Genomic DNA, 64,276 nt, shown 5'->3' with positions numbered 1-64,276 from the left:
AAGTATGGTCGTTTAGGGTTAATTGGTTAAAAAGGCTTGCAAATTAACGGACGGTATCCCATGGTGATCATTTACTTGATCATCAGCCCATCATATCATCATTAGTGAGACTGTGTTCTTGAAGGCCCACAATCTGAAAAAAGTAAAAAAAAAGCAGTCCACAAATATATATATATATATATATATATATATATATATATATATATATATATATATATGTATATATATATTTTTTTTTTCTGAGCAGAAAAGTCCCACGTGGTTGGCATCACTTGAAGCCGGAAGGACCACATATATCTTGTTCACGGAAAATGATAGACAGAGGACGTTAGTCTATCATTTCTCCTTGTTCACATGGCAATGTCCACCACCATAGGACGGACATTTCAATTTGTCGAATCAAATACATGAGAATCGAGAGGAGGACATTCTTATCAATTTTGATATTCGAATTGCTATCAATTTAAATATTAAATGAAAAATAAATTTGATGGGGTTCATTTGTTTCAGTGTATTTTGAATGGTTTGCTTGTTAATATAAATATGCTCTATAAAGACTCGTTTATATTTATCATTTGAATTATTAATAATTTGAACAACAAATTATTAGTGATTTGGGTTTGAATTGAAATAAAGAACAGAAAGTTTGGGGTGGATGAGACAGTCGGAGTTTCGAATTTCCTCCACAAAAAAAAAAAAAAAAAAAGAAAAAAAAAAAGAAAAAAGAAGAAGAAGTTGATATCATCAACAAAACAAGACAAATTGAGGGGAAATGATATGCATGTGGGATGTGACTAGTGATTTCACTAGTGCTTTAGTCTTGAGCTTTTGAACTTTTCTTCTTTTGCTTGAAGACAAAAATTGTATCGGATCATTCTTAACCAAATAATATTATCTGCTTTTAAATCATTTGAATCAGATTTTTCAAAAAATCATCCATGCTGATACTACTTTTGAATAAGTACACTTAACTGCGAAATTATAATAAGTATATTATCATCACAATTCACAACTTTAAAATACGTTGTGTTAAGAATGATACAAATACACGTATAAACACCTATTTATTCATATGCTCAAACAATGTCAAACATCACAAAAACGATAGAGAGAACGACCAATATTGAGGTCCCTACAAGCAAACCGTGTAGGCCCCTCTCAATATTGAGGTCCCAACAAATATATGCTATTGCGATCTCGTCCAGTTATAAAAGTCGTATCTCGTCACCGGTCTATATTTTTTTTGAATTAAAAGAATACCTACAAGCAAACCACGTCCTCAAAAAAAAAAAAAAAAAAAAAAAAAAAGGACCTAGAAGATGAGGCTCTGAACATTTTTGGCTCCTTCGTACGCTACAATGTACCTTAATGTTTGCCAAGCATTTCAATTTGAAAGTTTCGTCTATTTCATACTTATCCAAAGAAATAAATTTAAAAATATCAGAAACTCATGAAACAAAATCATTGATTTTTTTTTTAAAAAAAAAAATTAATTTAATTTTTTTTTGTCTTTATGGAGATTTTGATATTGAGTTGTAGTTGGTTTCCATCCGTGAAAAATAACATTTTTGAATGGTAGCTTAAAAAGGATGGGTGGACGGGAGGTTTTTACTCATCTTAACCACGCGTGAAAGGCAATTCTCTTATGTTTCCTATGGGTATATTTGTTCATCTATTTTGAGGGGGCATTTTTTATTTTTGGTTTAAAAAAATATTTTGATGGGACATAAATATGAAAATATATTTTATATTTTGAAGATTATCGGTGCTTTATACTTTGAATTGTTTTTTTTTTTTTTTTGAACAAGCTTCATCATCCTTCATTGCAGAAAAGAACCCCAAAGGGGAATACAACAGGGCAAAAGCCACAGAACAATATAGGATTACAGAAGCAGAAATCTCTGCCCAAAGGCAACAACAAGCCCGTAGGCCAATAGCAGTGAATGAAGCTAAAGAAACTCCATCCACAAAGTCTAGAAAATCCAGACTTAAAGCAGCTATCGCAAGGGTAGACTGTGATAAAAAAAAAGAATGTACAGAAACAAATACAAACAGAGGAAAACCAAACAACTGCGCCATGAGAACCGCAACCAGAGCACGGCCATGAAAGCACGCCCTACTCCGGGAGCCCTTCCAACATCGAGCGACCTCCTACAGCCCGGATCGACACAAAACGAAGCCGGATGTGCAGACCGTGACCCACACGCGCTAAACCAAGGAGAACACTCCTCAGCGCGTGCAGGCCAAGCGCCGCTCAGGAAAGCACCGCACAGCTCCATCAAGTGACTACCGACACCAGAGAAGGCCGGCAACCACAATAGACGAGCTCCTGTCAACGAACACCCAGCCAAGGCTAATAGATCTAGAAATAAAGAACAACTCCGCCGGAGACTGTCAACATCCGCCATTCCCACAGGCCAGAGCCTGAATCCAACAGTTTGCACCAACAACAAAGAAAAACAACAAAGAAAAATACAAACCTCACCGGATCTAGCTCCGGGAGGGACCACGGCTCCACAACCCTAAGGTTGGGAGAACAAAACACCCACCACTGGAGACCAGTGGAGGGACAAAAAAACCCCATCCTAGCCCTCACGAGCTAGGGGGAAGACCGACGCCAGGAGGGGGAGACGAGAAGCCTCCCCCCCCCCCAGCGAGCATACTCGAAATTTTTCTCTCTGTCTCTAGAACCTTTCAGAGATATTTTTTAAAAAATAGATATTTTAACATACATTTTATACTTTGAATTGTTTGTTAATATATTTAAAACAAAAATTTTAACAAACGTAACCTTGACTAAAGAGTCTCTCTTGTCTCCACCACACTAATTAAGTTTTTTTTTTTTTTTTTTGGTAAACGTAATTCCTAGTAACAAAATATCCATACCATCTATTGAACTGCATTAACAATGAAGTCTCTACATTTTTATATAAAAAGCTAACCAAAAAGATTTTTTTTTTTTTAATCTATTTTTTCAAATGCATCCCCAAAATCTTATTCACAAATTTCCCAAGAAATATTCATCATGCTTGCCTCGTTTGCTGGCAGGTTCTTACATTGAATAATGTTTCTTATACACAAGTGAATACACTTCGTACATAAAGTGTGTCCAGCAAATTAAAAAAAATGATAACTTCACAAAAGAGTATCGAATTATATGTTGTTTTGAGATAAGAGTACTGAACTAACAAATATGAAATAATATATATATATATATATATATATATATATATATATATATATATATATATATATATATATATATATATATATATATATATATATATATGTGTGTGTGTGTGTGTTATTTCTGCTTAATTAGATTGTTTGATTATTTTATAATACACCTGATTCAATAGCTTCTATAGGGGTATTCTTGAATTTTTTTGACATGTCCACACAAATTTTTGTTTTGATTATGTTATAATATTCTGGCATGTTTATTACAGTTTCTAACAACATTCAAGTGTTCAAGAGATTATCTTATCGAATTATACGTTGTTTTGAGATAAGGGTACTGATATATATATATATATATATATATATATATATATATGTTATTTCTGCTTAATTATATTGTTTGATTATTTTACAATACACCTGATTCAATAGCTTCTATAGGGGTATTCTTGAACTCTGAAATTATTGTTTTGATTTTTTTTTTTTTGACATGTCCACACAAATTATTGTTTTGATTATGTTATAATATTCTGGCATGTTTATTACAGTTTCTAACAACATTCAAGTGTTCAAGAGATCATCTTTTGACCTGATCAGCAAGAGCAATTGCAGATTGAATGAGGTTATCATAAATTACTTTTTTACGAGTTAGATATAACTGATAACTGATAAAAGAAAAAGCAAAGAATAGTCAAATTGGACTATTATGAGCTATTTTTCTTCTCTAGTAGAATATGCAGAATATAATTTTTCATTGTAGTGTGAATAGTAAATTAGTTTTTTTGCCTATTTACTATTCACACTACAAATAGTTTTTTTATTATTTTCTCTCTCATTTTCCATCTTCCGCACACTCTTTCCCTCTTTCTTTTACATCATTTATCACACGAAATAATATTTAAAGAAAATAGAAAGTACTAGAGTACGTAAATAAATAATCAGTTAGACTGTGTATAGAAAAATGAGTAGTTAAAATATAAATTTGTACTTTTTCAGTAGTTATTTTGGTTATTCTTGCTGAAAATGTTCTTATACTGTTAGCAATTTAAACAATAAATATAAAAGAGCTTTTATGGGATTTACATATCTAAGCTGGTTTCAGATAACCTGCCGCTACTCGAATAGGCGAGTTTCAGAAGCAATTTTTATTTTGTAAAATTAAAAATAAAAATTGTAGTTAACTTTGATTGGGAAGTTTGATAAGATCTCAAAGTTCTTTTTCCTTTTTTTATTTTTTATTTATTTATATTTTTTTTTTGCAATGAGTTGATATGAGATGAAAATATGCTTTAGGCATGTGTTTTACTTTGGAGCGCGCCAAATATAAATCCGTTTAATAATACTTGTGCTAGCACAAGTATTATTAAACGGATTTATCAAAAAAATAAAAGAAAAGGAACAAAAAAAAAGAAGAAGGAATATTGCAAGGAACATGTACATATAAGTATTTCTTTTCTAAATATTTGTTCAATATGAAAAGGAATATTTTGCACTTCTCAAAACCTTTTATAATTTTATTTACAAAATATATAATTGATTTCCACTTATTTTTTTAATGTAAAAATAAAATGTAATGTTGAAACTTGAACGATTGAATTATTTAGGTGGATTGGAGTTGTTTAACTTTTTTTTAAAGTTTGTACTAAACAAAATCTTTGCTCTCTGGATAGAAAACCCTAGCTGTGTTTTTCCTTTAATCCTTTTGAGAATTTGGAGTTGATGGATTTCGCTCTATGGTTGGGATGTTCAAAGTTAGGAAGAAAGATTGGTTTTCTGTTTCTGGCAAGGCTCGAATTGGTGCGGGGAGTGCGGAGGATGTAGATGGGTTTTCTCTCTCGGATCTGCACTTTCTGTGCCGTTTCAAGGGTTGTCAGCAACGTTTGAGGAGGAAGGAATGGTGATGAATTGCACAACCTGAGATATTTCTTTTCCAATGCGTCGGCAGCGTTTTGATTAAGAAGAAGACTAATGTTTGGGTACACAATTAGGTTACTTCTATTTCAGCATGGGAATAGGCTTATTCTTGAGCATGTTTTGGTGGGGTTTTATTCCAATACGCGGATAAACATATTCTAGAGCAAGTTATTTTTTATTTTTTATTTATTTTTTATTTTATTTTTTTTTTCGTTTAGAAGAAGCCTTATGCAGATATACCGGCGACTCCCTACGCTCTATGCCAGCTAATGTTATAATATTTAGTTTATGTTTTTGGTTTATTTAGATTGTGTTCTGTTGTTTAATTTCTGCAGCCTGCCATGGTAGACTTTAGATTTAGTTTTTAGATCAGATCTTGCTCTCTTATCTTCTCATAGTAGAACTTATTATAAAATATGTGTTTGTTTATATCCTTCCTCTAATGCAACTGTCCTCCAAGTAGGAATTAGTCATGTTCTTTATTTTTAGAAGTCTTTTTTTGTACTCTTAATTACAGCTTTTGGCTATTTAGATCTCGTATCATAACGAAGGTTATTTCCTTATTAAAAAAAAAAAAAAAACTTTTTTAAAAATTTGTAGATTTTCAAGTCATTAAAGTATGGTCGTTTAGGGTTAATTGGTTAAAAAGGCTAGCAAATTAATGGACGGTATCCCATGGTGATCATTTCTTTGATCATCAGCCCCTCATATCATCATTAGTGAGACTGTGTTCTTGAAGCCGAAGGTCCACAATCTGAAAAAAAGTGAAAAAAAGGCGGTCCACATATATATATAATTTGTCCCTCGTGGTTGGCATCACTTGAAGCTGCAAGGACCACATATATCTTGTCCACATGGCAATGTCCACCACCATAGGACGGACCTTTCAATCTGTCCAACCGAATACATGAGAATTGAGAGGAGGACAATCTTATCAATTTTGATATTCGAATTGCTGTCAATTTAAATGCTAAACGAAAAATAATTTTTATGGGTTCATTTGTTCCGGTGTAATTTGAATGGTTTGCTTGTTCATATATATATATATAAAGACTAGTTTATATTTATCATTTGAATTATTAATTAATAATTTGAACAACAAATTATTAGTGATTTGGGTTTGAATTGAAATAAAGAACAGAAAGTTGGGGGTGGATGAGACAGTCGGAGTTTCGAATTTCCTCCACAAAAAAAAGAAAAAAGAAAAAAAAGAAGAGGAAGTTGATATCATCACCAAAACAAGACAAATTGAGGGGAAATGATATGCATGTGGGATGTGACCAGTGATTTCACTAGTGCTTTAGTCTTGAGCTTTTGAACTTTTCTTCTTTTTACTTGGAAGACAAAAATTGTAACGGCTCACTCTTAACCACATAATATTAGCTGCTTTTAAACCATTTGAATCAGACTTTTCAAGAGGTCGCCCATTTTGATACTACTCTTACATAAACACGCTTAACTGTAAAATTTTAATAAGTTCATCGTCGTCACAACTTTAAAACACGTTGTGTTAAAAATTGTGCAAATACACATATAAACACATACTTATTCACATGCCCAGACAATGTGAAACATCACAAAAACGATAGAGAGAATGACCAAATACCTACAAGCAACCCGTGTAGGCCCTTCTTATTGAGGTCTTATCAAATATGAAAAATGTTAGATTTACAACACCAATACAACAACTGCACAGCAATCACTCACATGAAGGTGGGTCCTACATACTGAAGCCCACCCTCATGCGAGGAGTTGTTGTGATGGTGTAGTACAAGAATCAAATCCCATCAAATATATGCTAATTACAATCTCGTCCTGGTAAAGGTCGAAGTCATGTCTGGTCACCTGTCTATATTTTTTTTTTTTAATAAAAAGAATACCTACAAGCAAACCACGTCCTCAAAAAAAAAAAAAAAAACCTACAAACCACCATCAGACAAATATTAACTAAAAGATGAGGCTCTGAACATTTTTGGCTCCTTTTCGTACGCTACTATGTACCTTAATGTTTGCCAAGCATTTAAATTTGAAAGTTTTTCATCTATTTCAAACTTATCAAAAAAGAAAGAAATTTAAAAATATCAGAAACTCATGAGACAAAATCATTGATTTTATTTATTTATTTTTTGTCTTTATGGGGATTTTGATATTGACTTGTAGCTGGTTTCCATCCGTGAAAATTAACTTCTTTGAATGGTAGCTTAAAAAGGACGGGTGAACGGTAGGTTTTTACTCATATCTTAACCACACGTGAAAGGCAATTCTCTTATGTTTCTTATGAATCTTATGGGTATATTTGTTAATCTATTTTGAGGTGGCATTTTTTTTATTTTTGGTTTAAAAAAATATTTTGATGCTGACATAAATGTGAAAATATATTTTATATTTTGAAAATTATCGGTGTTCTATACTTTGAATTGTTTGTTAATATATTTAAAACAAAAATTTTAACAAACGTAAGCTTGACTAAAGAGTCTCTCTCCCGTCTCCACCACACTATAATTAAGTTTTTTATTTTTTTGGTAAACGTAATTCCTTGTAACAAAACATCCATACCATCTATTCAACTGCACTAACAATTAAGTCTCTAACCAAAAAATTATTATTATTTTTTATCTATTTTTTCAAATGCGTCCCCAAAATCTTATTCACAAATATTCCAAGAAATATTCATCATACTTGCTTGGTTTGCTGGTAGGTTCTTACGTTTAGTAATATTTATTGCACACAAAGTGTATACACTTTGTACATAAAGTGTGTCCAGCAAATTAAAAAAAAATTAATAATTTCACAAAATGGTATCGAATTATACATTGTTTTAAGATAAGTGTATTGAACTAGCAAACGTTTCAAACTGGGATATCAACATTTCCAAACGTCTTACTTAAGGGTACTCCGTTAAGATTTGCTGTTAAATCCTGTCAAAATTTCTAAAATACCATTGTGTTTCTTTTTTTCTTTTTTCTTTTTTAAAAAAAATTATAAAAATTTTCAAAGATTCAGGCATATGTATGTTTGCAGATTTTGTTAAATTCTAACCAACACCTAAATCCTAGCATTTTTTTCCCTAAAAAAAAATGGGTATTTTGAGTACTCTGTTAGGATTTAACATGCAGCAAATCCTGACGGAGTACCTTTAAGTGAGACGTTTGAAAACGTGAATATCTCATTTTGAAACATTTGCTAGTTTAATATCATTATCTTAAAACGAGGTATAATTCGATACCATTTTGTGAAGTTATCCCTTAAAAAAATAATAATAAATAAAATTTATTTGCATTTGTGTACAAAATGTTTACACTTTGAGTTAAAAAAACATTACTCTCTTGCTGTATAGTAAATACATTCAAACCTACCCACTAATTAGCACAAGATCAATTTTAATACAGCTATTCAAGACTCTTTCAATTCTCAAGCCAAGCAACTATATGTAGAAACCATAGGGGTGATCAATTGATCAATATGATTTCCCAACGTTAGCTGTACAACTCGCTATTTCTCTAGCTTCCTCACTTTGCCTCAACTGTTTTATCCTTGAAGGCGACTCTCAAGCAATTATCCTTGCTCTTCAACAGCCAACAATTGTTTAAGATTGGTGTATCACTGACATTATTCACAATACATTAGACTCTATTCCTTCTGATTCAACATGATCAACGCGAAAAGTCAATAAAAATGTAAACTTTAGTGTCATTATATAGTATTTTGGGTGTAGCTAAATTTAGTTCCAACAACATTTCCTCCCCATCCTTTATCTATACTTCTCATGTTCCTCTTGTCAGTGGCAACGATCAACCGAGCACCGTTGCTCTTGCTTTAGATCTTTGATTGTTGTAGTTTTCAACCTGTGCCTTTTGGCATTTGGTTTGTTTTGTTGTTTTGTTCCTTCTTTTTAAACGTATCTATAAAAAATAACAATAAAAAAATAAAATTCAAATCCACAAAGAAGTATCCGACAGATTAAGCCGGCGCCATTGCCAATGGAACGATGACGAGCAGCGCAGATCTAGTTAATTCCAATCTACTGGTAAACCCCGGTAACAGATAGTCCAACTCCTTTGGCAAACTTAAGTTTCAAACCTAACGGTCCGGTCAGTCATATGGGGCTTTTTTTGCTTAGACCAATTAACTATATTATTTCTCCCGCCCTATCAACATTTGACTTTTAATTATAATAAAAATAATAATTATTATTATTATTAGTGAGTTATTTTATTTTATTTTATTCCTATTAAATCAGAGAATAAAAAATTACAAAACATCGAACAACTATAAAAAGATGGGCATTCCAACAATAGAGCCCAAACGAAAAAGTTAATACTAAAATAGAATCAAATAATAAGCAATAGATCCAAAGGGCATCAGTGCCTCGAGTCAAAGGGCCCGCATCTTCGAAAGCATTGCCCCCGCGTACTTTTATTCTTAGTTTTAAATTTGGGTTGCCCAAGCCCTCCTATTTTTGTTCTTTTTAATTTTCATTGTAATAGTTCTGATGTACTTAAAAAAAAAAAAGAAAAAAAAAAAAAAGAAAAAAAAAAAAGAAGAAGCAATAGATCCATTAAAGATTATAGATAGACCTTTAACGATTCTAATCTTTTTAAGGGCTGCACAAGATGGTAACATATGACAAAAGGACTCAATAAGTAGTTCCGAGAGATAAAGGTAACAACTATTGTGAAGTTGTTGTTGAGGGAGACGTAACGTTGAGAATCGGATGAGTTCCGTCGACAAGGAACAAATGCCGACTACTAAAGTCTCATCAATTGTATCAAATCACATAAAAACAAGGAGACAATAACCTAAAAAATACAAAGAACAAACATCAGTATGTTTGAATGACATACCGTTAATTAATTAGATGATAAGCTGACGGAAAGACCTTTTTAAAATCAAAGGAAACCTTAATGATGTAGCTAATTGTTGAAATTGAAAACTTAGTACTAAATTAAAATGGCATAAAAACCTAAGCACTAAATTTAATTCTAACATTAATTGATTACAAATCATTCTTTTCCTAAAACGATGCCATGTCCTGATGTACAAATTCACAAGAATCACTTAAATATATTAATCTAATCTAAAGTGTAATGAATCTGTCCTGATTAATCCAAGTACAGTTATACCATGGCCAGTTCACATGCACCTAACTGTAATTAGCACCGTTCACCTACCAGTTAATTTCCCGTTGGGCTCCTTTAACTTTAACCCTTTACCCAACTTTACTTTATTTTAGATCTTCAACGTTCAACTTTTTGAACTACAAATTGAAGGCAACTTCTTCGGGCAGCCAGCCCGCGCACGACGTACAGTGAGGTCAGCGAAGAACTGCGGACGGCACCGTCGTTTGCAGTATGACAACACGTACGTGGATAACTATCAAGACTAAACTCTCATTCCACAGCCTGTCGTCGACTTTGTTTTCCACTTATAATCTGCCACGTCGAGGAACCACCTCCTTTCCCTTATTTTTGGGAAGAATAAAAAAAAAAAGAAAAAAAAGAAACGACCAATAAAATAAAAGCAGGCACGACTTTGTACAGTTTTATTCTCCTCCGCGGTTTGAGAATAGATGCCCTTTTATTTAAGTTAAGACAGACAGACAAGCCACTCGAAACTTCCACCGAGAAACCCGCGTTTCAACCTTTACGTTTCTATAACCTTCTACCTCTACGACGACCAAAACAACTTCAACAACAAGAAGCGAAGCAAAGATATTATTATTCTCTCAAAACCCTCGTCCTAAGTTGTTCCAACTTCCAAGCCTTCTGTTTGTTTTTTCTTTTTTCTTTCACTCGCTCGATCATCACGAAGAGCGTTTAATTCTCGGTGCCTTCAGCCTTCAATTACTTCTGATCGAACCTAGTTTCGATCTCTGGCATCGCTCTATCATGCCAGAGATCCAAAATGTTCCCGACCAGAACGGCAACGGTATCGGCAACAACAACGCCTTGTTAGGAAAGTACGAGGTGGGCAGGCTCCTCGGATGCGGGGCCTTTGCCAAGGTCTACCACGCGCGCAATGTCAGCACGGGGCAGAGCGTGGCGATTAAGGTCATCAGCAAGAAGAAGATCTCAGCCACGAGCAGCTTGATGTCGAACATCAAGCGCGAGATTTCCATCATGCGGAGGCTCAACCACCCCCACATCGTGAAGCTCCACGAGGTCCTCGCCTCTAAGACGAAGATCTACTTCGTCATGGAATTAGTCAAGGGCGGCGAGCTCTTCGCCAAGGTCGCCAAGGCTCGCTTCACGGAAGATCTCAGCCGCCGGTACTTCCAGCAGCTCATCTCCGCCGTCGGATACTGCCACTCCCGCGGGGTCTTCCATCGTGACCTCAAGCCCGAGAACCTCCTCGTCGACGAAAATGGGAATCTCAAGGTCTCGGATTTCGGCCTCAGCGCTGTCAGGGGCCAGGTCCGGCACGACGGGCTGCTGCACACTCTGTGCGGCACGCCGGCCTACGTTGCGCCGGAGATTCTGACCAAGAAAGGCTACGACGGCTCAAAGGTGGATGTCTGGTCGTGCGGCGTGGTTTTGTACGTGTTGAACGCCGGTTACTTGCCGTTCAACGACCCGAATTTGATGGCCATGTACAAGAAGATTTACAAGGGAGAGTATCGGTGCCCCAAGTGGTTCTCTCCGGATCTCAAACGGTTTTTGTCTCGGGTTCTGGCCACCGACCCGGAGAAGAGGATCACCGTCAACGAGATCCTGAGTGACCCATGGTTCAAGAAGGGGTACAAGGAGGTGACTTACTACGAAGAAGTGGAGAAAGAAGAGGAGCCCAAGTTTAAAGACCTCAATGCTTTCGATCTCATATCCTTCTCCTCCGGTTTGGACCTCTCCGGTTTGTTCGTTGACTCAGACAACTCGGTGACCGACGGAATGCGACTCGTATTGGCCGAGTCGCCCGAGAAAGTCGTCGAGGAAGTGGAGGAATTCGCTAAAGCTGATGAGAACAACTTGAGAGTGAGGAGGAAGAAGGAATGGGGTGTGGAGCTGGAAGGGCAGGATGGTAATTTGGCAATAGGGGTGGAGGTTTACCGGTTAACGGACGATCTAGTGGTGGTGGAGGCTAAAAAGAGAGGTGGGGACGTTGGGCCCTACAAAGACATGTGGAACAACAAGCTTAGGCCTCGTCTGGTCGGTGGGCTAAGGGCTCAACCGGGAACTTCTTCCCAGCAGGTCCCCCAGACGTCTTGATGCATCCCAGTTTTCAAAACTACAAATTATTAAAAAAAAAAAAGAAAAAAAAAGAAGAAGTAATTCTTCAGTCTATTTTATTAAATTGACTCTGTAATTATTAGAGTATGTGATTCTTAAACATGCATATGCATTTGTTAATTTCGATTACGAAATATATAAAATGCATTTACAAATTAAATCTGCGTTAGAATCACTTGCTCTTAAGGCCGAGTTTAATTTAATATATTAGATTGGATAATTATATTAAAAAAAAAAAAAAAAAAAAAAGGTTAGAATTTGGGTGTTCTTTGTTATTACAATTATGGTCTATGTGGCGTTTGTGTTTGTATATGTGTATATGTATATGAAATAAAGACGGCCAAGGGTGGCGGGAATTTCCGTAGTAAATCCCTGGTTTTGTTCATTGAGTTGCAGGGTAATTTTGTATGGAAAGGAGTCCTACTGAGAGGCCTTGTAGTCTTGTTTTGTATATCTTAATTGTGTACATATGTAAAACCAAAAGAATGAAGATTTAATTGCACTAATCACAAGTATTCTAAATTATTGTACATGGTAAATATTACACATTTTTTAATTTTATTTTATTGGACTGATATGATAGTGTTCATCAACTTTTCAATTTGTTTAGAGAAATGCTACATATACCAAAATTTTTACAAAGAGATCTTTACAAAATGACGTGGCATTCTACCGCCCAAGAAATGCTGATTCTGTCGATCTACCTCGACCCAACAACGTTGAAAAACTCTTGACAGCACTTCGGTCGGTCATTCAGCCACGACCTCGACCCCCCGACGATCGGCAACCCTCCGACAGAGACGGCAACATGGAATCTGGTCGATCTCGGGATTCTTTTTGAGAGATTCAAGTGGGATTCTTTTCGAGAAATTTGGCCGGATCTCTCAAACCCACGCTAGTGTGCGTGGGTTTCCGGCCGAAAATCCACGCACACCGGCGTAGGTTGGTGGGTCAGGATGTGACTGCGACATATAATCTGGCCGGTCTCTAGTTTCTCTCTCTCTTTTTTCGTTGCAGGGTGGATTCTTTTTGAGAGATCCGGCCGAATCTCTCAAACTCACGCCGGTGTGCGAGGGTTTCCGGCCAAAAATTCACGCACACCGGCGTGGGTTGGTGAGTCGGTGTGGATCAGGAAACCGGTGGTCGTGGTTGGGTTCAACAAGGAAGGGCAGTGCATTTTTGTCTATTGGTTTAAAAATATTTGACCATCAAACTGACGTGGAGTCTCATATAAGGCTCGACGTCAATTTATAAGCTTTTTTTTTGTAAAATTTTTGGTATATATAACATTTTTCATTTGTTTATCTAAACAATAGTTGAGAAAGGTGTAATATGGAAATGCATTTTTGTTTTTTGTTTTTATGATGTCGACCGAGAGTGATTCCACACAAAAGTGATTTCAGTTTTGGATTAATCTTGCAATTGGTTTTAAACTTGTTAAGATTGGGATACGGGTTTTTTTTTTTTTTTTTTTGTTGGTGTTTTATTATGAACACGTCCCAATTGATTTCAACAAATTTAGTTCCAACTGAAAAGATATGGAAGCGAGCGCGGGGTCCTGATTTTTGAAATAATATGGTTTGATTTCAAATATGTGGTGCTTGTTCACTCGATTTGACCTACCTTTGTTGCTAAGGAATAATAATAACCACAACAATGATACTGGTCCAAAAAAAGACAAAATTGTGCTGTCACTTTGTATTGGTACAGGGTAGCCATAGTTGTCTATTTTATTAAATGGGTTTAAAGCGTAACAATATAAAGGTGGTTGTGCTGATATGGTCAATCCTTTACAACTCAGCTTGATGGCTAGTTTACCTGTATTTAGGCAGATCTACATCAAATTGTAAGAATAGGTCATGTGAATTGGGGATAAGGACTGTATTTAATTCAAGTGAAAGGACGAGGTCTATATATAAATATTTCAAATGGTATATATGTTATTAGATAATAAGTATATTATTACGTCATTTAAAAATACATATATAGTTAAATTTAATAAAAATAATATTTAACTTTAAACTATAAAGGATATTAATCCATCAAATGGTACATTCATGATAAGTGCTTTCAATTATTGAATTGATAAAAAGAACACTCAATCACTGGCCCACACCCACCAAAAAATCAACTAACCCCATTTTAGGAGTCTAGGAGGCAATCAATTGCATTTTCACATCAAAGAAACCCCACCATTTTAAAATATTCACACACACACACAAACACACACACACACACACACACACATATATATATATATATGTTTTTACAATAATCAGCAACCATCTACCCTTTGGAATTAACGGAAGAGAAAAAAGTGAGAAAAAATAGAAAGTAATCAGCAGGTAGGGCGGCCAGTGTTTGAAACCATCCACCATTACATGATACAAAATTAGAGATGTTGGGAAATTATCATTTCCTAAGTCCAAATGGGCCCATGTTAAGCTAAACCTGATCGGATCTATCGGGGGTTTGGAGTGAACCGGCCGGTTGCACACAATTCGGATATGTGTGGTCACACTCGAAAAGTGAACCAATCACTCTCACAGGAGCGTATTGCTGATCGTTGAGATAATTGGAGGCTTGGTACTAGCGGACGGTTGTGCCGAGAATGTCACTGAGACACGCAATACAAAGTGCATTTGCCTTGACAAGTATGGGGGGTTCAGTAAATAAGATCTCCAACATTTATTAAGATTTCTAGCATATATTAATTTAAATATTTAGTGAAGTCAAATCAAGTCAGAAGCCAGATTAGGCTTCAATACTGTACACCTAATCCTAGTCCTGTACACCATATCGGATGTCTGAACACCATGTCTAGTTACTATTCACATCGTACTGGATTATTATTCACCCATACCGAATGGTCAATAATCTAAAAAATTTAGGAACTTCTTACATGCCAACTTTTTCAAATAAGGGTATAAATAAATGCTAAAAACAAATATCACCTAATTCTAATCACATTTATTCACTTATATATGAACTTCTTACACGTCAACTAATTCAAATAGGAGTATAAATAGATGGTAAAAACAGTTATCACTTAACTTTAATCACATTTATTCACTTTCATAGAGATTCTTGCTTACTTATCCATCAAACTATCTCAACAGGAGAGTTAAATCAACTGTTCGGTTCTATCTCTGAAACTCCGTAGGTGAGGTACGTGCTTGCCGTCGGCAAGGTTATTTGTCTCCTCTTTGCCCTGGACGAACTACGAAGGGGGAGTTTCTGGCGGGTTAAATTTTCATATCGGGTGAAGTCAGACCCTTTGAAACCTGTTTGGAGGGAAATTTTGTTTTTTTCAAATATTTATTTATGGGCTTTCAAGTGGGCTTTCAAAACAATGCATGGGCCACTCCCATTCCCTTATCGAGCCCTCTCACAATCCAAGGACCCATATGGCTCATCTCGGTCCAAGTTCCACTCCTGAACCGCTTCACAGTCGCGTCTTCTTTGAGAGTTCAAAAGAGTAGGGCAAGCACTGCGCGAACTCAAATGGAGGGCGGCAAATGAAGCATTTGTTTTGTTTTCGGAAGGTATGCTTTCGTTTTGCGATTTTCTGGGACTCTTGAAACTGCATGAACATGTTTGTTATATTGGAAAGAGTGACTGAGAGTTTGAGATGATCTCGCGCCTTTTTTTCCATTTGTATATGTGTATTTGTTTTGGCTTCTTATTCCTATTAATTCTGGTGGTTTGGTTGCTGGGGAAGTTGAGAAATTTATAATTCAAGGAAAGTTCATTGTTTGTTTGTTTTTGCTGGGACTCGTTAACATTTGTGAGACATCTTTGTTATATTGTGAAGTGGCTTTGAGAGTTTGAGTTAATCTAATGCATTTTTATCTGTATCTATGTAAATGTGTTGGCTTACTCTTCTTAATATTTATGTTACTGGTTGTTTGGTTGCTGGGAAAAGTTTAGGAAGTTATAAGAAAAAGAAAGGGTTAATTAAAGATTGTTGTTATTTTGGTATTGAAAGTCTGCTGGCTCAAATAGTATCATTATGCTCAGTTGAGTTGAGGTTCTTTGCTCCCTCAGGTCCTAAAATAGTGAATGATATATGCTTCACAATTTCAAATTTCAATTTTTTCATTCTTTTTCCGCAGCACCCAAATGGTCCTCCAGTAACCTTGTTTGGATTGAAATGCAAATGTTTTTCTTTTTCCCCATTGAGTAATTTCATATGGGATTCAGTCAATCATTTGAATTTCCAATTTTCCAGGTGGGGCGCTGGAGTTTATGCCAAAAAATCTTCATTGAGACATATTTGGATTGTAGAATTTCTATTTTGTTGCCGCGGCTCGTGTGTGATATTTGTTGAATTGGGTTACTGAAACAGTGGTAGAGAATGTCTAGAGAGGCAGGCTTAAGGTTTAAACTTAGTAAGAAACTCAAAATTGCAAGTGGGAGATCTGAGAATTTCAAGGATGAAAATAAAAGAGTTGAAAGCACACATAGTAATGACAGGAAGGGAAAGTTTAAAACTATGAATTTTGATAGGAAAAAGAAGAGAATTTTTGCTGAGCAAGATTCGGGTGGGGAGGTATCTTCTTCTGGTAATGCAAAGGCGGCTGATAGAAAGGCTTTTTCTGGGAAAGTATGGAATCGGGTGAAAGATGATTTTTATACTGAAAAAAACAAGAAATCTCCTCGATCAATAGGTGTTTCTAGTATAACAGAGAGCTCAACTTCTGAAACCAAACGTTCTTATAAATTTAAGGATACAGTGAAAAGTGCACGGGCATCTAATAGAGCAAAGGTAGAGGATGTTGATAATTTTGAAATAGAAAAAAAGGTTAAAAAATCTCCTCGCTCAACATGGACTTCTAGTAAAACAGAGAGTTCAACTTCTGAAACCAAACATTCTTCTCGTAAACTTAAGGACAAAATAGAAAGCGCCTGGGAATCTAATAGAACCAAGGCAAAGGATGTCGATGGAATGGATTTTGGTGGCACTGGTTCATTGAAGAAACGTACCAAAAGTAAATCCGACTCAAATAAGCGCCTGGATCTGAGTCAAAACAAATCCACAGATGTATCTCCCTCAAAATCTGCCAAAAAAAAGGACCACGGAAAAAGAGGGTTGGATGATGATTCAGAAGTGCAAGATGATCAACCAAAGAAGAGCAAACGGGTAATTCGGATAGATCCACATGATGTCTCAAATAAGCGGCTAGATGATGGCATTGTTATTAATGGTGAGTATTTATCAACGCATCCTGTTTGTAATGCACGTGCTGTTTGTTACTATCTTCATTATTTATTTATTTTGCAATTCGCTAAGTAGTTGTAATACTTAACACATTTTAGCTAATCTAGGTTTCAATTTGCAATTATTTCTTCTCTTTCTTTCCTCTATTTTATTTTTAAATTGGGTGGATAAGTAGAATTTTTCTTATGACTCTTTTCTCATTTGCTTTCCAGAAAGCGCCAAGGAGAAGAAAAAGGATTTCGAGAAGCAAACTGAAATCTCACAGAATGCACAATTCCGGGCAATACAACCCAGTCCCTCAATCCTTTCCTTTGTGGAAGATAATGTAATTTGTATGAGCAGGGTCCATGGTGTTTGTGCTATATTGTTGTTGAGTAGTTATGTTTCTTATATTTTGATTTCCTGCATTATGATTCTCGATAATTTCATTATACAGTTGTTGGGCCGTAGACGGTTGATTGAGCTCAGGAGGGCTGGCTATAACATTGAGCTTTCTGCCCCATTAGATAATATCCCCTTCTCTACCAGCTCAGAAAGAGAACGAATTGAAGAGAATGTATGTTTATTTATTGCATGTTGAGATAGTATGTTTATATTGTCATAGTTTTATATGCTTTAATCCACATCAATCTAGTGATCAGTTCAATGACAAGATAGAATCTATTACTGTGAGCTGCTCTTCCTCAGCTGCTTTATCTATTATCAGATTAGTGCTAACTATTTTGCACAGATATTTAGGAATAGATTGACATTTTTTGCTGCTGCAAAGGCTTCATCATCATTTCCTCCTCCTGATCTTCCAGAGATTGCATTTGCAGGTCCATATTTTAAATTGTCACCCATCTTCTATGCTTGCTTTATTTTAGTTAAAAAATTTTCTTGCCTATATTGCTATCCACACAATAGTTTTTCCACTTTCAATTTGGATTATGATTTCATAATCTGTTATATGTTCAATTTCCATTATTCTGAGGTGAATGCATATAAGAATTTTACTAATGGAGTCATGGTGAATGATTTGAATTTAAGTCATACATTGGCAGGATGTATTGAAAATGTTATAGCACATTATGCCCTCAGACTGATGGAAAGATTTCTGGAATGCTAATGTTGATTGTTTATATGAACTTATTCCTTTTGGGAAAAAGGAAAGATCTCTTTTGTCTATGAGTTAGTCTAAACAATTATGCCGAGTTCTTCTGGGGAAGAGATCCTGTGGTGCACACTTCCCAAACTCCTAACATTGTAAATTGTTTGTCATATAATTTTCTGAATGTATTGTCCTATATTGCTTCCTTTGGCTGCTTATCCAATAGTTTGGTAATGTCATGGAAGCTTGCTCTTTTATATTTTCTTAGATTTAAGCTTTTTGAGAATGAGCCTATGAGACACGTTAATTCGATTTTATTGCCCTTTCTAGGAAGGTCAAATGTTGGGAAGTCGTCGCTACTTAATGCGCTTACCAGACAATGGGGTGTTGTTCGGACATCTGACAAGCCTGGCCTTACTCAGGTGTTATCATTTTCTTAGAAACTGTGATTCATTATCTGTAGAACTTGTTTGATAATGACTATGGTTCTTCTGCAGACTATTAATTTCTTCAACCTGGGACCAAAACTTTCCATGGTTGATTTGCCTGGGTATGGCTTTGCTTATGCAAAAGAAGAAGTTAAGGATGCTTGGGAGGAGCTTGTAAGTATGCAAACAGAAACTCACCTCTTCTTTTGTAGCTGTTTTATAGTCTAGTTTAAGAGTAAACAGCTAAGACCAAGGCATTGGCATACCTCAAGACGCTGGTGCCAGATGATACCATATTCTGTATACCTGATTCACCTATAATCAGCTTGGATTCTTGTTTTGATACCTTTTTTTTTTTTTTTTTTTTTTTTTTTTTTTTTTGTGTGTTTTTTAATCTCATTGAAAGGCGTCGAAGGGTGCAATCCTAGTACATAGGAAGATAGGAAGTATACAAGAGAATTTGTATTCAGTAGAAAAAGAAGAACAAAGGTTCAAAAAGTCGGACAGAAAAAAACAAACTATTATATGTTGCTATCTATGTGTAAAGGGAGTTGAATATAATATTTTCAGCTCTACCACCGAAGTCTCTCTATCTTCAAAGCTCCATGCATTCTGCTCTCTCCAAATACACCACATTAAACATGAAGGAGCCAACCTCTAAACTTCCAAAATATTACGACGCCCCACTTGACCTCCCCAACTCATCAACAATCCTCTCACCCTTCTAGTCATAACTCAATCCACACCAAACAAATTAAATAACAAGCTCTATAAATCGCTTGCTACTTCACAATGAAGAAGAAGGTGATCGATAGATTCCTCATTCTTCTTGCACATACAACACTAATCTACCACAATGATGTTTTGCTTTCTCAGACTATCCAATGTCAATTTTTTTTTCCTAATGCAGCTGTTCACACAAAGAACACTATTATTAAATGAGCCTTAACTCTCCAAATACTCTTCCAAGGAAACATGAAACCCATAGATATGGTTAACACATGATAATACGACTTCACTTCAAATTTATGCCTTTTGGAAGCTATCCAACATATTCTATCCATATCTCCTTGCCTTACTTTGAGAGAATACATCTCAAAGAAAGAGGAGACCATATCCACCTCTCAATCATGAACGGGTCTCGTAAAATCATATTCCATTAAATCCTTCATTTCGGAACTGCAAATGATCCACCACCCACGTGTCCTTACAATGTGCGATACTAAACAAATCTGGATAAGATATCTTCAATGGTTGTTCTCCTCACCAGACATCATGCCAAAAACGGATCTATGACCCATCACCTATCTCAAATCTAACAAATTTTGAAAAAGTTTCCCACACCCTCTTTATATATTTCCACATACCCGCTCCAAATGGGCTGATTACTTTTGTGGAACACCAATTAATTATAATATTTAGTTTCTATTGCCAATATCTATAATGCCTCATTCTCCATAGCATAATACCTCAACGATTAGGGCTTGATTGAACTGAACCAAGTTTCTAACCTCCAACCCACTTGATTTCATCGAGGTACAAATTCTCGACCAATTTACTAAATGGAACTTATACTCATCACCAATACCACCTCATAAAAAGTCTCTCTAAAGTTTTTTAAGCCTATTAGCTACATTCACTGGAATAGGGAAAAGAGACAAGCCTTTAGTAGGCAAATTGGAAAGAATGCTTTTTTATCAAAGTCAATCTACCTCCCGTAGATAAATAAAGCCTTTTCCATCCAGGCAACCGGCGTTCCATTTTTTCAATTATGCCATTCCAAATAGATGTAGCCTTATAAGACGCACCCAATGGCAAACCTAAGTACTTCATCAGCAAAGAAGATCCACATCGCCAATAGGTACTGTCTTTGATTTCGCCAAATTAATCTTCAATCCCAATACAGTTTCAAAACTTAAGAAATCTTGTTTTGATACTGAAAAGCATTACATTTGACTTGCTGCTAGGCCACTGATGAGGTGTGTAAGATCTGGACAAAGTTTATTTTGGTCAGTTGTTGGGTCAGCTATAAGAATTAAACTACTATTCTGAATCAATTTTGGAAGGCATAGAGGGTTATTTAGAGCTCCATTCATTGATGTGGTTGTCACTAAAAATGCAGGATACTGATAATAGGTTAACTTTTATTTGTGGGGTTAGAAGATCTGAAATAAATGTAATCATCAGTTTGAGAAGTAGAAATTGAGTTAAAGTGTTCTGGATGCTGACGAAGTAGGCTCATTGTACTTTTCTGAACTTTTGGTCGTATGCATTCAAGTGCATAGAAAAGTATACTCTAAAAAGATAAAAGAAAAAATAGATGGGTGCTTGGGTGAAAATCGGTATATAAACAAGTTTGCTTCCATATAAAATGTTGTATTGCTATATAATTGTTGCTGGGGAACTTTTAATCTGTAGGTAAAGGAGTATGTTTCCACAAGAGTTGGTCTGAAACGGGTATGCCTACTTATTGATACAAAATGGGGTATGAAGCCAAGGGATCATGAACTCATCAATTTGATGGAAAGGTGTGTACACGAAACCTTGTAATATTGAAATTTGATTTTTTTTTTTTTTCTCTTATTTATTTATTTAGTTGTGGGATGTATATTAAGCTATGGTCCTCGCATGCACATTGGTGACCTATATTGGAAGGAAATCATTCCGTACCCTTAACATGACATTTAAAGGCACATATATAAATACTCATTTTGGTTGTACTGGTCTGTTCGCTACATATAATTGTTGGACTCCATTTTTTGGCATCCATACATGATGCATATAATTTGTTACATTTGCATTATTATCTGACTATGGCCATCTTAAAATCGGGCAAAGAAGAAGATTATAAGAAAGATCACTAAAGATAAAATCATTGGGCCATATGACAGACGTTTTGGAGCACCATTTTTAGCTTCTCACCTCAAGTTGATGTTATGAGTTGGTGAATAATGATATGATCCGGCCCTAAAGCCACTTTAGGTGGTATTTTATTACCACATTGGTATTCTGCATCTTCATTCTTGCATATGTATGTACTGGAAACAATATTCCTGCCAGAAGTCCCATGTACTTAAGTTTAATGTTCTTCAATATTTTTCTTTACAGATCTCAAACTAAATACCAGATTGTATTAACCAAGACGGATGTGGTTTTCCCTATTGATGTGGCACGCCGCGCGATGCAAATTGAAGAGGTGAATGTCACTTGCGGTGACATTTCTTTTAGAATTTACCTTTGTCTTCTGTGAGACTTAACAGCTTTCTAAATACTATTTGGCTTTTGCAGAATCTCAAGATGAATAAGTCTCTAGTTCAACCAGTGGTATGAACAAATTCATTTGACTGATGTGTGTGTGTATGTTTATATTCTATTTGTTTGCCATTGTTTTGAAGCAACCTAAAATGCTTTGGTTTTGGTTTTAACTTCAGATGATGGTGAGCTCGAAATCTGGAGCTGGTGTCCGAAGTTTAAGAACAGTGCTTTCTAAGATTGCACGGTTTGCCAAGCTCTAATGTTTTTTCAGGTGGCTTTTTCCTTCTCAGAATTTGTTTCATGAATATGTTAAATATAGTGTAGTGTCACTTGTTAATGTTATTTTTCACATACATGTAGTCGTTCCCTCGAAATGAGATGTTCCTTCTTTGCAGGTTGTGCCCTACTGCTGATCTAAACTTTTCTGGCTCCCTGAAAGCTTCTCATTCATTAAAAAATTAAGGGGCAGATTTGGCTGCTCATGTGCAGGTTAATGAAAAGATGGGATGTCTTTTAACTTCATTTGTTTGCCGGAGTAGCCTGCCCACTCCACCTTACAGGATGATGTCAATGGAGTCGAAAGTTGTTCAACAAGAATTGTCTTTTTGTAGATTGTAGGACATGGTCAGATGTATTAGGAACCGCCATTCCCCCCCCCCCCCCCCCCCCCCCCCACCCACCCACCCACCCAAAAAAAATATTGATAGTAAGAGAAATAATAAGTTTGAATGTCTTGTATTCTGAGTCATTTGTTAATATTTTTATTTTAAAAAGAGAAGACAAAAGGAAAAAAAAAAAGAGTTTTGCCAAACAAAGTCTGTTTTAACTGAACCAAGACCTATACCTTCTAATGCTGATTGTTTTTTTATTTTATTTTTTATTTTTTGAGGAACTTAAATGATGAAGAGTGCTATCAGGTGTTTTACAATTTTTATTACAAATTTCTTAACTGACGTGACAGTTTACGTGAATTGATCACGTCAGTAATGAATTAAATAATTAAATTTGTTTATGACTAATGTGAGAGTGTTATATGAACTGTCATATCAGTTTATAAGTCTGCGTGACACTTATGCTAAACAATTAGGATTCAATTAGGATTGGATTTGATTTTTTTAATCCATCAATAAAACTGTCATGCTAAACAATTAGGTTTGGATTAGATTTTTTTAATCCCCATCAATAAAGCAACTTAGCGAGATGACATAAATTAGAGTAATGTTTCTTGTACAATTTTTGAGCAATTCTAACAATATTTTTTAAAGATCAACCATTGAATATTTATGATGCACATGTTGAAAAACATATCATACAAAAAAAAAAAAAAATAATAATAATAATAATAAATAAAATTATGCAAAAAATATCATAAAAATTATGCAACAAACATTATTCTATAAATTAAGGTCAATCTAGCAAAAATGATAGGTTGGAGTTGTGGCCGGTCCTGCATTTCAGGCGTGGCAGCAGGTCCTCGTAATGCTCTCATTGTAAGAACTAATTAATATTTTTTTTTCGGATTGTTTAACGGATAAGTAATGGGATCCAGCTCAGGGTCGCCAATGTTGACTTTTCTTTTGCAACAACCGTGGTGGACTTTTATTTCTACTCAATTAATTTTATATTTTCACCGACAAAAAAAATAAAATAAAATTATATTACCTAAAATATAATTCATTCAATTTGAGTTAGAAAAAATTTCTTTTAACTCATATTATTGACTTTTGATATTTATTTTGAAAGTGTATAATTTTTACATGTATTTTTAATAATTGTCCTAAAAAAAATAAATAACATGATCTAATTATATTTATTAAAACTCACATGATCTAAGGACAATTTAATAGACTTGAAGTTGGAAAATTTCTTCCCACTCAGTTTGAAGAAAAAGTTTGCCTATTCACTCATGGGCCAGATAATATAAAAATATGGCCTAAATAACAATAGTGGAGTAATAATGAACTCATTATCCCATTAATTAGTTAGGCCAAACCCATCAATGGCATGATACATCTCACAATTCCACTCAAAATTGAAAAGGTTATATAAGAATAATTTATTTTAAAAATAAATGCTAATTTGTACTAAAAATACATGCAAGAATTACATGTTATAAGAATAATGTAAATTTAATAAATTAATTGGATAAATGAATAATGTTATACACCACATTTTTATCTCACTTTATTCATGTAATACTACTAATTAATTTTTGAATTATTATTATTTTTCTAAAAAGAAAAAGACTAATATGCCAAAAAAAAAAAGAAAAAGAAAAAGAAAGTCTATAACCTAAATTTGCGGAAAAGTTTATCCAAAACGAATAATTAAAGATTTAAGCCATTAATTTTAATTGGTTAGGTCAAACCCATCTATCGCATGCACAAATTGTCAAAAGCATCCAACAATTCCCACTCAAAAGTGAAAAAAAAGAAAAAAAAGAAAAAGAAAAAGAAAGAAAAAGGTAAAAACATGGCCAACAGAATTTGACAAAACTTCAACTCTGCACCCTCCATAACTTCCACTGTTCCACACATTCCTCAATCCTCCTACTCTCCGTCTCTATCGGATTCAGAGGAAATGTGTCCGCTGAGGCTGATTCTGATATTTCTCTCCGCCACGCTGGCCGGCTTCTTCGTCCTCAGAAACCTCAAGTCAGAGCAGCCCCACCTAGTCGTCCATACCGATACCGACGAAAACGACGCCGTTAAGGATCCCAATGCAAGCAAGGTGTCCCCATTTTCTAGGGTTTTTGTCAAATTTCTTTCTTTTACATTTAATCAATTAATTGATTAGTTAGTTTTTTTTTTTTTTTTTTTTTTTCTTGAATTCCGGTTTTGCTCACAGGTGAGCAAGGCGTTCTGGACCTGTGTCGACATGGCCAGTGGTCGCTACCTCTGGAGGCATTTGGTCTCTCCGTCTTCCAAGCGCTCCGATTGATCTCTTCCAAACCCACTACTGTTGTACTGTTTTGTAAGTACAAGGCTGAACCGTGAAATTGCCTTTGTGATGTTGAATGTGTGATCTTAGAATCATTTCAAAAAAAACACCCATGTTGTTGTTGTTGTTGTTAATGTTGTATTGCTAATGTTGTTGGTGAATTTGTTGTCAAAATTTACCCTATACTCTTGTATAGATTTATGGTCGGTTGTGTTTATTAAGAACTCCGTCGGTCTTTCTCTTAAATTATGTGACAATAAAGAAATTTTAATTGGTGGGGTGGAAGCAACCCTGCAATTACTTATTTACAGTTTTATGGAAATGGATCTTTATTCTTTCTTGTGTTGTGCGATGGATAAGGCATAGGGACACAAGATTCGTAAGGGCTTTAGTGAATAGAGTAATGCGTAGTGAGTTCTTGCAGTTTTGACATCAACTTTCAATCTTGTGTATCTTGTCAATGTCAAAATTCAAACTTCTATATCTTGCCTTGATTGTAGACATGGCAGAGATAGATAGATTTGAAGCCTTTTGACACTGGCTTATTAGGGACAGGATTGTAATATGTTTGTGCCTTGCCCGTGCTTCCAATTTATGTAGTTCATAGTTGTTATGTGGATGTCTCCAATGCCAAATTTAATTTTGTAAGCTAGTTGTTCTGGTGTCTATAGAGTTCCATTTTGATTGGCAACATGCCAGTATTGCACGGCAAAGCACAAAGAGCCAAAGAAAATGTGCCTCTTAATCTTAAGGCGAAGCCGCATTTAGTGAAGTGCACTTAAAAGTGCAAAAAACACACACTTCCTGTGAAAGTGCCAGGCGCAAAAAAGTGAGCCTTTTCACTTTCCATTGAAATATATGTGATTAAATTGAAAATTACCATTGTTCAACAACCAATTAAGAATGACCGTTGATTAGTGATAGTTACTCTATTATTGCTTGCTTTTTAGATATAATTTATAAAACCTTGTGTTTGAATTCGATCATTGCCATCAGGCCCATCATGGTTGGGTATATTTTGTAATGTCAACTATAAAAGGAGAGAAAAAAGAAAATGTAAAGCTCAAGACAATAGTATGAAGATTATGTTTAAATTTTATATGGCCTGATAATTGCTTTTGTTGCCCATTGATAATTTTATTCAAATTTATCATGTAGAAATATAAGAAGTTAAATATGTTATGCAGGATCTGGAATTTAGGACCCTTGATCTTTGTGCAATTGCGTGCTCTAACTATGTCAGCTGATAAATAAGCCAAATGAATCACCATTTTGATTTTTCCAAAATCTTTATCTTGGAAATAGTTATACATTATGAATAATGTGTGCTATACTATGATTAGGCATGCACTTGCGTTTTGCGCTTAGGCTCCATGAGGCCTTTGCTCTCAAGTATGCCTTTTTACTTTTTTTTTTAAATTATAGGTGATTTGTAGCTTATTTTAGGGATGTTTGAAAGATATTCTTTTTCAAATTATATAGATTTGTGTCTTAAACCATGAATCGGCACATCTTAGTGCCTCAGTGAGACTTGGAATGCATCAAAGTATGTTTGGAATGTCCAGGTTTTGTTTCGAGGTAGCCTACATATCTGTCGTTCTAGCCTAGAATTGGTGTTTTGGAACATTAGAATGTTTATGTTGGACCGTCATTCTGTTATGTGTAATCTACTAGAAATGGTTGAATATCTCCAAAGCCTTGGACTGGTCTCTGTTCCACAGCACTTTCTCTCTTCCCTCCGCTGGTGTGGTTGCATGAACACGTGTCTTTTGATAGGAAAAACTCTCATCTCTGATCTGATTGAATATGGTCAACACTCAACCCTAATAAGACGAAATCTTCTATGACCATTTTCAAGTTTTGTGCATGTGATGTTTTTATTTTTTCAGTGACAAATATTCATGCGGATGTACAATTTAACTTAGCAACCCTAAGGTTCTTGATGCTGTGTTGTGATGGAGGGGTAGATGCATACAAATTGGTTGCTGTAGATAAAAATGGATGGCATTTTTCTAGAGAAATGCTAGACATCCCAAAACTTTTTATCCAGAATTTGGTTTCAACCTGATGTGCCACAATCCTATAAGATTGTGGTACACTTCTCAAAATGATAGATCTCATGGGATTGTGACACATCAGGTCAGAACCAAATTCTGGAAAAAAATGTTTGGATGTCTAGCATTCTTCATTTTTCTATGCTCAGTAAAGTGCATGGGATAAAATTCAAGAAACATGTTTGCTTTTGTATTAAGCTATTGAGCTTTGTGGAAGAGTGTCAAATATGAGATTACTTTAGTTAGAATGAAAGTTTTAAAATCAGTTTTATGAGGACTAAATTCCTATATAATGCTTCTTGACAAAACCGTTTGTTGTGTATATATCTTGGCGAAATATGTTTCACATCGTAGAATTCATGATTGTGTATGTATTTATCTAATGCTTCATTTGGTTGACAAGGAAGCAGATGAACAAGTTTGGATGGTGGCATCGTAGTGAACTTTCAATCCACAGACGATTATATTTTTTCCATTGATAGTGTTGGCAGTATCCAATTTTTATGTTTCAGTAACTTTTAAGATGGGCAATATCCTATATGCTACACCCTTATTTTTCCTTTGCTTGGAGGCCCTGCTGGGTGAAGGTGGGGTGGGTAGGGATGGTGTTGGCTTCTGATAATTTAACATAATATCAAAGTAAAGATCTTGAGGAAAAATGTTGGAATATGAATTTAAATGAATTAGTCTATTATTTTTCATTAGCTAAGCTTTTGGGATAATCAGTTCTTTCAATATAATGCTTTTCGATGACTAAGTTACTAGTAATAAATGATTTTCAATGTTCACATAGAAACCTTCCTTTTCGATTAGTGGTGAGGCTGGGACGCTGCAGATTTTAGTAAAGATATGTCAAAGTGATCTAGAGTTCTATACTGCTGCAGTTAGAGCATTGTAATTTGTAGGCCAGAATCTTGTAGTCAGAACATAGATACAATAGGTTGCAACTAATTGTGGGCTGAATTGTTAAAAATAAATAAATAAATAAAATTGTGGGCTGAATCTATATTTACACGAGATAGTGTTATTTGCACAGCTTTTATACATAACAATTGTACAACAATGCTGATCATATCAGCATTGTTATACAATTATTGTACAAAATTATTGTGCAAATAATATATCTCTATCTACATTTATCTACATTTAGTTTAGTGATGCTTTGAAAAAGTTTATAACATTTTACTCAATGGAAAGGAATAAAGGATGAATCTGAAAAGTTGTTCCTTTTTTTGGTCGTCTCCTAGTCCTAATCACATGGAAAACTGAAAATTCAGCATCGTTGTAGCCGATAAAGGACTATACCTACTTGAGATATCTTTTCACCAACGGTAACCAGAACAAATTTTCTCTTTATTTATTTAAGTAAAAGAGATTATTATTATTATTTTTTAAAATTTTAACTACCCATTTTTTTTTTTTTAAAGTATCTATATTTCGCTTTCTATTTTACCTATTCATTTTCACTATTTAATTTAAATATTTTTTCAAGGATTTCTTTATTTTTTGTTCTTTTTTTATTTTTTTTATTGTGAGGAAAGAGAATGATAGAATAATAATAATACTAATAAAAAGCTTTTTCAATATTTGGTAAATGGTGATGACCTTAGCAACTCACCAAATTTTTTGTTAATATAACTAGCTCGAAGTAGGTAATTTTTCACCCAAATTTGCATCTTTTTGGCTAACCGGGTGTGAATGCTCTTGCACTTTCAAAATTTTGGGCATGTAACGTTTCACGACTTTGCGGCTAAAAATAAAAAACACGAAAGAAAAGCTAAGTTTGATTACATAAAATTTTGAGAAATGCTAGGGGTATTTAAACTTTACCAAAAAAGAGTTTTACTAATTGACGTGACATGCTATACAAATACAAAAACACCCTTCATCATGGGTCCAGAAAAAAATGGGCCAAATCCTCTTGCCATCGACAGATCCGGTCTCACCCGCGACCCCATTCTCCGACCAAAATAGCCGGATCCCAGCAGACTGGACGGGATCCAGCCGTTCCCGGCAGACTGGACGAGATCCGGCCGTTCCCCAAACAGAACGGCTGGATCCCACCCGGCTGGACGGGATCCGGTCGAGATGGAAGGGATCTGACCGTTCCCCGGCCGGGATTGACGGGATCCGGCCGGATCCTGACCGACTGGCTGGGATCCGGCCCTTCCCCGACCAGAAGCGTGGTCGAGGTCGTGGTCCAGTCCGAGACTGTCTGGATTTCCGGTGGGTCAGGTTCGGAGTTGTGTGGCCGGCGTGCTGAGTTTCCGGCGGTGTGATGGTTTCCAGGAAAGTGGGTTGAACAGGAGAATAAATGATATTTTTGTCTATGCATAGAAAAATTGTTTTAACTTTTTTTAATGTTAAGCTGACGTGGAGCCTCTCATGCTCCATGTCAGTTTGTAAAGTTCTCTTTGTAAGAGTTTTTATACCCCTAGCATTTCTCTCAAATTTTAAACCATTTGAATTGCTTTCATCCATCTCTCAAATGCAGCCTTTCAATTCAACTAAATGATACGATTATCCATAGCTCATATAAATTACATCATTTTAATTATTCTAAACTTATTAAAAAATTAATACAATATACTAGAACATCATTTTAAACTTTAAATTTATTAATTTAATAAAATATAGGACTTAATCAAAGCATACACTACAGTGACTACACCATTTCCATTGCGTCTTTAATTTCTTTATTTTTCGGGGTTTCCGTTATTAAATGCCGATTTCAAACTTTCGAAGTTATCCTATTTATAAAATAAAACATAAAGAATATATTTTTATATATCCTAACGGTCGAATTGAATCCCTATCTTTTTGTGCCTTTGTCCTCTGTCACTGTGTGAAGAGAGAGAGAGAGAGAGAGAGAGAGAGAGAGAGAGAGATGAGGAAAAGAAGGGTGCGATCGCAGAGCTCAGAAACCCTAATTTCGAACCCGGAAGCGGAAGAAAAGGGTGGAGAGGGAAACACAGGCAAAGAAGGGAAAGGGTTTTTCGCGTGCTATCTGCTGATCTCCCTCAGCCCACGCCACAAGGGCCAAACCTACATCGGGTTCGCTTTCGATCACTTGGGTTCCTTTTCTTTTATTTTATTTTTGATTTCTAGCCCTCAATAATCAGATGGGTCAAAATCGTTTCTCTTTTTTACGATATCTATTTTTTCTATGCTTGAAAAAACTCTACAGGTTTACGGTGAATCCGCGGCGTCGCATAAGGCAGCACAATGGTGAAATAGTGAGTGGTGCGTGGAGGACCAAGAAAAAGAGACCCTGGGAAATGGTTTTCTGCATCCATGGTTTCCCAACAAACGTCTCGGCTCTCCAGGTTGATACTAAAATTTCATCTAAAAAAATTTATAGATTATATAAATTCATCTACTTTGAGCAATGTTATAGTCTTACAAATATCCAAGTTTGGTACCATGCGTTATGTATATGTACTGTAATACTTGTTTTCATATTAAGGTTTGGGTTTGATTATGCTGCTTGGGTCTCGTCAGTCACAAGATTGACTTCCACTGGCAAGCCTAACGTTGTTGCTGCTATTGTTGTTGTTGTTGTTGGTGGTGGTGTAGTTGAAGTTTAGGAGCTGTCTTGGAATGTTACTCTTTGCCTTTGGTATGCTGTTTCTGTATCAAGTGCAGTACACTGTGCTGTGTTCAATTTCTATACTCTCCCATGTTAAAATATAAATTAAATTATTAAATCTAACCCTTCCTATTAGCTTAAGCTTTTGGGATAAGTGATGATTTAATATGCCAATACTAAATCTAAGCTAAGCATCCGCTGCTGGTGCTAAGATTCTATTTATATCATTCATATATTGACTGGGAGCTAGGCAGATGCAACTTTGATGCCTGATATTCTTCCCTTATGCTTTGTTTTGGAATACCGCATAGATTCTTTGGGAAATTTTGTATCACAATGTTCGGTCCTTCCATAGATGCAAACTAGATTGGCCACGAACCCATTCTTGACAATAGGCTGAAAAGTAGTACCAAATTAAGCATGTTGTGCAATTTTCACCATGGCATTTATATTATGAGAATCTTGTTCATTACCAAACGTCACCATGAACCCATATGCAAGGCCTGTTTTTTTTTTTTTTTTGATAAGTACCCATATGCAAGGCCTGTTTTAACCATCTTGTAGATATTGTGTCATATCATTGTTAATTGAGATCTCTTTTGGGTTATTAAGGTTATGTTTCCCTTATATGTGCGCTATTGGAAACTCCAAAGGTGGTGTCTGTTGCTAGTTTTGATTTTTCCTTTGGTTCAAAGTTTAATCTTGATATGATATGTGCTGTTTATGAGTTTTATCCTTGTTACAAAAGCCATATATATATATATATATATATATATATATATATATATATATATATATATATATGAAGCAAGGAATTCTGCTGCTAACAAGTTGAAATGTTCAAAACTTGTAGTTTGAATGGGCCTGGCAGCACCCAAATGAATCACTGGCTGTAAGGAAGGCAGCTGCAAGCTTTAAATCTCTGTCCGGAATTGCCAATAAGATCAAACTGGCATACACAATGCTCACCCTCCCAGCCTGGCAAAGGTATCGTCGATCTTATATGTCATTCAAGTTAATACACATGGGTAATTTTTCTGTAGCTAAACGGTTTTGCTAGTTATGACTAAATTTTTTTGTACATGATCAGGTTGAAAATCACTGTAAATTATTTTTCAACGAAGTACACAAAGCATTCTGCCGGTTGCCCAAGCTTGCCTGAGCATATGAAGGTCCAAGTTTGCCCAATGGATGAGCTTCCGTGCTATACTGAAATAGATGAGAGTTTAAGTGAAAATGAAGATGACTGGGATAATAAAGAAGAACGTGATGTAGATAGTATTGCCAGTGGAGTTGCACAAGAAACAGTACCGGATTCAGATTCGGATTCTATTGATCAAAATTTGGTGGATTATGAGGATAATATCAACAAGACGACTGATGGCCTCTATAAATGGAGTAGGGAACTAGGAGAAGATTGTACGCAGCCATTTGGTTCCATCAAATCACAGGTGAGAACATCATCTTCAATTGTTACTGGCTCCGTTGGTATCGAAGAAGTTGCTGAAGATGATAGAGATATGATTAAAGATAGTAGTGTTGAATTGCATCGACCAGCAAGGAATCTATTAACCACTGTTGTGGCTGGTGATAAATTCCAACCACCAAGCAGCAGCAGTTTTGTGCCTTGCCAAGTTGAGATAATTGATGTGTCAACCCCATCTCCTGACTGCAGAACCAGTTTATACGGCAAGAAGAGAAGAGTTTCTGTTGTTAGTCCTGAGATTATCGACTTGACTAAATCTCCCACTTTTATCCAATTATAGAAAGTTGGATATACTACCTAGGAATAATGAACACTGTTCACCATGGAGTGGACAATATAGGCTCAAGTCTATTGTTCGACCAAATAATGAAGAATGTATCATTTTCATTGTACTATATATTTTCAAAATAAGAAAAAGTAGTTTGTACCCTCTTGCTTAATGATATCATACTAGCCAATAGAATGGGATTATTGTGCGAGGGAATCATTGTGTGTCTGTGTGTTCTGTTCTTTTGCATGAGTTGCAAAAGATGGTTATTTTGGATAGAGATTTTAAGCAATTTGACTGTTTAGATTGTTAATAATTTAGATAGTAAATGTGAAAAAGTTTCGATAAAGCCTACCTGCTTGAATAGGTTTTGAGCAGCAAATTGCTGGAAATCCGAATCCAGTTATTTTAGCTCTTGTATATATTAAGTTCAATTTCTTGTTAAGACTTTGGGAATAACACAAAGTTCTGGATGTTATTAGTCCCGTCTACTATACGACTATTGTGTGTATGTCCCGATATGAGGCTTTAAGTCATCACTGAGTTTGACATCTGTTAAAAAATGCATGTGATTCCAGCACGTACTACATGACCAACCAACACTGTCAAATAGGGATCTCTGGGTTGTTCTGATGGAAGCCATTTGGAGGAATTATTAGCCTCAAATCATGGGGCCAATTCCATGAATCACATGATTACTGCAACCATTATCTAGCTTTATTTCTCGACAATAAGAATCAATGAGGGTCCAGGTAATCAAAATTCACCACCATCACTAAACAAAAAGTGAAGCCGAGCTGCATCACCAGGACAAGCGTTCAACGAAAATAAAGAGAAATAAATATGCAAGGGGATAGGTGCCTTGTTCCCACAAAGATAAGGGTGTTCAACTGTTCATCACGAGCAGCAATCTAAAATCTTGCCTCGAGAGCACCATTCTGATGAGGGTGTATTAATTTGTTAATCATCACGCATAGAAGATATACTTAACATATGATTTTACATCATAAAAAGGCATAATCTAGTTGTTATTTGGGATGAAAGACCAAATTATTTGGTTATGCAGCGAGCTTGGAGACTAAAGAGGACTTGGGCAGCTACAGAGAAGTAAATACAGAAACAACAGTTTAATAAGTGATAGAAGGGGAGGGCAATGTTTATCATAAGATCATAACTGGCAAAGACAGAAATCATGTAGGGGGAAAAATAATACTACTGTGCTCAAAGATGCAGGTATAACAATATCATTCTAGCTACCATCTGTTTGTGCATGAATGAGGCAACTTCATAATTATATGTCTTACACAACCTAATACACCTCTATTAATCTATCTAAATAAACAAGAAGTCTAAATCAAGAAGAGAATCCAATTCAAGTTATACGTTTCTCTTATCAAGAACTTGATATCACCAAGTTACAAAACACGCAAAACAGAAATTGAAACAAATGAATACAACATAATAGCAAGTCAAACAATCAGATAAGGGCAAAACAAACAGAAACCAGAAAATCACATTATATATTAAAATGTGCTCAAGCACATACAACAAATATGGAAAATTAATAAAGTTATGGAGAAACAACAATTACAAGGACAAAAACAACAGCAAAAAGGGACAAGTTATCAAATATATAAAAAAGCATAAAACAACAGCAAAAAAGGACAAATTATCAAATATATAAACAAGCATACTATGACATGGGAAATTTGGCAATGTGTTCAGATTCTCATTGTTCTTGTTGCTGGCGCTGCTCCTGCTCTTGTTGCTGCTGCAGCTGCAGCTCTGGCAGTTGCTGCTGTTGCTCACCTTGCCATACCCAAACAATATCCTTAAGAGCAGGCCTTATATTCTCCCTCAACATCTGCTGATATTCTAAGGTATCTCCATTTGATTTCTTCACCTCCACCAAATGAAGAGATGGAGCGACTTCAAAGATCTCTGCATCAATGGACAAGATCCCCTTCCTACCTTCCTTCAGTCCCTCAAATTTCAACAAACCTGCTTCCTTCTTCATCACTTTCATCTTCAAACGCCTAGCAATATTTTCCAGCTTAGAGATGATGACTGAGGCAGGTTTTCTGGAAGTAAATCTTGCTTCTCTCTTTCGAGAATCTTCTTCAAATAAGCCAGATAGATCAAACCCAGCGGAAAGGGAAATAATATCGAAAGCATTCAAGCTTGGAGGTTTAGCTGACTCTTGCTTTGGGTCAGCAGTCATACTGCTATTCTCACAGGGACCAGAAACATCCATATCTGAAGGAGTCACAGGTTTAATATGTTTAGAGTTCAAACCTTTTCTGAACCATGAACTTTCCTTAATCTTGGCTATGGAAGCCCTAGTACCAGGGTTTGGATCCAACATCTTGGACAGCAGCCTGCGCACTTCTGGTGGGAACCAATTTGGGCACTTGTAGTCTGATTTTCCAATCTTCCTATACATCTCCATCAAATTTGAATCATGAAACGGGAGATAACCTGCCAATAAGACATACAGAACCACCCCACAAGACCAAATATCAGCTTTAGCCCCATCGTAGCCTTTCCTGTTAATGACTTCAGGTGCGACATAAGCAGGAGTGCCACAAGTGGTATGGAGTAGCCCATCTTGCCGCTTTGATTCAGCAAGGGCACTTAACCCAAAATCAGAGACCTTTAGATCCTCATTTTCATCTAGTAATAGATTCTCTGGCTTTATATCACGGTGATAAACACCCCGAGTGTGACAGAAATCAATTGCATCGATTAGCTGCTGAAAATATTTCCGTGCAACATCCTCCTTTAGCTTTCCTTTAGCCACCTTGTTAAATAGCTCACCACCCTTAGCATATTCCATGACGAAGTAAATCTTAGTCTTTGTAGCCATGACCTCATAGAGCTGTATGATATTAGGGTGTCTAACCAGTCTCATAACAGATATTTCTCGCTTGATCTGCTCAATGAGGCCAACCTTCGAAACCTTTTCTTTATCTATTACCTTTATGGCCACACTCTGATTAGTTCTTATACCCCTCGCATGATAGACCTTTGCAAAGGTGCCCTGCCCCAGTAGTCTCCCTAATTCATAACTTTGCATCAACACATTTGATTTATTTTCCATTGAAAGCTTTACCTAATACACAACAATACACTACTTACTCCTGCCAACACGACTTATCTAAAATACAGTGCAGGAGGTATTAGTCTTATAAGCGCTCAACCGTCTTCACAGAGATCAACGGGCACTCTATAGTGATGAGTAGGCCCGTCTTGCTTTTGGAAACAGAGAGCATATGAACTCCCATTTATACATCCAGTCTCATCAAGAATAAATAAGGACAGCTCTAGCAGAGGGACAATCTCAACTTCAGAGACAGAATTCTGAACAGTAAGGCACATCTTTCAGCATTCCCTGGGTTCTCTCCTTCCGCCAAAGATCATCTAGAGAAATGTTGCAAGTGTGTCTGAAAGACCTTCAGCAGAAACCTAGAAAAATTTACCACAATATCTATGTCGACAACAAAATTTACAACCTGAAAAGAAAAGGCAAAAAAAGGGGGAAAAGAAACAGGAACAAAAACCCTTTAAAAACTCTTTAATCAAGAGAATAAAGAACATCAACATGCCGAATCCAACATATCCTAACCACAAACTAACAAATAAACACAGTTTGACAATTTACCACATAACCCTAAACAATTCTTTATAATCCTGAAACAAAGACAACAATAATAAGGCATAAAGGGCAACCACGATCAACTATTACTGCTCATTTGCACAATAGCACGATTCCACAATATTCCCACGCAGTTGCTTCAAAGCTCATGCTTTAAATTAAAGAAACTCAGACAGACACCAATTGAAAAACAAGAAGAATCATATTATCCTAAAGAACCAAAATCTCACAAACCCAGATGAGGAAACATCCGATGTAACGTCAGCTACAACTCCCCCCAAATTCCACGAAACAACAAACAACACCACCGATAATAACAAATATGATTTCTAAAACACCGATTAGATCGCAAAATCAACAAACTTTCTCAAAACATCAATTTTAGACAAACGAAATTTAAGCAAAATGACAAAAACATGGAAGCAGAAATGAAAACAAATTTGAAACAATAGCAAAATCCACATCAAAACTAAAAGGAATTACCTTTTGGTTTGCGAAGAAGCTCCAGAGGATCCCAACACAAAACAGAGGCACGAGAAAGAGAAGATTTTGAAAAAGTCCCAAAATTTGGAGTCAGATTTTGTTACACACTAATTTTTAGGGCCTTGCAAATTCACATATTTTTAGGGCCTTGCAAATTAATTAATTAATTAATTAATTAAAGCAGCATTTCTTTTATGACAAAAAGCTTTTTTCTTTTTTTTTTTGTTATGCTCTCGGTCGATCCGCGCGGAAGTGGTCCTGACCCTGACGTCAATTGGCCCATTAGGTGCCTAAAGCGGATATGCTCCTACGTAGACACGTCCACCATAAGATCGATGGCTTTATTATTTTATTAATTAACTAATTAATTTTTCATTTTATCTGCCATCTCGTACGGTGTTTTTTAACCGGATCGGTATACAGTATACTCTCCATTTATCTTTTAAGGGAGATGGTTATTCAAACTAATGCTAAAAATATTTTTTTTTTTGTTCTTTATTTTATCTTTTTAAAGTTGGTGACTTTTAAAACTAACACCAAATTAAAATTTAATAGTAATTTATCTCAAAGTCAATAATAATTTTAAAAGTCACATTACTTTTAAAAGAATTAAAAAAAAAAAAAACGAAAAAAAGGGTTCAATATTACATTACTTGTATTGAGACAAGAGTTACAAAAATTCAAGAGACAAAATTACAAGACTTATAATCACTCAAGAGACAACAGTTATAATATGATAAATTAGATTTATTGTTATTAACTACTATAATTAACAATCATTATTTTATTTTATTTTTTTAACAAAATACTATCTTTATTGATAAATCAAAAAACTCAGGAGCCATTGCTCATTTGTTACAATATCATAAATACAGTTTGAAATTTATTCAACACAAATTCTATCTATGACAAAAAAAAATCGCCTCATGGGCAAGAGAATGAGCTGCACAATTTACAACAGTATTTTAGTCTACTTTATTGATGTGATACTATTAATCAATTTTTAAAAGTTGATTATCTTTAAGGGGTAGTTCAATCAGATGGGGACCACGCCTCATGAAGCGGAGGTCACTAGTTCGAATCTCTCCCCCCTTTTATATGGACATATCAAAAAAAAAAAAAAATTAAAAATTGATTGACAGTATCACATTATTTAAAAAGGATTAAAGTAATATAAAAATTAAAATGCATTTGTATAATATTTGGTAATATTTTCTTAAACATATATCTTTTGCAAATTTATTATCGCGTTTTTGGAACCCACATTTCTTATATGGAAATGAATAAGAAATATGAAAGAGGATGAAACTAATGATTCTTAACATTTGTATTAAAGAATTAATCACGCCGGCCTACATCTAATGTCATTTAATACATTTATTCATCAACAGGCCGCTTTAATTAGTACAATTGCGTGAACCCAATTTAAATAATTCAAACTTTAAATTTAATAAGAAAACTCATGATCTTCTACGCCCATTGAATTTCTCTGTGCCCAAGCATCTTAACCGACTTTACATTAATATATTCATTTGAACTATAATAAACAACATAAATGTGACGACAGACAATTTTTTATTTTATTTTTTTATTATTATCTAAGCATATTTCTTTTATACTTTGACCTAGTCTTTTTTTTTTCTTTTTTCTTTTTCTTTTTTTTTTAAAAAAAAAAAAAAAAAAACAAAAGTCGGAATTTTTATTAGAAAAAATATCAAATTATAGCTAGGGACATGAATATCTCCGCCTACAATATTACAAATACAATTTGAAGTTTTTTCAATCCAAACCCTATTTATGAAACACAAAATAACATATCGGGCTATGTTATGAGCAGCCGCATTCACACTTTTCTTAACATGTACGACGCTCCACGATCGTAAAAGGCGCAAACTCTCTTTAATTCTATCAAGTACTATATGTCCAAATTTGCTGTAATTATTTTCCTCTGTTTTAATCATCATTACAATCTGTAGGGCATCCCGCTCCAATTGTTTATATTTTATAGATGTAGTAGTTTCCTTTCTTTGGCGCGTGTTCTTTTTCCATTTTTTCTTCAGAAAAAACTTTAAATAAATTTTTTTTGTATTCATTTAAAAGTTGTCATCAGGAACAGAACAAGGGGCTGAGACTCATGGCCCATGAATTTTAATTTGTTTTCTTAAAATATTTATATATGTATAAAAGTATATGTGTGTGGGTTTAGACTTAAAAATTAGGCTTCATCCCTATCAAAATCATGTTCAACCCATTATTTATGCTTTGACCCCCCAATAAGTAATCATGGTTGCGTCCCTCATGGTCATGTCCAAATAATGGGTCCTGATCCTAATCTTAATCCGTCAAATGTTCTATATGTTTCTCAAAAGTAACATGTGAACAGTACTATTAACTATATATATATATGAAATAGATTTGAAAAATAACAAAATATTTCATTTCTATTAATAAGTAGTATGATCAAAATAAGCATAAAATTTGATCAACGCATATACATTCAAGCTGAAGTGTTTTAAGGCTTTTTTTTTTTTTTTTTGAGGGAAAGAAAACCTTTCATTGAGATCAAATAGCGTTATAACAACAGACACCACAAGGGTGAAGCATAAAACAGACACCCTAAAGGTGTACAAACATCTCAATACAGTACAGACAGTTGCTACTAAATAAAACTCAGCCAACAGAATGATGCCTCTACGTTGACATACACCTTTACTTGAACAGGGAGTCGGGAGTCGGTCACACATTCTGGGCGACTGCCAATGATTAGATTAATGTACGTACAAAGCAAACTGTCCAAAGAAACACAAACTATAACAAAACAGGAAAAGCTCAACGGAGGAAGCTGTCTACCGGGAAAGCCACTGCCTGTGGCGTACGCGCCGGCACCAGAAAACAAGCCCATCAACCCTGAAGCGCCAAAAGCCTCCGATCATCACCAAAACCACCATACACGGCGAAAAAACCCAGTTTGCAGCCCTCACGCGCGATCCGAACCGAAAACCACTTAAGCGCGTGAAGGCCAAGCGTCGATCACCGAGAGACCGCACAATCGTGGAGAGCGGCTGGAGCACCAGAGACTGACGACGAACACAGCTAACAGGCGTGTGTCCACCAGAAGACGGCGAAAACTTGTAGATCTGGCCTCCAAAAAATATGACAGTGAACAACACACCACAAAACTCCGCCATCGACACGCCATGGTTGACTAATCCCCACCGACACCTTCACCAGAGAACTCTCATGCCTATACAAACTAGAACCAGAAAACCTAAACACCCACCAGATTCACATCGGGGCGACTAAAGCTTCCACAACCCTAAAGGTCGGAAGACTCAACTACAAACAAAAGAACCATCTTAGCAACAAAGACTAAGATGGCCAATACAAAAAACCCAGGGAGGAGGGAGGCGTGAAAGCCTCCCTCCCCCAAAACCAAGACAAACTGCCGGCTCTCTCTCTCACTAGAAAAAACCAATAAGAAGTGTTTTAAGTTGTAATTTAATTATTGTCATTATTCTTTTATTATAGAATGATATAGAGGAGAGAAATTTAATTAATTAAGGAAATCTAAAATTGCAATTTGATTTTGTTAAAAAAAAAAAAAATCGGGATTATTATTAAATTTATTAATTAGCACAATCATTGATGTTTTTAGTGAGGTATGACTTGGTAAAATATAAGAAAGCTTCGATGATTTTAATTGATATTATTAATTTTAAGTCAAAAGACATCTAGTCATCAGGCCAATTACAAACTCTATGAACAAACATATATAAAAAATGATTTGATCAGACGTGCTTCAAGGGAGCTGCATGTGTCATGCTTCTTACTACTGATCAATTGCATCTCCAATGGTGCAAGTCAATGTTGTTTGAACTTTGAATCAATTAAACCATAAAGGAAAAAGAATAAAAATAAATAAATAAAAAGATAAGAAAAAGGAAAAACTCATCTGTGCTACATTTGGCTCTAAGAACATATATATGTGTAAGGAATTTTGGATCACTCTAATCTTGTATTTAATTTTTTTTTTTTTTTTGCTCAATACTTTATTAGTGATATTTGCAGGACCCGCGGAGCGCCACCCACGCACCCCCACTGAGCACTGTAATCCCTATTTGTATGAAAGTCTTTTATACTAAAAATAAATCGCAATTTTCGGCGTATACTTAATTATTTGATCAATCTATTCAGAAAAATAATAATAATAAAAAAAAATAAAATAAAAATTATCTTATCAACAAAAAAATAAAAAAATTATCTTATCAATAAAAAAGGATAAATTTAATTATTAAATTAATTAATTAATATTTTAACGGTTTGAATTGTGTTAACGTATGAGTGTAAAATTATATAGGTTAACCCTAATTCGATCAATTTAATTAAACCGGGTAAACCCTTTAATCTTAACCCTTTAATTTTGTATTTTCGTGTAGGGTTAATTTGCATGTGGGTTATGTTAAAAATTGTCAGTTATTATGTTTCGTGTCAAGTTCAGGTCGTATTGAGGTATGGATATAACCCTATATAAATAAACCTTAATCCGAAATTAAATAGATTAGACTCCTCAATTATAACCCTTTAATTTCGTATTGAGTGTGCGCTTGTGATTGTGATTCGTAGACAAAAAATACAATTTTAAACAGAATTTCAGAAAGTGAATCGTTTGATTTGAAAACGTAAAAATATGCATTTTCAAATCACAAGCAAGGAGGCCTTTTTTAAAAACGTAAAATTTTAAAGATTAATTTGCGATTTTAAAAATTAAATTGCGATTTTGTCAAATGATCAATTGTATTTTTAAAAATTATTTTTTCAATTCATATATTTAAATTAAAATCACAAACGAAAACGCAAACGGACCGAGTTAGCGAGCCCTACGTGTAAAGATGCTGGACAAAAAAGTTATGGACAACCTAGCTATTTAATGGATCGGAACTAAGATGTCAACGAAGACTCGCTCTAACAAAGTTTTCATTCCACAAAATCCTCTGCGCGCCTAGCAGAAATGCCTACAACTTGTTCGGATTTTCCCCCCAAGTCCCTCCAAACGAAGCAGAAGGATGGTGGATTCTTCTCCACGGCCAACTCTTTAGAAGACTATCACGGCGGAGCATCCGCTTCAGTTCCCTTCACCTGGGAATCCCAGCCAGGTACTCCTAAGCAGCTCGAATTCCGCGAGAGTACTGCTCCGATCCATCCGCTCACGCCTCCACCTGCTTACTATTCCGCCGCCACAAAACGACCCGTTAGAAAGAGATCGAGGCCTTCTCTCTTGCAAGCTATCTTCACCAAGGGCAATTCATGGAAAGCACGTCTGCCATCGTTACCGGCTTCTTCTCCGTCGTCGTCGTCGCCTTCTTCTTCATCATTTACATCTTCGCCGTCGCCACGGTCCAATAATTCAGTGCCGTCTTCTCCAATAACGGCGTTGACCTCTCATCGACGGGGTAGAATGTCAAGCCCAAGACTGTCATTTGATTCGAGGACGGATGGGGAAGAGCAGGAATATCATGAATTGCCTGCCGTTTCGGCTTTGTGCTTTAGCCGTGGAGTGACGACTGATAGGTGGTTTAGAGGCTGTTGTTCATCCATTATCAAGGTATTTCTTCGTGATTAACATGCACTGAGAAAGATTTTACAGCCGAGCACGTAGCTTGTCCGGCTGATTCTTTGATCGCTCGAATGCATGCTATCAAGCTACTATAATGATCTCTTTTTTGTTTTTTCTCGCCGAGAGCTACGTACATATAATTATGATCGATCATATAATTCTGCTTCTTTCTCTTCTTGTGAATGAAATTATGATCATATAGTTGTAGTAAATAAGACAAAATCTAGTGGGTCCAAAGAAGTTTCTATTCTTCTTCTCTTTATGAAAGGTTCTAGAGACAGAGAGGAAAGTTTCGAGTTTGTTCGCTTGGGGGGGGAGGCTTCTCGTCTCCCCCTCCTGGCGTTTGGTCTTCCCCCTAGCTCGTGAGGGCTAAGATAGGTTTTTTTGTCCCCCCACTGGTCTCCAGTGGTGGGTGTTTTGTCCTCCCAACCTTAGGGTTGTGGAGCCGTGGTCCCTCCCGGAGTTAGATCTGGTGAGGTTAGTATTTTTCTTTGTTGTTTTGTCTGTTGTTGGTGCAAACTGTTGGATCCAGACTCTGGCCTGTGGGAATGGCGGATGTTGGCGGTCTCCGGCGGAGTTGTGCTTTATTTCTAGATCTACAAGCCTCGGCTGGGTGTTCGTTGACAGGAGCTTTTCTATTGTGGTCGCCGGCCTTCTCTGGTGTCGATAGTCACTCGATGGAGCTGTGCGGTGCTTTCCTGAGCGGCGCGTGGTCCGCACACGCTGGGGAGTATCCCCCCTGGTTTAGCGCGTGTGGGTCACGGTTTGCATATCCGGCTTCGTTTTGTGTCGATCCGAGCTGTTGGAAGTCGCTCGATGCTGGAAGGGCTCTCGGAGTAGGTGCGTGCTTTTCACGGCCGTGCTTCGGTTGCAGTTCTCATGGTGCTGTTGTTTGGTTTTCCTCTGTTTGTATTTGTTATTGTACATTCTTTCTTTGATCACAGTCTACCCTTTCGGTAGCTGCTTCAAGTCTGGATTTTCCAGACTTTGTGGATGGAGTTTCGTTAGCTTTATTCACTGCTTTGGCCTACGGGCTTGTTGTTGCCTTCAGGCAGAGATTTCTGCTTCTGTTATCCTGTAATGCTCTGTGGCTTAGCCTTGTTGTAATCTCCTTTGGGGTTTCTTTTCTACAATGGATGCTGGAGCTTGTTCCAAAAAAAAAAAAAAAGACAAAATCTATACTATAAAATGAATTTTGATCTCTATTTCAGAGGATCCAAAATCCTATGACAATGGACTGAATTTAGGTAGGCACGTGAATCTAAATTTATAAGAAGACGAAGAACAATATTTATAACTCAAAGCTTCTGATATGCCATGGCATTAAAAACTTCCATTTTTTTATTTATTTATTTTTTTTTATGCACTTCTAGTTTGTTAATTAAGCATTAATTGGAATTTAAGTGTGATCTTTGATTTAGAAAAACAAGCACGTGACCACATGGCATCTGAAAGGGTTCGAGTTATGTGCTTCTAGACTATGATAAATTAATTAATCAATCAAGACCCCATTCGAGCCTTGATAATTCAAGAAAGTTCGATCAAAGGGTGATAATTTGTGTTTGCGTGTTGAATTTGGATTGTTTCGATGCATATGTATAAGGTTATACAAATTAACTTTAATACAATCCATTTAATTAAACGGGTCAAACCCCTCAACCCTAATCTACTAATTTCATGTAAGATTCACGAGTCGTGAAAATTGTCAACACTAAATATTATGTATTAGGTTCAGGTTGTGTCGATATATGAATAGAAGACTATATATATATAGGTTAATACTAACTTGACCTATTTAATTAAACGGGTGATATCTAAACTCTGACCTACTAATTTTATATTAAATTCATATCAAGGTACGTAGCATGTCGTCCCAGATATTGCTAACCTTAGTTGGATCCCAATCAAAGCCTTGTAATTGTAACTTTATAAGGTTAATTAGCAATATATATTATATAGATAGTTTGTCAAAATTGTCGGCGGCTCCAACTCGAGGGATGCAAATTCTTTTTTTTTAAAAAAAAAAATGAAATTTTTAGTGTCATGCATGGGGTTGCAATTTTGACCTTTTCTATGTGTGTCGTATATTATTAATGAAGAAGTATAAATTACTGATCTCTACTATAAAGGTGACATGAGCGGAAATTATAACCTTATTCTTTATTAATATAGTAAAAAATTATTCTTTTTTAATACAGTAAAAAATTAGTTACTCGCTCTCCTGGACAGAGACCATCTCCTCTCCACCAAAATAAAATTGTTAAAAATAATTTTAACCTCTCAATTAAATTTGTTATAAAAAAAGAAAAAAAAAATTCTTTTTTCTTAGGGAGCTCAAACATTTTTTTTTTCTTTTAAAGAGAACTTCACTTAACCTTCTAGAAATTTCATCACATTTGCATTTACTTTTCGAAACTTCAAAAATATCTATTTTTCATTTTTTTTTTTCAATTTCACTATAAATCCTAATGGAGGGGTGTTAAAATTATCAAAAAGGATAATTGTACCGTTGGTCCCTGTGGTATGCCATAATTATTTTTCACTCCCTATGGTTTAAAAATTTCATGAGAGGTCCATGTGGTATGCAATAATTACGTTTTACTCCCTAGGTCGATTTTCTTTCCACAATTTTGACGAAATCTGTTAGCCCTACACGATGGCGACACGTGTCACCATCTTATTGGAGACACGTGTCCATCTTAATAAAAAAATATAAATTTATTAAAAAATAAATAAAAAAACTTATTTAAAAAAAAAAAAAAAACAAAAAAACAAAAAGAAGAATCAAAAAGGGCGTGGCCCAGCCAATGGGGGTAGCCACGCGCCACCCCCAGAGGCCGTCGGGGGTGGCGCGCGGCCACCCCCAGGCCATCGAAGGCCACCCCCTAATAGATCTAGGGGTGGCCCGATGGCCACCCCCGACCATTGGGGTGGCCGCGCGCCACCCTAGGAGGCCTTTGGGGGTGGCCATCACCCCGGCCACCCCCTTGCCCCCATTTTTCTTTTTTCTTTTTGAATTTTAATTTTTTTAAAAAAAATAAGTATTTTTATTTATTTTTTAATAAATTTATATTATTTTATTAAGATTGGACATGTCAGCGCCATGTGTCACCAAAAAGATGGCGACACGTGGCGCTGACGTGGCATTTGACGGAATCTGTTAAAAATTTTAACAGAATTTGACGTCAGGAATCGATTTGTAATTATTGCATACCACAAGGATCTCCCATGCACTTTTTAAACCATAGGAAGTGAAAAATAATTATGGCATACTACAGAGACCAATTGTGCAATTATCCCTTATCTAAATACCCCCTTTTTTCTAATGAAAAAATAAAATAAAAATATTTGCCAGGATTTAGGCATTGGTTAGATTTAACGGAATTTGTAAAAATATCCATGCCTGATTCTTTTATTTATTTTTTTTCGAAAAAAAAAAAGAGTACTTTAAAATTTTTTACAGGATTTAACGAAAGAGTGAAATTAAAAAAAAAAAAATTGAAAGATAAATAAGTTAAATTGAGAGTTTTTCAAGATTATAGAGATAATTGTAAAAATGACGTTAAATCAGGAGGGTATAGTTTTTCATGCGATCGGACCTCGTTAAAATTAAATTCTTATTTTCGATCATGGTTGTGTACATGCATAAGCATACTGTCTAACTACATAAATTTTGTGTGTATTTTATGTTTTCTCTGTTTTTTTTTTTTTTTTTTTTTTTTTTTTTTTTTTTTTTTTTTTTTAACAAGGTTGCGGTAGCTGATTTGTATATTAAATGAGACAAGTCCAGGTTGACTTCCATTATTTTTTTTAATTTTTTTTTATTTATTTATTTATTTTTTTTTTGTAAGTACAAATAGACAAAATACAAAACTAAGGAACTAAAAAAGAACCGGATGAAGCTTTTCCAAAACAGGAGGAAAAGGATCCAAAAGAAAAAGAAGATACGGGAATGCAGCCAGAAAAAAATCTGGTTGCGGCCCATTTTGCCACATGATGGGCACAGAAGTTTGCACTTCGGTTAACAGAACTAGCAGACCAGCTAGTTGTGGATGGAATAAGAGAATGTATCTGGGAGATAGTAGTTGCAATACGCCAGTCTTTTGTGATTAAAGGATTCTGAAGAGCCAGAGTGACTGTTGTAGAATCCCCTTCAAGAATAAACGAAGTCGCATTTGTAGAAATAACCAATTTAGTAGCTAGTAGCGCAGCAAGAGCTTCCCCAAAAACTGCAGTGCACGGAGGACTGATAAGAGAGGAACAATGGGTAATGATACCAGAAGAGTTCCGAATTACCGCTGCTTGAACTGAAAAGGAGTCCCGAGTAGCAGTGTCATAGTTGATTTTGAGATATGGAAATCTAGGCTTTTGCCAAACCTCTGGGATCCTAGGCAAGGAGGATTTCCAAGCCAAAAAATGCTCCTGAACCAATTTATTAATATGAGCAGAGATAGCAAGAGCATCGGGAACCAAGTCTTCATGATGTGCTTTATTCCTTGAAAACCAAATATGATCACACGCAACCATTGCAAAAATTTGAAACTTGTGAAAATCCTCCAAGGAATACCAATCCTTGTTGGGTTAAGGATAATAGAGAACCAATCAGTCATATCTGCAATATTAAAAGCAAGAATATCCAAAGGCCAAAAAGATTGGCGCCACACAACTCTAGCAATAGGACAAGAGAAAAAGAGATGCAGCACAGAATCTATAGGGCCAGAGCATAGAGAACAAGAAATATCCATAGGAGAGGAAAGAAGAGACTGTGAGATTCTAAACTTTGTGGGAATGATATTCCAAATCATCTTCCAAAGAAACAACTTTAAACGATGATTAATTTTAAGCTTCCACAAAGATTTCCAACTAGAGGGTGAAAGAGGGGAGGGTGGGTGATAAGTGGAAGAAGAAAGAAGATGGTGAGCAGATTTAGTTGTAAAAATACCTGTTGTAGAAGGAGTCCACAAACAAGAATCAAAAGTTGATCTAATGGAAATTTTCAAAATCTCAGCCACAGATGCTGAAGAGAAAAGAAAATGGAGTAAATCAAGGAGCCATGTCATGGATGAGGGATAAATAAGATCAGCAATGTAAAAAGGATGAGAGTGTGGGAGGTGAGGGAAACGTGGTGTAGGAGAAAAATTAAAAATGGTAGGAATCCAGGGTGAAGTCCAGATAGGCAGGCTGGAATTAAAATGCGGAACAAAACAAGACCCTTTAGCAAGTAGAGGAATAATGGATTTAATCCCATTCCAAACCCAAGAGCCAGAGCCTAGAGGACAGGAAAAGAGATTACCATATTTGATATATTTTTGCTGGAACAGTGGAACCCAGATGCTGGCATGATTTGTAAGAAGCTTCCAACCAAGCTTAGAGACAAGAGATAAATTGACATCTTTCATCAGTCGAAAACCTAAACCACCCTGATCCTTCGGAAGACAAAGCGAAGACCAAGACTTGAGAGATAAGTTACGAGCCTCGTTGGTAGGAAAACCCCACCAAAAATTCTTGAAAGCAATATCCAATTTGTGGCAGAAAGCATCAGGGAGTAGAAAAGTACTCATTGCATAAGAGGGGATAGCAGAAGCCACCACTTTAACTAATACTGTTTTGCCTGCCTGAGATAAAGTCTTTGAACGCCATCCCGCAATTTTCCCTTGAACCTTTTCCAAAATATCAGAGAAAGCTACTACTTTGGATTTGCCAAATAATAAAGGGAGACCAAGATGTCTAGCAGTGGCAGGAGTAACATCATACGGAAGAATATTCTGGATGGCTGTGATAGTAGATGAAGAAGTATTCTTGCTAAACAAAATATGAGACTTAAACATGATTCACAGACTGCCCCGACCAAAGACAGTACTTGTCAAGACAAGATTTAATAGTAGCAGCTTCTTTAGAAGTAGCAGTTGAGAAAATAATCAAATCATCAGCAAACAGTAGATGATTCAGTGGAGAGCATGCTCGAGCAATTTTAAAACCCCGGAGAGAACCAAACAGGAGCCGGGAAATAACTTCTGATCCAATAATAAAGAGAAATGGAGAAAGTGGATCACCTTGGCGAAGTCCCCGGGAGGGAGAAAATAATCCAAAAGGGCTACCATTCAACAGAACAGAGAATGAAGAAGTGGAGATACATAGACGAACCCAGTTAATCCAACGAGAGTGAAATCCAAGCTTGTGAAGAATAGCTAGTAGAAAAGACCATTCCATTTTGTCAAAAGCTTTTTCCATATCGAGATTAATAGCCATCAGACCACCTCAGCCCCTCTTAGATTTGAGAGTGTGGAGCATTTCATGAGCTAAGATAGAGTTATCCTGAATATGACGATGAGGAACAAATGCTGTCTGAAAAGGAGATATAAATTTGGTGAGCAGTGGCTTGAGCCTATTAGCAAGCAATTTTGAGATAATCTTATAAATAATATTGCATAGACTAATAGGCCGAAAATGCTGAACAGAAGAAGCGCCAATCTTTTTAGGAATCAGTGCTAAGAAGGTATGATTCTGTTCCCTTAAAAGCTGATTATGCCGAAAGAAATTCCAAATAGCACTAAGAACAGTGGTCTTGATAGTATCCCAATAAGTCACATAAAATAAAGCAGTGAAACCATCAGGCCCAGGGGCTTTTAAACGTCCCAAACTAGATAAAGCCTCAAAAATCTCAGATTCTGTAGGAATAACACAGAGGGAAAGATTATCATCATCAGTAATAGAGCAGTCAAAAAGATCCAGTAGTTCAGGAGAAGGAGTACAATTAGTAGAAGTGTAAATATGCTTAAAGTGGGAAACGAAGCTTCTACCAATTACGTTCCTGTCAGAGATCCAACCAGATAGTGTAAAAAGAAGATCAATAGAATTCCTTCTTCGACGAATGAGAGTACTAGTGTGAAAAAATTTGGTATTAAGATTCCCACTGGTTAACCAAAGTTCCCTAGATTTATTCATCCAAAGAGATTCCTCCTGTTGTAGATAATCAGAGAGTAAAGACTTGAGATGAAGTTCAAAGGCCAAGGTGGAATCAGTTGAGGGGCTTTGTTGAGTATCATCAAGTAATTTTAAAGTAGAGACAATCTTTGCATGAATATACCCAAAATAATGCTGATTCCAGTATTTCAGAGCTCTTTTAGTATTCTTTAGTTCTTTTGTTAAACAAAAAGAAGGAGAACCAAAAGGAGCAATAGACCAAGCTTCTGAAATAACTACCCTACAAGAAGGATCCCGAGTCCAAAATTCCTCAAAGCGAAAAGGGCGAGGGAGGGATGGGGTGGGAAGGGATGTGTTTAGAATAAGAGGATTATGATCAGAAGAATAGGCTTGCAAATGTGTAACAGAGAAATTGGGAAAGGATTGAATCCAAGAAAAAGAAGCAATGGCCCAAACCAGGTTAAAGAGGCTTAATCTACTAAACAAAAACAAGATATGAAATAATAGAAATGTAGGGCCAAAACGGGAACAGAGTCCAATTTCAAAACACATTAAACCCTGTGCTAATGAAATAGGCTAAATTAATACCCTATTCGAAGTCCAAATTTGGAAAAAAAAAAAAAAAAAAAAAAAAATCACTTTAAACTACAAACATTTTTAAAACTTAAAACCAATGTGTTTTAGCTGGTGTCTCATGAAACTCACAACAATTGATTTAGCTTCTTCTCCGCATAACCTAACATCTATACAAATACTGAATCAAAGAAATAGGAATGGCTATAACTGCAATAACGTTTCTAGAGATGATGCATCAAGACAGAAGGCAATTTGAATTTGATGTTTATTTACCTATATATCAGATAAATATATATCTTTAGTAGGTTGACTTCCATATTAATATGTAGCATCAGTTACAGAGCTGTAGTGGGCACTAATTCATAATTTTGCATTTATGTATATATATAATATTAATTGGTGTTACCGTTAATGGGTTTGGGTTTGCATTTAAAAACGTAAAATTTTAAAGACTAATTTTTTAATTTTTTTTTTTTAAATTGTACTTTTAAAAATTATAAACCCAAATAGATCCTTATATATATACCCAAATAGATCCTTTTATATATATATATATATATATATATATATATATATATATATTCAAAATAATGTTAAAATTTATATTTTTATTCTATTATTATTATTCCATTCTGCTTCTGTTAATATGACGGTGCCAATTAATTTCCAATGATATAAAAAAGTCGTTTGGGCTCAGCTCGGGCCGGCATAAGAGGATATTCCCATGGTCTAGGCTTAGGCATAGAAACATTTCCTTAACCTAACTACGTGGGCTGCCAACTTTGTTGGGTCTATAATCAGGTTCCTCGTGAAAAGTCCATGAATTGCATGTATTTTGTGAGTTCCACTTTGGATGTTGTGCAAAAGACAAAACTTTTCTTTAAATTGGGCAGAGAAATGGATTTTTATTTTTTATTTTTTTTAAAAAAATTAATTTATTAAATTAATATGTTTAAAATGAATGTAATATTTATTTTTCAAAATATTTGTAAATTACATGTTCTATTAAAAATGCATGTCAAAATTTTCACATACATTTTGTACACGTGTCAATTTAACATATTAGGTTGAAAGAATTTAACCCAATTGAAAAGAAAACTCTGTCTTAATTTATGCGAGTATTTTGCACAATGATAGAAGCTATGTCATTTTCATTGATAATTGCTTAGTATTTTCATTGCTTGCTAAATTTAAAGTTTTCTTTATTTTTGTTGAATTTTACGCCAAAATTGAATATTCACCAGAAAGAAAAATCAAAGTCTCGCTTTCACATTCATTGTTTAACCTTCAAAGCTGTAATCCAGTCGAGTTAACCTGAATATTGAATGTTTAATTAAATTCAGTCTATTTAATTTTGTTTCAAATGCAAGGTTAACTCGAGCTTATCATTGAGTTAGATAATCTGTTCAATTTCAGTTCATTTATTTTTTGAACGAACTTCAGCTTATTCACAAACTGCTCAATTGAAGTTTTTTTTTTTTTCCTGCAAATTCATACTAATCATTAGTCAATTAATTATTGTTAAGATTTTATCATTTGACTTAATTAGATAAATTAAATTGAATCTTAAACAACTCATTCTCGAGTCTATATATATGCTTTATAATAGATATATAAGTTTATTATACATATACATAAATACACATGTATATATCTATATCAAGACTTATAATCACAATAATTCAAGTTATTTCTATTAGATCAGGAATATAATTTCTTTTATCTTTTTAAATACTTAAGAAGCTCACATTACAAAGTTAAATAATACTATCAAAATAATAAAAATAAAGTTATACGAGTTTGACTCGTTTAATAAACTAGCCTAAATTTATGTTTAAAGTTAACAATACTATGGTTATATATCGAAAACGATAGTTCGTATATCACTCACTTTTTTTTCTTTTCTTTCTAAGCTCTTATATCACTCTCTTGATTAGTCAACTTAATTGGCTCTCAATTTGCCACAAATGATATTTTACTTCTCTAATTGATATTAGTTATCTCCTATTTGATGTAAGCACAATTTCTCTCCCTAATAGGCTAATATATAGCTCTATCAATCCTCTACATAATCATGTGCACGAGTCAATTAAAAAAAAAAAAAAAAAACTTTCATATATCATAACTATATATATATAACATGGTTGGCAGAAGGTTTTTTTTTTTTTTTTTTTTTTTTTTTTTTTTTTAATTTTTTTTATTTGGTCTATCACATTGAGATGTGATGCTACCGAGGAATTATATATGCTTGGGTGAAATCAAGACTCTTTTCTTTTCTTAATATGGAGTTAAAAATGATTAGATTATAGATAAGTGTGAGTGAACAAGGGTGCGACTTATTAGCCCTAAAATACGGGTCAAACAAGAATCCCCCTTCCCCCCCCCCCCCCCCAACCCCTTTTTTTTTTTTTTTTTGCCACGGTGATTAAGAACTGACTTAATTAATAGGTCTATTTCAATTCCTTGCGCATTAAGCTATTATTAGTTTACAGAAGATCCCTCCAAAGATACCCTTTTTAGGTTTCCCTCCTTTTCTCACCTACCAACATAGTAAAACTCACAAGGCCCAACCGGCCGGCCTTCTTAAGCTCATTTTAATCAATTATATATATATATCTTGGCACTGAAAGCAAGTCTCAGCTAGCTCTTCTTTCTGCGCCTCCGTCAATGTTTAACACCCTGAAAATTTGATACAAATATATATAAAAAAAAAAGTTTGGATTTAGTATAACAGGCCAGGGTTCATGCATTTCAAAATGTGTCGATCCAATTAGACATGATTAATTATAAACTGGCCGGTCAAATTCATGTCGACCCGTTTAACTCGCAATAGACCCACATAACCCGTATAATTAAATTACAAATTGATTATTAATTTTGTTTAGGAATTATGATTATGATATCGATTATCAAATTAATTTTGTTATGAATCTAGTTGTAAATCTATATAATTGATATAATTTATGCTTATAAGATATGAAGTTATATTAATTGAGTCAAATCAAGTATTTGTATTAGTTAACCTATTTAATTATATCGAACAAATTAGTTGAAATATGTTGTATTTGTGTCGATTCAACATATTTGTTTATTAAACAACGTATGTAAGTCGTATTGTATTAAAATTGAGAAATTTGACACGATTGATTAAATGAGTTATATTTGAGTCGACCCATATAGTCGTATATTTATAATTCGATACGACGTAATCTCCACCCTTGAGAACCACCATTGCCACCCTCCAAAATTTTGATTTAAAGAGGCAACACCAACAAAAATCTCTGAACCTATGATTCTCGAATCAAGGAGCTAGAATATATAAAGCCATACGCTAAAGAAAAAAAACAAATGTGCAGTCAGAAACACATGGATATTCGCAGTCGATCTCTGAGCATTTGTTCAAGGATGCATGGCCTCGTTAACTGGCTTCGCTAGCCACACAGAGAGAGAGAGAGAGAGAGAGAGAGAGAGATTATTAATTGAGCAGAAATTAAAGCTGGCAAGCTAGTTAATGTGACGACTCTTATCTTTCTATTATATTAGAAGTTCATCTAAAACGAGATAATATGGCAATAATATTATGTAAAATATCTTTTATTTGTCTGCAAATGAATTTGTTAAAATTAATATCTGACTTTTTCACTTTGACCAGTATTATTTTTTCACAATATTCCACCGTCAGTTGCCATGTTGGATCTATAAAAGTTTGGAGGTGTTAGAATGAAATGCCAAAGAGTCTTTTCCCATTCTTTCCTGCATTTTAGGGTTCACAAAGAGTTGATTGAAAACTATATTTATCCTTCTTAAACTAATTAACATCCGATTTACATTGTCTTTGTAAAATTTAAAAAGTTGCAATTGACCCTCCAAATTACTTATTTCTTCTACTTTAGCCATTTTCATTAAGATTTTCTGTTCAATTAGGTAAAATAAATAAAAAAATAAAAATGCGTGCAAGACAAGATAATAATATCCCTACATCAAATAAATCTAATTTCTTAAAAAAAAAAAAAAAAAAAAAAAACACCATAGAGAAGACCTACGGCCTCCACGACTCCTTGTCTAGAGACCCATAATATTGGATATCAATTTCTTACAAACTGACATCTAAAAGTAAAATGTGTCTTTTAAGCTATTAAAAAGTATGTAAAAAACATATAATATTAAAAAAAATATGTGATTTTTATATGCTAAGAAACATATGTCATTTTTATAGACTGATTTACTAGAAATTTGTGTCCCATAATATTTCTCTCTACCGTATTTGTTTCAACGCATTACATAAAATGGCCATCAACACTTCTACATGGATATAATAAAAAAAAAATGAAGCAATGAAAATATGAGGCACCCAAAGAAGTATAACTAAGGAAAACCAGTTGCAGCTAGCCCATTGCGGTCATCCATCTTAATCAAGCTCAGCCATTTAGGTCAGATGCTTGCTTTCAAAAGTCAAATTCCCCAAGGATTCACACCTAGGCATGCTGTTGACACTTGACATCGCTCTCTCTCTCTCTCTCTCTCTCTGATTGGCAAACGCAATCTCACAACCAAATCCTTGAACACTATCCAGGATATGATATCACCACTAGATAACAAAAAATCAGAATCTCTCTTCAACCTTTTTGTCTTAACTTTAATTTTTTGATTAGTTCTTTAATATATATATATATAATACATTGACCTACTTCCCCCAATTTACCTTGCCTTGTAAGCACTCCTTCCCTAGCGTTATACTTCTTTGCTTCTCTTGCTTGTGTATCCTTCTTCCTTTACACAAACTCCCTCCTCCTCTGAATCCGTCTTTGATCCATACATACACAACCAATTCTGGAATGCTTGAATGTCCAGAGACAGGTAAATATTCTATACTATACCTCTCTAAGAAAGCAAAAACAGTATATACTTTTACCTTTCTTCTTCTTCGTCTTCTTAACTTGATCATCTTGTTGTCTATTAGGGAGAGATTGGATGAGATAGGAAAAAAGATCAAAAGAGAGACAGATGCATCTTCTCAAATGGGAAGGAGACATTTAATCAATGGTCCTAATTCTGGGACCTTGAACACTCTTACACCCTGTGCTGCGTGTAAGCTCTTGAGAAGAAGGTGTGCTGAGGAATGCCCTTTCTCCCCATATTTCTCCCCTCATGAACCCCAAAAATTTGCTGCTGTTCATAAGGTTTTTGGTGCAAGCAACGTCTCCAAGCTGCTAATGGTATATATATATAGATATACATATGCAGTACTACCTCTAATGTTAATGTTAATTTGTTGCTTTTCTGAACATTTCTTTTCCAAATATTTGTCCATTTGTGGTCTATCTAGGAGGTGCCAGAGAGCCAAAGAGCTGATGCAGCAAATAGTCTGGTTTATGAAGCAAATTTGAGGCTGAGAGACCCTGTATATGGGTGCATGGGTGCAATTTCAGCTTTGCAGCAACAGATTCAATCTTTGCAAGCAGAACTGAATGCAATAAGGACTGAGATATTGAAACAAAAATACAGAGAAGCTACAAGTAACATCATTTCTTCTAGTTCTCCTGCTGATTTAGTGTCTTCTGGGGCTCCTCCACTATCACCGCCACCAGTATTGCGGCCGCCTCTGCCTTCTGTTGTCACTTCTTTATCTTCTTCGCTATATACACCTCCTACAAGCACAGCGGGTCACAGCTCCATTATTTTGAGGGGTAATGTTCCATATTTTGACTGAATTAATAGAACTTCATAATTAGTTCTTTTTCTTGCTTCTTTTTTTAGAAAAATAGTAATGTTCAATAGATCGAGTAGGATGACCAATTGATATATTAATATTAGGATTGATAAATTTGTTTCTCGCTTATAATTCCTTGTGGTTGAGAAGTTATTGAAAAAATATAAAGAGAACCTGGAGTCTTACAATAAGATCACTCCAATCCCTACCTGTTATGAGTTTTTTTAATTTTTTTTTTCTCTTTTTCTCTATGGATTAATTTCCATTTCATGCTTAAACAAACCCTTGTTGTTTCTTCATCCAAGGCATGCACCAACTGAGAAAGATACATTATAAATTAAGCTTAGTGTTCCATTACATAAGGGTTTAAGGCATGATTACCGATTATGATCTATTTTCATTCATGTACACCAGGGAAGAAATTTACAAACCTGGAAACTGTGAAATTAAAGAGTCTGGAATTCAATGTCAATTAAAGGTATCACATAAAAGTGTAATAAATATTCAGTAGGGTTCACGTGCACAAACACAACTGTGGCGAAAAAAAATCTAAATTTGACTATACTTTTTAGTCAAAGTACATGCATCTTAGTCTGTGCCAATATTGAAGATTTGAAGGACCACAAAGCTTATAATTAAAGAACTTTTTGAGAGAGAGGAATGGGATGGTGATGATGGTGATTCTCCCCGTAAAGGTTGGACTTTTTTGAACAGGAATTTACGGTCATTACTATGTAGCCCCGGGTCAAGATCTTCTATAATTCCTTTAGAATTGTAGATTCTCAAATTATGTAAATTTGTGTCGTTTCATGTATCGAACGATATAAAATACTACATATTAAAAATGTGATATATTAAAAATGAAATTTGAATATATTTATATCAGGTTCTTATATTTTATGTCTTATAAAAGTTTTGAGCAAAAAACAATATATTGGTTTGGTAAAAAGAAGTGTCTATTTAAAAGTTTAAGAAAAAGCCTTTTGGAGTAATTTTTTTTGTTGTTGCCTCGATAACATGTCATATCTTTAATATGTAGCATTTTTTACGTCATTTGATATAAAAAAAGGGCTTGATTCACATAATTTCAGAATTTAAAATTTCTTTGAAATTGTAGAGGACCCTAATTAATTACTTCACTTTTTCCTTTTTTCCTTTGTTTTTTTTTTTTTTGGAGGGGGGGTTCCATTTCAAATGAAATAAATAGTATCAATTTTATGGTAATAATTTAAAGTTTGTGCATCTAACGATGTATATTAAGTCAATATTTACACGTTTTTTAAAAATTTTAAATAATGTGATAAAATTATATACACTAACTTTAAACCTACTCATGAAATAGATACTATCCATTTTATTTGAAATGGAGAGGATCCTTGTCCATTTAGTTGTAGTTTGATACTTAAAAACATCATATTTGCAGTTATTGTCTGTGATTAATCTTCTGTTTGGAGCTTTTGCTTTTTCACCTTCCCCTCGCCGAATGGTAGTTATAAAGTGCTGAAAGTGAACCAAAAAAGTAGTTTACCTATTTTGAAATTCTGCATACGTAACTCATGCAATAAGCTATCAGAACTTTGAATCTACTAATTATCATTAATGCAATAAGCTATCAGAAAAATAATTAAATTATTAGGAAAATGTAAACCCTCCCACGGAATAAGATTTTCTCAATTTTAAATCAATGTAAACCCGATAGTACCCATGTTTTTGTCAAGATTAAAGATTTAACTTTGGTGTATTTAACGGTGCGTATGAACATTATTTGAATTTTTTAAAAAAACGCGTTAACATTGACATTATGTACAACTTTAGATATATACACAAACTTTAAATCATAATCATAAAATTAACGAATGCCCATAATTTCACTTGAAATTGTGAAAATTGTTTCAACCCAAAAGTGTATAAGGGCCGATGGATTAGTTTGTCTCAAGTCTTACTTTTCTGAAGTATCCCACATGGATGAATCATCCAACAAGGAAAAGAAAACGGAAAGATACAAAAATGTTCAATCAAAGCCGCTTTCATACTTGAAGAAGTTTGGGTGTTTATTATTAGTTGTCAATGATATATTAATTAAGTTTTCTTGGCGTGTGGAGCATAACCAAATCACAGAAGAAACTGATTATATACATGTGCACTAAATTCATATAATAATATTCAAGAAAAAATAAATTTTATATATATATATATATATTGAACAATTGCGTGCACACAATAATTAATCAATTTAATTAAATGCCAGAGCTAGAACCTATAGAGTTATGGTGGAATTTGGTTTAATGTCACAATTGCTTGAAACATCCGCATCTTCCTTAATTATTCAATTCTCTTGAGTAAAGAATTGCATATACTTCAACTCCTTCTTCCCAGCAAGAGATTATTGTCACCAACAATTTTGAAAGAAGCCATTTTTACTGCTTGTTGATCACAAATTCATCATGTTATATTCTAAAATTTGCCCAACGATCCCAAACAAGTTAACACATAGAAGGAGGGGAGAGAATAGGCGTTTTCCAGCAAACCCAATAGATTAAAATTTGGCAACTACATAAACAATCATTAAAACTAACCAAAGCAATAAAAAGACCAAACGTACACCACAATTTTGGTGACGAGGTGATTGACAACCCTTTGAAGGACTAGTCTAAAAAGATAAACTTAAAAAACCAATTCGTTATAGAAGATTAAACATCGAATTAGTTTATACTCGTGCACACAACAAACCACCCGTTTGTCTTCTACTGCTGTAGCTCCATAACTGGCTAATCTTCTATATTTAGTCTCATTTCCAACCCAAAACTCTAGTGACACGAAGGTTTAAGAACTTGTATGGTTTGAAACATACTCTAAGAGGTGATAATTGAAGGCATAAGTATGTGAAATGCCTCTTTTAGCTCACAAAGTAAAGGCCTCGAGATCTATAAAAAATGAGAAATGTTATTTAGTAAACTGTTATATGACTGTCATACAATTGGCAGGATGTAACTGTAAAAGTCGGCCATTAATTTTTCTTTTTTACAATTTCTTGTGAGAACTGATTCCCGTACAACACTTTTACAACAAGTGTACAACAGTCCTCTCACATGGGGTGGACTCCACAGTTTGTGGAGCCCACCTCATATGAGAGGGCTGTTGTACACTTATTGTAAAAGTGATGTATTTCTATCATTTTTCCTCAAGGTTTGCTAGCTATTAATGGAATAAGAAGAGTCGTCCCACTCTCTCTCACATATGCTCTAGGCCTGCTATGGGCCAACTGAGATAATAACTGGGCTTCAATATATGCTGTCAGACCTAGAAATCAAGAAAGAATAACAAATAGCCCAATTACCTCCTCTCTCTCTTTTTCTTTTTTTCTATTTTTTTTTTTAATCGAATAGCTCAATTACCTTGGAACAACAGTCTATCTTTTATTTGTTGGTGATAAATTGATAATGGTGAAAAATATAGAAATACTGCCGATCCCAGTAGAATAAGAAAAGAGCTGAGCTAATAATTAATGTTCGTTCAATTGAGATCGCAACATGGTAGTTTTGTAATTTTCTTTTTAAAGTTGCGATTTTATTTTTATTTAATCCTAATAAGAACAGTTTGGCCGCCAAACTTTCATATTTTTTCTTAGTTTTTTAATCAGAAACACGCTAAGAAGAGTTTTTCTTCAGAAACGTGAGGTGGGGCTCAGTGTGTGGGGCCCACCCAATGTGAGAGAGTGTTGTAGTGTTGTTGTGGTGTTGGAATCAAGGCTCTTGTGTTATTATGCTGTAGATTTAGCTCATCACCATGTCACGCTGAATCACACCCTCAATAAATGTTTGCCATTAAAATGAATGCAAAATGCCGTACATTATCCACGTGTGCAAATTTTTTTTATATTTAAAATACCTATAGTACCCTAATTTTAAGAGTTAAAATGTTATATTTGTCTTTCAAATAAAAAATAAAAGGAAAAAGTACACGTATCCTCTTTAAATTACCATTTAATTGTCAATGTATCCTTCAAACTATCAAATGTATTAATGTCTCCCCTCAAACTATCAAAAAATTTCAATGCACCCCTTAAAAACAACAAAAAGATAAAAATAACCTTAATTTTTTTTTTTTGAATAAGACAAAAATGTTACAAATTATAGTTTTAAAGACTATTTCAAATGACCTGTCACTTCATATAGAGTAAGTATATTTTTTCCTGACTTCTATTTCTATCTTTGAGCGCCAGCCAAAGTCCAAGCCCATAAGCCAATAAAGGGTTAGACCCATCACTCTTAAAACCAAGGCCACTAACCTAAGGATTGGGATGTTCTACAATTTTAAATAAATTGTAATTTTTCAAATTATAAAATTTAGGCCCTTTTGAGGTATTGAAATGTTTGAAAAATGCTACAGTTTAAAAATGTGGCATGTTATTGAGGCAATTAGAAATAATTTCCCTACCAAAAGATTTTTTCTTTAGTTTGGTAGAGACGATTCTTTTTCAGAAATGTAAAAGAAAGTTTTTGGCTCAAAGTTTTTTTATAACATAAAGAACAAAAATCTAAAAATATACTCAATACTCAATAGTAACATGCTACATCTTTAGTAGGTGGCATTTTTCAACCACTCTAATACCTAAACACAGCATAAGAATTTGAAAAATCTATAAGGGATTCTGATCCGATAATTTTTATTGCAATAACCCAAAGATAGCTTTCCACAAATAACTCACACCAACAATAAATAAACCACTTGGATTTTTTCTTCAATGGAACAAGAAAGAATCCTCACAAATTCTTACTTATATCATGCACCATGAACTAGTTGGCCTTCCTACAGTTCTTCCTAATCTCGCCACTCGATCCGGTGAGGGGCTCTATGTCTCCCATTTTGATCATTGCCGTGACAAAATCTTCATTGAAGGTCTCAGCATTATTGCTTTAGGTTTTAACCAGTGAATCAGTAGATCCACCGTTGTACAATTGTTGATCGGAGTGAAGAAGACCCTTTTCCTCGATGAGGTTCTTGTAGTAGTTGTTGTCAAAAGCAGTCGGGGTTTGGAGGTCTAGAGGTGCAAGATTCTTGCGGCCGCCAGTTTTCCTCGGGCATTGATCTTGCCTCAACTTGGCAAATGAACTATCAATATTGGTCTCGTTATATATGCGATCTCTGAAAACTAGACACCGTGATTGCCCAATTGTGTGGGCTCCTGTGATCAGGTATACAACAATGTGATGATGAGGAGCAAGTATTTAGTCAATTTATTTATGTGGAATCATGACTTATTCAAAAGGTTAAATTTATAATAAAGTCTATATTTAATTATCTAATACTTTCTTTTAGTCCCAAAATTACCTTAATACGTAAAATATTTAATTAAAATGAGAGGTGATTTACGGAAACAGAGCTTGAATTCATGATGACCACATTCAAAGAGAGAGAGAGAGAGAGAGAGAGAGAGAGAGAGAGGAATACCAGATAAGGCAACCATGTCCGTGGTAGAGAGACCTTTAGTTTGGAATCTAGAGATTAGGTCGCTAAGGGTAGAAGCAGGAGAAGGCAAGTTCTCAGTACTATTAGCATCTGAAAAGCTGGCTGTCTTGGCGTCTCTTCTTCCAAGTTTAACATCCCAGCTAGGACCTCCAAGCTGAAGAACATTTAACCATGTTTCCATTAACAAGATTAGTATAATTTCTAGAGATTTGTGGAACCGGAGTTTATATATATATATAGACATAATTAAGAAGAACTCACAGTTACAACAGAGTCACGAGCAGCAATGGCTAAGATATCAACACACGATACAACTCTCGGACATACTTTCTCCACCTTTGACTTTATGCCATCAACAACCTTGAAACCCCTAACGGATCTATTGTTGGCACCTGCTGTCTTCTCCCCTTGGAAAGACGAAGTGTCATCTAGGAGTAACGACCCATCACAACCCTGTGAAGGAGGAGAGACAGCTATAAAACAAGTGAAACTTTCTAGAGTTTTTAAACTCACTTGACTATTACTTGCATGGCACTCAGTGGTTGAGTTCTAAGGTCTTGTCCCGTATCAAAATGGAATATGACGTTCTTTTAGATCCAGAAAATTTATCTACGATTGAACTTGCACTAAATTTTGCAATAATTTCTCTTTTGATGTACAACATCAAAGAATCAATCAGAAAAACATTCAATTTTGTTGCGAAGTTTGATTTTGATAAAATTCATGACCGAATAATAGTGTAGCTTGTTTTGTAGTCATGAAGTAGAAAAATGAATTTTTGAACTAATAACAATAAGTTATTACATTTGTATTTTGTGAATCGAACTAAATATTTAATTCATGTGCCCACACAAGATTTTGTCAGCTATGGTATATGTTTTGGAGTATAGTGAAAGTACAAAATATATTTATAAACAAACAAAATAAATAAAGATATAGACTTGTAGTGCAACGTATAGCATAGAATAATACTTGGTAGAAAAGTATAACAATGAGCTACTACATTTCTTGTCCTTTCTAAACTTTTCTTCGAGATACAAAATTTATATATAGAAATTTTAATAATTTGAGATTGAAAAAAAAAATTAAAGAATGTAATTAAATATTTTTACAACCAAAACACAAAAAATACCTCTTAAAAAGGGTTATTATACACCATGCATGCACCTTAATTGCAAACTACAACCTGGTACGTACGTAGAATGGTACGTAGATAGACACAGAGAAAAATTTACATTGACAAAACAGTCGTGGAAGTGTAGGCGAAGGAGAGAAGCACCCAATCGGAGTTCTTGTGAAATCGCAGATTGAACAGCGGATTTCACGGTGGTAAAGACCTTGGGGCAACTTTTAGAGTAAAAATGTGTAGAGAGTTGAGCAGAGGAGCTCCCCGTGAAAACCACCACAAGTAGTACAGCGAATGCGATTATGGCTATCGAAGAAAAGGAAGAAGAAGAAGAAGCCATTTCCTTTAGATGGTGTACTGTTGTGGCGTGTGCTGAGAAAATGGTGGTGGAGATATGCGGTTATATAGGGGAAAAATTGTGGATATTTCATATATTTGCAAGGCATGGACCAAATCAGTGAATGGGTTATTGAGTGATTAATATCTGATAATTATATTTGAGAAAGGTACGTACATAAACCCGTTTATAAGTTAGTTGAATTGGTAAAGCTTCAGTGGGGTATGCCAAATCATATATATATATATATATATATATATATATGGAGAGAGAGAGAGAGAGAGAGAGAGAGATTGTGTAGTGAGAGATTTAGGCAAACTAGTCATCGTCAGACAGTTTAAGCTATTAATTTTGAGGATTTTAGAACCGAAACTTGAATTTAAAAATATTATTTATTAGACTATTATTTGACTGTAATACAATTAATTAAAATGACGTGACAGTAAAATTTTTACAAGTTTTTGTTGATCCAAATTAAAGTTAATTTTCACTTCTTTGTCATTTTAATTATATATTATCATTTTAAGCAAACTACAGGATCCTCAATAGATACTATCCATATGATCACATAATCCTTTTGAACAAAAGCTACAGGATCCTTCGAAGTTACTCCATGGGTGTGTGCACGAGCTAATAGGAAGATGCTCTCTTGTGACTGACAAAGTCAGATTAAAACACTTAAAGAGCCATTAATTCCACAAAAGTTTGCCATGTGGTGGTGGCGTTATGCTTAGCTGTCGAAGGTTTGGAGTCACTTCAAGATGTTGGATGTGTTTTAATGATGATGTGAATTCTATCCTCTCCAATTTGTGGGTAAGATGATGTACATCCAATAGCCAATAACTTCAAGAAGAAATTTAAGAGAACGAGTTTTGCTCGACTAACATGCTGGTTTGACCGAATCCTTTCTTAGTACAAATTTCTGAGAACTTCGGTCGATGATTTGGTCAAAATTTGTTTAACTAAGGAGATGAGATTCGCAAAACCTAATTCTCAATACTTTTGTTGAATTTCGTTTGATTGAGAATGCAATGTTTTGTCTTGTTGGCCGAATTTAATGTGTGTTCGACCGAGATCGCGGCATGGTAACTAGTTTTGTAATTTGCTTTTTGTGGCATGCAAAGTTTTAAAGCCTAATAAAGATGAATTGGTTGCTGTTTTTTATTTATTTATTTATATTTTAAAAATCTTTTAATACGAAACACTCAAGGGAGAATTTTTTTTTTTTTTTTGTTCAATTTTCCTGTAATTTATTGATTTTCTTGAATTTGTAAAAGAATTCTGAATTATTGTACTTGTAGATTCAACTTGCTACTGACCACACAGCAACACACCCTCAATTTACATTTGGCGTTAAAATAAATGCAAACTGCTGCACATGATCCACATATGCAATTTCTTTTTATTTCAAAATACCCAAAATACCCTGATTGTAAGAGTTAAAATGTTGCATTTGTCTTTTTTTTTTTTTTTTTAAATAAAAGGAATATTACTCTTCATTTCTTGTCAGCTACTTAAAAATTAAAAAAAAAAAAAAAAGAGAGAGAGAAAAAAAGTCACTTAAAACATATTACATCAACTGGTGTAAAATAAATATAATATACAAATATAAAAAGTATTATTACTCAATTAAAAATAAAAAATAAAATAAAAAATAACAACAACATCAACACAATTTTAATAAATAAAAGTTTTAAAAAGAAATGATAGTGTAAAGAGGTCAACTATTTTGAA

General features: G+C 34.8%; 7 protein-coding genes across 7 annotated transcripts; 5 read left to right on the top strand and 2 right to left on the bottom strand.

Annotated features, from left to right (window-relative positions):
- Nucleotides 1-10,665: 10,665 nt before the first annotated feature.
- On the top strand, nt 10,666-12,823 carry LOC133878342 (CBL-interacting serine/threonine-protein kinase 11). The gene has a single exon (XM_062316867.1). The coding sequence runs from the start codon at nt 10,983-10,985 to the stop codon at nt 12,294-12,296; it is 1,314 nt and encodes a 437-aa protein (XP_062172851.1). The 5' UTR covers nt 10,666-10,982; the 3' UTR covers nt 12,297-12,823.
- Nucleotides 12,824-15,713: 2,890 nt separating this feature from the next.
- LOC133876997 (uncharacterized) lies at nt 15,714-22,977 on the top strand. The gene is made up of 12 exons (XM_062315228.1): nt 15,714-15,862; nt 16,549-17,524; nt 17,751-17,863; nt 17,975-18,094; nt 18,269-18,356; nt 18,959-19,050; nt 19,126-19,230; nt 21,475-21,584; nt 22,165-22,252; nt 22,345-22,380; nt 22,488-22,582; nt 22,707-22,977. The coding sequence occupies exons 2-11, from the start codon at nt 16,675-16,677 to the stop codon at nt 22,569-22,571; spliced, it is 1,686 nt and encodes a 561-aa protein (XP_062171212.1). The 5' UTR covers nt 15,714-15,862; nt 16,549-16,674; the 3' UTR covers nt 22,572-22,582; nt 22,707-22,977.
- A 1,787-nt stretch (nt 22,978-24,764) lies between these two features.
- On the top strand, nt 24,765-25,555 carry LOC133876956 (uncharacterized). The gene is made up of 2 exons (XM_062315177.1): nt 24,765-25,041; nt 25,159-25,555. Exons 1-2 carry the CDS (start codon nt 24,892-24,894, stop codon nt 25,249-25,251), a joined length of 243 nt encoding a protein of 80 aa, XP_062171161.1. The 5' UTR covers nt 24,765-24,891; the 3' UTR covers nt 25,252-25,555.
- Nucleotides 25,556-30,119: 4,564 nt separating this feature from the next.
- On the top strand, nt 30,120-32,809 carry LOC133877698 (uncharacterized). The gene is made up of 4 exons (XM_062316079.1): nt 30,120-30,359; nt 30,493-30,631; nt 31,748-31,881; nt 31,985-32,809. The coding sequence occupies exons 1-4, from the start codon at nt 30,193-30,195 to the stop codon at nt 32,658-32,660; spliced, it is 1,116 nt and encodes a 371-aa protein (XP_062172063.1). The 5' UTR covers nt 30,120-30,192; the 3' UTR covers nt 32,661-32,809.
- A 1,334-nt stretch (nt 32,810-34,143) lies between these two features.
- On the bottom strand, nt 34,144-36,942 carry LOC133877697 (CBL-interacting serine/threonine-protein kinase 10). The gene is made up of 2 exons (XM_062316077.1): nt 36,787-36,942; nt 34,144-36,160 (listed from the first exon to the last, which is right to left on the bottom strand). Exon 2 carries the CDS (start codon nt 35,746-35,748, stop codon nt 34,378-34,380), a length of 1,371 nt encoding a protein of 456 aa, XP_062172061.1. The 5' UTR covers nt 35,749-36,160; nt 36,787-36,942; the 3' UTR covers nt 34,144-34,377.
- A 17,653-nt stretch (nt 36,943-54,595) lies between these two features.
- Nucleotides 54,596-55,724, top strand: LOC133877951 (LOB domain-containing protein 15). The gene is made up of 3 exons (XM_062316413.1): nt 54,596-54,757; nt 54,861-55,116; nt 55,227-55,724. Exons 1-3 carry the CDS (start codon nt 54,744-54,746, stop codon nt 55,608-55,610), a joined length of 654 nt encoding a protein of 217 aa, XP_062172397.1. The 5' UTR covers nt 54,596-54,743; the 3' UTR covers nt 55,611-55,724.
- A 4,524-nt stretch (nt 55,725-60,248) lies between these two features.
- Nucleotides 60,249-62,558, bottom strand: LOC133877950 (peroxidase 4-like). Its single transcript, XM_062316411.1, has 4 exons — nt 62,315-62,558; nt 61,341-61,532; nt 61,062-61,233; nt 60,249-60,795 (listed from the first exon to the last, which is right to left on the bottom strand). The coding sequence occupies exons 1-4, from the start codon at nt 62,543-62,545 to the stop codon at nt 60,527-60,529; spliced, it is 864 nt and encodes a 287-aa protein (XP_062172395.1). The 5' UTR covers nt 62,546-62,558; the 3' UTR covers nt 60,249-60,526.
- Nucleotides 62,559-64,276: the final 1,718 nt, after the last annotated feature.

The sequence above is a fragment of the Alnus glutinosa genome, chromosome 9 (assembly GCF_958979055.1).
Source record: "Alnus glutinosa chromosome 9, dhAlnGlut1.1, whole genome shotgun sequence".
Taxonomy (NCBI): Eukaryota; Viridiplantae; Streptophyta; class Magnoliopsida; order Fagales; family Betulaceae; genus Alnus; species Alnus glutinosa.
This window is presented reverse-complemented; position numbering and strand designations above follow the sequence as displayed.

What these genes read in the sequence shown, in the direction of transcription:
- LOC133878342 (XM_062316867.1), top strand. Translation starts at nt 10,983, where the DNA reads ATGCCAGAGATCCAAAATGTTCCCGACCAGAACGGCAACGGTATCGGC.
- LOC133876997 (XM_062315228.1), top strand. Translation starts at nt 16,675, where the DNA reads ATGTCTAGAGAGGCAGGCTTAAGGTTTAAACTTAGTAAGAAACTCAAA. An exon ending in CTCATCAATTTGATGGAAAG is followed by an intron (nt 21,585 to 22,164) that starts GTGTGTACACGA and finishes TTTTCTTTACAG; the next exon opens with ATCTCAAACTAAATACCAGA. An exon ending in AGTCTCTAGTTCAACCAGTG is followed by an intron (nt 22,381 to 22,487) that starts GTATGAACAAAT and finishes TTTTAACTTCAG; the next exon opens with ATGATGGTGAGCTCGAAATC.
- LOC133876956 (XM_062315177.1), top strand. Translation starts at nt 24,892, where the DNA reads ATGTGTCCGCTGAGGCTGATTCTGATATTTCTCTCCGCCACGCTGGCC. An exon ending in AGGATCCCAATGCAAGCAAG is followed by an intron (nt 25,042 to 25,158) that starts GTGTCCCCATTT and finishes TTTTGCTCACAG; the next exon opens with GTGAGCAAGGCGTTCTGGAC.
- LOC133877698 (XM_062316079.1), top strand. Translation starts at nt 30,193, where the DNA reads ATGAGGAAAAGAAGGGTGCGATCGCAGAGCTCAGAAACCCTAATTTCG. An exon ending in AAGGGCCAAACCTACATCGG is followed by an intron (nt 30,360 to 30,492) that starts GTTCGCTTTCGA and finishes AAAACTCTACAG; the next exon opens with GTTTACGGTGAATCCGCGGC. An exon ending in ACCCTCCCAGCCTGGCAAAG is followed by an intron (nt 31,882 to 31,984) that starts GTATCGTCGATC and finishes GTACATGATCAG; the next exon opens with GTTGAAAATCACTGTAAATT.
- LOC133877697 (XM_062316077.1), bottom strand. Translation starts at nt 35,748, where the DNA reads ATGGAAAATAAATCAAATGTGTTGATGCAAAGTTATGAATTAGGGAGA.
- LOC133877951 (XM_062316413.1), top strand. An exon ending in ACGTCTCCAAGCTGCTAATG is followed by an intron (nt 55,117 to 55,226) that starts GTATATATATAT and finishes TGGTCTATCTAG; the next exon opens with GAGGTGCCAGAGAGCCAAAG.
- LOC133877950 (XM_062316411.1), bottom strand. Translation starts at nt 62,545, where the DNA reads ATGGCTTCTTCTTCTTCTTCCTTTTCTTCGATAGCCATAATCGCATTC. An exon ending in CTCGTGACTCTGTTGTAACT is followed by an intron (nt 61,234 to 61,340) that starts GTGAGTTCTTCT and finishes AATGTTCTTCAG; the next exon opens with CTTGGAGGTCCTAGCTGGGA. An exon ending in GGACATGGTTGCCTTATCTG is followed by an intron (nt 60,796 to 61,061) that starts GTATTCCTCTCT and finishes ACCTGATCACAG; the next exon opens with GAGCCCACACAATTGGGCAA.